General features: G+C 37.3%; 3 long non-coding RNA genes across 3 annotated transcripts; 1 reads left to right on the top strand and 2 right to left on the bottom strand.

The window, feature by feature from the left end:
- Window positions 1-25876: 25876 nt before the first annotated feature.
- LOC146440149 (uncharacterized) lies at window positions 25877-42982 on the bottom strand. Its single transcript, XR_014851362.1, has 4 exons — window positions 42897-42982; window positions 40781-40924; window positions 27275-27383; window positions 25877-26799 (listed from the first exon to the last, which is right to left on the bottom strand). It is a non-coding gene; the product is annotated as an uncharacterized LOC146440149 (long non-coding RNA).
- Window positions 42983-43259: 277 nt separating this feature from the next.
- On the bottom strand, window positions 43260-45793 carry LOC146440148 (uncharacterized). Its single transcript, XR_014851361.1, has 3 exons — window positions 45668-45793; window positions 44167-44251; window positions 43260-43542 (listed from the first exon to the last, which is right to left on the bottom strand). It is a non-coding gene; the product is annotated as an uncharacterized LOC146440148 (long non-coding RNA).
- On the top strand, window positions 44430-51947 carry LOC146440147 (uncharacterized). Its single transcript, XR_014851360.1, has 4 exons — window positions 44430-44507; window positions 47366-47431; window positions 50273-50366; window positions 51714-51947. It is a non-coding gene; the product is annotated as an uncharacterized LOC146440147 (long non-coding RNA).
- The last annotated feature ends 20142 nt before the right edge of the window (window positions 51948-72089 follow it).

Below are 72089 nucleotides of genomic sequence, written 5' to 3'. Positions count from 1 at the left end.
TTGGAATCTGACAGTATAGTGCTGTGGGTTTGATCCCTGCATCCAAAAATTACTGCTGCTGCCATGGGAATTGTTAATGTACCATGTTATCCAGTGTCAGCAGTAGTAAAGAAAGGACCACACAGAGTAAAAATTTAATTTAAAATCTGCAGTCTCTAGAGATTCAAGCTCTGCCAGACATCTTGGGAAAATAAGCTATCTCTGGGCATGTTTAGCAGGCAACAGATTCTCCTTATCCTGGCACCATGGACCTTCTGTAACACACAAGCCCTTATCATCAGAGATTTATTCTTCCAAGCAAGGCAAATGGATTTTTTTTCTCCCTTATTGTTTCCTTGATTATTTTTTAAGCTTCATTTATCCACTGATACATAACTAGACTTCAATTATAGAGCATGTCAATTAGATTGCCATTCCCTTTTAATATTGTTTGTAATATTTCCTGATCTCTATGGTCAGAAGCTGCCCTTATTTTAGCCCAGATGCTCCTCTGTGTAGTAGATCTTCCTCTTTAAAACGGTCAAGTTAATGTATGGTTATAAATTTGTTTATTCCTAAGAATTTTAGTTTACAAGATAATACAAGGAAAAAAAATTAAGCCAAGTACATTACACCAGGTTCTTTAAGAAAAAAGTATAAATTAGCATAATGGTAGAGAAACATACTATTTTTAAAATGGAAATATTCTGTAATTGCTAAAAGAGTAGATAAGATGTTAAGTGCAAAAACATAGCAGAACTTCTGATCCATGATAAACCTTAATTTAGTTCACTTTATCTCACTGCCTTGGGCCCTGTAAAATAGCATCACATGTTGTTCAAATTTGCCTTTTTGAGATAGTTGCATATTGGGAGAACCCTTGGCAAAGCAAAGTCTAAAAAAATAACAGCCAGTGCTAAGTCCTCAGGAAGGTCCATAATAGTAACGAAAATATGATTTTTTCCTGAGCTCCAGTTTCTGTCTTTACTGCCCACAGAAGTAAAGAGAGATTTAGTCTTCAGGTTGACTCTTTCCTTTCTCAGCTTCTCTCCAACATTTGTTTCAGAATATTATCTTAAATGAGCTACCCTGAAAAATCATTCTTGTTTTTTCTCTCTTATGTCAACTTCCATCTGTCCACAAACATTAGTATAGTTCTAAGCCTTAGTAACTTTTCTAAACCATGCACTTGAAATTCCTCCTCTGTTCTTAAATCCTGTCTCTAAAAAAATGTTTTCAATTTCCATTGACAAGTTGATTCTATCCTCTTGTGTGCACTGAAAATAATTTATTTTGGTCAGGTTTTCCTCTGTGATATTCTTCCTCAGTTATTTGGCTATGTTGTAAACTTCAAATCTAATTATGAAACAGTATTTATCTGTGCATACAGTGTACTTTATAATCAATATTTATAGAAAGATGCCACTCATTCTTTAAAACATCAAAATGCAACTGTGAAAGAAAAAAAATCCAAAACCAAAGGAAAGTCCAGATTTTATGACCTGTACTTGAATTATAAATAAGCATTAAGTGTCTTTGATAGTATTTTTTCAATTTAAATGGCACAATAGAATCTGAATGAAGAATTCAGAATGAAGAAGCAAGGTATAAGCAAAGGAAAGCAGTACAACTCCTAATTCTGGTAGCTAAGGAAAAGGAAAACAAAATATATGTCAGTTTCTTCAGATAACTGTGAACTGTTACCCTATGATAGAAGCAGAAAGAAGACTGAGTGTAGACAGGATGTATTTCTACATCCACAGACTTGAGCAGAGCATCATGGGGTTTGTGTCCAGCTTTGATAAGATGTTAAACATGAGAATGTTTAATCAGAAGTTGAACAGAGAGCAGACAGATCTTCAGTCCCTGGTTTCTCATGTCTCTCTTACCATGAGCTCATGCCATCAGACGTTGCCCTTGCTGCCTCCCTGCATTGCAATAGGCCAGAGGTGACCAGTCCCCCATGGAGGTGAAGACCCCACTGACTATTGGGAATTCTTAACAGAAATCCAGTATAAGATAATTCTTTGGTTTCCTCCCAGAAAATAAAAGAGAAAAAAAGGAGAGTTCTTCAGAAAGACTTAAACACGATACCAAATATTTTCAAAATTAATTATAAGTACTACCATTAATTATTATTTGTAAAAGTTGTGTATATGATAAAGATTGTGATGTCAGCACAATAACCTAGTGGTACCAACACAGCTTACACTCTTATGAAAGTTCAGTTCCTCAGATATAAGAATTTACTGGGAAGTTTAAAGTAATTGAGTACAGATATGCACACTTCCACATAGTCACATAAGGAATGGGTAAATGTGCACATGCATACACCCATTCCTTTCATTTACCTGTTTATTCCTGTTTTCTGAAGAAACACTGACTTACATTTTGTCACGGAAGGAAGAAAACCTGTTTACAGGTGGATGTGAGTCTTAAGTGATTTATCAACAATGACAGCACTATGTGTAAAGAACACTATTGTGAGCCTGTGAACAAGTTTAGGTTTAGCTGAGTAAAAAGGAAACAGGGAGGCTGCAGCTCAGTGTCCTGCCAAATGCAAGGCACATGTACAACTAGGAAAAGAGAGCCAAGCATGGTTGACCTACTTATATCTGATCTGCTTTAATGCTCTCTTATATCTAGATCTTGAAAGCATTAGATGTTTCCAGGGCCCTGAGTGCCTTCCCTACCACCCCCAGGGTTCAGCTGCTTGGACTCAGGGAAAAACTTTGATGATGCTTCTCCCTGGTTGTGAGAAATCCCAGAAGTGACTTAACCCCCTGTACCTGGGAGAGGCTTTTAACCTCAGGCTCTCACCCTTGATCTCCCTCTGCTATCCCAGACCTGTGCCTCCCTCGCTCTGACCCAGAGCCTGGTTTGCAGGTGACTCCATGGCTTTTTAGCTTGATGTTGGACTTGCCTCATTACTATGGGCCTACCCAATATTCTGCACTCTTGGCTGAAATAAATGACCACGGTAGAGCTGCTTCTCTTCCCTCCCATGTGTCTCTTGCACTGCTGCCACTGCCTGCCACCCATCACCTGCCCTGGCAGAAGCTGCCTGCTCTTGCTGCATCCTGGCAGCTGTAATAGCTGATTAGCAAGTGCAACCACTTAGAGAGTATAAATGTCCTATAAATGCCAGGTGGAAGGTTAATAATAAATAAGCACAATAAAAATAACCCTGTCTAATATACAGAGAGCACGAGATGACTTGAAATCCTCTGTGCCTACTCTGTAATGGGTGGCTGCCTGGTCAGCAGGAAGAGGGTTGGATTGGTTTCACCTGATTTTTTCTTCATTGTCTACTTGCCATACTGTATAAATAAAGAAGGCTGAGTGATGAGGCCAGTATGCAAGTGAACTGGTGACTGAATACTTTGGGGTCCTTGAGAGAGATTGGAAGGACCCCAGAATCGTTTGCCATGGACCAGTCTGTGAACAGCTGGGCTCTGGAGTAGTAAGTAAACAGAGAGGTCCCTGCAAGATGCTGAAAAGAGCAGCAACAGCTTTCGTATTAGAAAGGCCATATGTTTCTACGCATGGCACATTCTGCATCATGCACTTATATCACATTTAGAAAAAATCTGAGATTTTGGCAGCCCCAACGTTTGCTGTATTGAAGAGCTTGTGGTTAGAAAATTTAAATGAAAAGAGAAAAAAAAAAAGAAATCCTTCTTTTGGGAAAAAAAAAAGTGTGTAAGTGTAGAACACTCTGTGCCTGAATTGTCTTATTATGGTTGTGCCCTTGATCCAGCTGTATAAAACTATTTGATTCTCAGGGAATTCCCTGCAGTTCTCTGCAGGCTCAAAGACTTCCAACTTGTAGGTCTTCTGCCAGCATACTGACCTGAGTTGTCTAGCCTGAATCTGGGCATTAGTCTTCATTTAGCTGAGATCACTGCCTGCGATCTCTGCTGCTGCATAGTCACAGTGAGGAGTTCAGTGAGAGTGACAATCAGCACTATGCTCAGTGTAAAAAAGAGAAAATATGAAAGAATTCTCATAATGGGAAAAGAGTAGAGAAATCTAGGTGAAGCCTAAAGGGAAGGCTTTTTAGTTTCTATCTTCTGTCCAGAGCTATTTTTTGGGAGAGAGGAGAATTTTTTCTGCCTTTGGACAATGTTACAATGCTGACTTACAAAAAAGAAAATGTAATCATTCTCATAGTAGTGATTCTGCCTAGCAGGCTGACAGGTTGAGCACACATATATAATACAGTCTCTGAAAAACAATCCATCTGATGTCAGGTCACATGAATGAGTCATGACTATTTATCAGTGTGTCTGAATATTTATAGTAGAAAAAAAGGTTTGTTTTATATGGTACCGTGCTCTGTGTCAAATAAACTTATGAACCTAGTAGACAGCCTGATACTCTCATTTCTATACATACCTAATTTTACACACCATGTACATATTATATGTTATACATTAAAAATAGCATTCTACTGCTTTGCTCTACATACAAGTTTTGCTGTAGCCTGTAACAGATCTGTAGGAAATCTGAATGTCACTTTCTCTACTACAGAAGTAATCATAAATTACTTCATGTCAAGTATCTTTAGAGTCCTCTGTGGGTTTCATTTCATTATTTGGTTGTGTATATACCTGCTGCACAAGCAGTGTTCAGTTACCTGGGGTCATTTTCATTCATAGGTATTCTGTAGACCTGTCATTTATAAATACCTAGGGTCCTTGTATGCTCAAGCATAAACTGTTCATTATATCTTCAATCATTTCACACTTACTGGAGTCAATAAAATACTTTTTAAAAGATATTTTCTAAGGAAAATGTACACCACTAAACTACTTAAACTTATTTATAACCTCTTTTTAAACATTCAAATAAGCACTCAGTGCCTGAATTAAATATAGCTCTTGTAAAGGCTTCAGAGACTTTTAGACATCTTTATATGAAAACCAGAAAATTCTTAGTTAAATTTTATTTATGCAGAAGTTCTCTACACTTGCCTTTGAGATTAAAAATCATAATCTACTAAATGATGTTCAGAAAGTTCCACTCAAAGAGAAGACTAAAGAAATCAGCTCTATGAAAAATTCCACAGGACTTTGCAATTTTTCCAGTGCTAAAAGAAAAAAAAAATTCTGAAAATCAAATAGGCTGAGAGAAATAATTTAATAGAATTCAGGGAGAGATGTTCAATCTTGTTTGTGAACGTTATCCAAAATTCTCATATTTTTTATCACTGTTCCAGTTTTTGTTATTTGCCTTAAAAATAAGAAGAGAACCTGCATCTTCAAGCAAATGAGCATTTAAGTAGAAAATTGTATGAACAGCTTTTTATATTAAGCTTTAGACATACTGACTACAAGATATATTGAAACACATACTCTTGCAGACTTTCCACAAATGTCTGAACGATTTATTTAAAAGAAAATAAAAATCCCCGTACTTTTATATTATATTGATATCTTCCTCTGGCTTAAGATAAAAATTTCATCCTATACAGGTTTTATCCATGACCAACTGCTGATAAGAGTTTATTTGACCTCCCCATGCATTTATCATTAACCTTTTTCTTACACAAGGGGTCATCTGCAACATAAAAATTCAGGGTTTCTGTTTTAATCTTAGTTTTCTTTTTGTTTTATAGGAAATGACCATGGCTAAGAAACATGATCATTTATGACCTGGCAAATAATAATTTACTTGTTATTAGGACCATTTTAGGACATCTTACTCTTTCCACAGTAACAGAATTTTCTTTTCTTGTTAACTGCTTCTTTCTTACTACTATAAACAAGATCCTTATCTCCTTCAAATGCCAAACTTAATGCCGCCTCAACACATGTGTCCAAACTCTCTGTTTGGATGGGAAATGATAAATTAAATTCTGTATTTCTAAACATCATTTTTAGCATAATTTTCTTCCATCTGCAAAAGCCCTTGCACAGCCCATTGCACTGTATTTTATTTTCTTGGCTTTGGGGGATTTTTGTGGTTTTTTATTTCAGAAAATAGAAAATATGTGTGTAAAATTGAAAAAAAAATTGTATTATTATATGAATCATAAGGGCGACTTTATATCTTAACTTTTTCTGTGGTGGTGGTGGTTACCCACAGACTGCCTTAATTTCTCTTGATCATGGCCTATCACAGCTCACATTCCAATTTTCTTTCATTTCAGGTGATATTTTTCTAGATGTTCAGTTTGCCAGTGACTACAAAATTAACAGGCAGATGCTCATTTTTTTTTTTCAGGACTTTGTGGAATGTGATAATAACAAACGAGATTGTTGCAAAGTCTTTAACACCTACTGCAAAAATACAAAATTATATAGCCTCTTCTAGATTCCTAGAAATCCAAACAGAATTATTTGTAATGGAAAGAAGTTGAGAGAAGTGAAAAATTCTGTTTAAAGACAACTCATGAGGGAAAAGAAAAACCTGCAAACCGCAGAGACTGTGTCTACTATGTGTCTAGCAACAACTGCTAAATGGTGAAAAATTTGTTTTTGTTCTTAGTCAAGATATCAGATGTGTTTGTCTGACAAAATGTGCATGTTTCACTTTCAGGCTTGGTCTCCCTCAGTGATGTGAAATAAAATGAAATATTATTGCTGTTTGTTGAGAATGTCTCAAGGCATTTCTTAACTCTGTGTGTTATAATTTGAAGAATTTTGGCATGGTTTCTTATTCTTCTTCTATTATTTTCCTTTGCCTGCATCTCTTCTGTGTTCTGTATTTCATTGTATCTGCATTTTAATTGTAAAAGCAGATAACACCATCAGATTAAGAGTGTGGGTCAAAATAAAGTAAAACCTGTAATAATGAAATTGATAATGTGAATAATATTTGTGATTTGAATAGCAAAGGCTGAGCATAGTAACTAATAATAACGAATGCATTTTCCTCCAGCGCTGAATCCTATGAAACAATAGAGTTGTATATATATGGTATATGGTATATGTGCAGGGCAAAGACTAGGTCATTGAGCATGGAAATTATTAAATTCTCTTTCATTGACACAAGGTCATTTATTATTATTGGACATGTAAAGGAAATGAGCATGTTTAAATACCTGTGAATCCTCACATACCTATATTCACTTACAGATGCATTCCAAAATGCACCCATCTCCAGTCACAGCCTTCTCTTTGACTTCTGAATCACTGCATTTGCCTCTAGGACCATTTTAATGCTTCTTGATTCTCCCTTCTGGTCAAAAGCATAGACTGTTTTCTGTAGGAAAGACCTTTACTGTTCAAATTCATTGTATAATAATGATATTTTTAGGTGACTCCCATCACTGGCAAAAGAAAGAGTTCACCTGTTGCAAGAACAAGGACTGAAGCTACTTTCAGACACTCCTCTGCAGGAAAGCCAACAGCAAGACCAAGAAATCTTCTGGGTCTTACAGAGATGTTTCTGTAATACTGGAGAGTCTCATAAGAAAATTAGGTAGGGAAATGCATTTGTTCTGTTTAACCCCATCTCAAAGGAAGTGCTTTCTCCAACTTCTCCTTTGATTGTAGGCTACAATTAACAAACAGTTCTGGTGTATATTGTGTTGTTCATCCTATATATTTATACCTGTACAGAAAGAAGATTTAAGAACACCACAGCAAAAGCAGTAATTGGTTTCCAATTTACCAAGATGAGAATATTTTTTTCTTTCTTAATTAGACTTGTCTGAAATTGAAGCTCCAGTTACTTCTATACTCCACTGCTCTAGATCTCAATTAAGAGCTTTCCTCTGGCTATTCCTTGGTCCTTGACTAATAGTCGTCACTAGGTAATGTTCAGGACAGAGAAACAACAATTTCTTATACTGGAACTTTGGATCAAGTTCAATTTATACAGACAATATTAGGATTATGATGGCCTTCCTTAGTGCATCACTATTGTTAGGGTCTTCCAGATTGTGTTACCATGCATGCATTATTGAACAAAATAAAAGAGAATGAGGTATCAGATAGAGACCTCAATTATCAATAATTTTTGGTAGTACGGGGGTTCATTTGGGATTGTTATTGTTGCTGTTGTTTTAGGGGGTTATTTTTATTTTTTATAATTATTATTTCCTTTAAATTTATTATTTTTCATATTGTGATTTTAAGTATTTCAGTAATTAAGAAGTCTGAAGAAAGAAAAGCCACAACAAAGACATCTGTTAGATGCTGGTGGCCATACTATGTTCCAAATTTATGTATGTTAGATCTAGGCACTAGAATTAAACATTCTACTTGCAAGTGGTATCGTCTAAAAAAACCATATTAAAGGAGCAGATATTTCTGAATTTCTATGCTACTGAGAGGATTATTCCATTCCTGTCACTTCTTGCTGCTTTATGTGTTGCTACAACAGTGTGGAACCTGATTTAGGAAAGGTTGTTCAATGCCAATCAGAAAAATATCTCACTGGAAGACAGAGTAAATTGAGAAATAGGCTTAGATTGTTCGTGCAGGAGCAGCTGATTAACAGCTGTTTACCAACTGAACTTCATAAAACATGTTTGCTCTTTTTATGAGTTTCTAGCCATGCTCCACCCTAATAATTTGTTTTTAAGTAAAATCTAATAGGAGTTTATATTACAACTGTTTCTGAAGATTGTTTTCAGAAAGAGAACTCAGCATTTCCTCTTCCTACAGCATCTTATCTGTGCAAGAAAATTCATGTTTTCAGGAAATGGTGGCAATTTGTCTCTCAACTGCTTGCAGAGTTACTAATTTAAGCTTCACTGTATCTCTTACAACTAAAAGAGTGCAGTTATTTATTTTGACATTATCCCTCTTGTTCTGCTAAATATATGACCCTTTATCATATATTCTTGTTAATATTTTCCTCATAGAAAGAAACCTGCACGTATAAGTGTATTATCTTTCTTTGATGCTTGAAAGTGGGTTTTATACATATTGAAATCGGTGAGAGTACTGACTGCCTGTCACTGAGGCTAAAAGCAGAGGGGAAAGCTTAAGGAAATGATGGTTGCTTTGAAATGCTGAATGCTATCTGCTGAAACTGTTCCTGTTTGTAAAAATAATGACATAAGAACAAAAGACACACATTGACAGACATGCTGGATATGAACACATGCAGATTTGAATAGTATCCTGAGAAAAGACCTTTGGGATAAGTGCTGGCTAGAACATGTCTTGGAATCAGAGCAAAGAAATAATCTCCAGCTGTTTGATTCTTCTTATGAGAAAAGAAACAGGATTATGTTGACATTTTTTTGTAAATATAATAAGCATCATAGACCTACCTACTTTTAGTAATTTCTTTCCAAAACAGGAGAAATGGGAAGAACCAAACACAGGTGAAGGTTTACCCCTTGAATGTAGGCATAATAATTCTTGAGGATAAATGCCATGTGTTCTTGTTCAGAGGATTTATTTACGTTGTTGGTTTGGTTCTTTGTCTTGGGTTTGAGGCTTTTTTTGTTTGTTTGGGGTTTTTTTCATATGGATTACTTTAAATTGTTTTTAGTAGCTAATCACATTTACCGAAGGCAAATTTAAGTACTGATTAAATGCAGCTATATAGAAAATATAGTGATAACAGATTGCCAATGTCCTCGTGATCACTACACAAGTCTAAAGGAACTGCAAATGAAAGGATTCTAACAGTTTTTAGCATACCTTCAACCCAAAGACTGATGTCTTGTCCAAGATCAAAACAGCAAACAAGGATCAAAACTCCAAGGCACAATGGCATGGGGATAAAACTAATGATTGCATATTTAACTAGAGTCTTATATTTATAATGTACTGGATCTGTAACAAGTGGACTTAGATTCTATATTCCAGATTGTAAAGCTCCATAAGGCAATGCCAAAATCTTGTTTCTGATTATGCAAACAGATTGACAGCTTTGTATGATACAGAAATAATTTTAGAAAGTGTATCTTGTGTATGTTTGACTATTCTGGGCATCCAGTATCTGTTGGGCTGATTTGAGCTGCAAATCCGACAATTTTAAATTGCGTACAATTGACTTGGAAATTAGGGATGCTTCTCAGATGTCTTGTTGTTGTTCTTTAGGTGGTCTAACTACATGGATTTTTTTTTTTGCTGCCTCAGAAAAAAAGCACGGATTACAGGTATTTTTAAGCAAGTGCTCAGAAGTTAATAGACTATTTTAGACCAGCAAAAAAATATTTCCTGTTAGAAACAGGTTCAAGTCAGATAGCTGAAAAACAGGGCAAGATTATTGATCTCTTTGGGTATGCATTCTGTCTCTGTGCTATTTAAGAACACCATGGCATATCACAGACTTACAACAAAAAAGTCTTCAGAGTTTACTCTAATAAATCTTTCTGGAATAATATTTCTGAATTTTAACCATAGATTTTGAAACATCGGCCACATCTGATATGAAAGAAAAAAATAATATTTAAGTGGAGTTATTGTGTCAGTCTACTGTCAAGCTACTTTCATCCGAAGTTTTCTGTCATGACTATGATGAATGGACAATAAGAGAGGCATTAAGGACATTAAAGGTGAAAGATTGCATTTTGAAAAGTGAGAGTTTCAGTTTGGCATATCAGAAGTGGGACTAGTTATTGCATATATTTTTTTTAAATATGGTATCAGAACAGAAAAGTTCAAGGTAGATGTATTAAGAAATGTTTAATAGCTGATGTGTGTCATGGTTATAGGGACATGGGAGTGGCCAGCAAGACCTGTTCACACATTAATAGTCTGATCTGGCCAGTGCTTAAGGCCAGTGGAGAGTGGAGATTGACAGTGGACTATTGTGGCCTGAATGAAGTAACACCATCACTGAGTGCTGCTGTGCCAGACATGCTGGAATCTCAGTATGAACCAGAGCTCAAGGCAGTAAAGTGCTGTCACCATGGACACTAACAACTCATTCTTCTCCATTCCTCTGTCAGCAGAGTGAAGCCTACACAAGTTGATTTTACCTGGAGGGGGTGCAGTACACCTGGAACTGACTTCCCCAGGGATAGAAATACAGCCCCACGATCTGCCATGGACTAATCCAGACTGCTCTGGAAAAGGTTGAGGGTCTGAAACACTTACACTATGTAGATGACATCACTGTATGGGGAAACACAGCAGCAGAAGGCTTTGAGAAAAGAGAGAAGATAATCCAGATCCTCCTGAAAGCTGTATTGTTGTAAAGCAAATAAGGTTAAGGGAACTGCCTGGAAAATTCAATTATTAACAGTAAAATCAAAACAGGCAAGATAAATGTCATCAGATGCTAATGGATGTGGTTAACAAGATAGCAGCTATGTTCCCACCAACAAGCAAGAAGGGAACACAGGCTTTCCTAAGCACCGTCGGGTTTTGGAGAATGCATATACCAGAGTATAGACAGATTGTAAGCCCTCTATATCTCATGAAACAGAAGAGAAATTATTTCAAGTGGAGTCCCAAACAACAACAAGCTTTTGAACAAATTAAACAGGAGACTGTCCATGCAGTAGCCCTTGGGCTAGTAAGGACATGATGTGAAGGAAAGCACTCCACACTGCAGCAGGGGAGAAGGTCCTTCCTTCTAGCAAAAAGTACCTAGGGAGACTTGAGGACAGCCACTAGGGTACTGGAGCTGGGGATACAAAGGATATGAGGCCTGTTAAACCCCAACTGAAAAGAGATCTTAGTAGCTTATTAAGGAATTTCAGCTGCTTCAGAAGTGATTATGAAAGCACAGCTTCTCCTGGCACTCTGACTATCAGTGCTGGTATGGATGTTCAAAGGGAAAGTCCCTTCCACACATCATGCCACTGATGCCATGTGGAGAAAGTGGATTGCTTCACAGTGCACTCGAAAAGGAAATCCCAGTCACAAAGGGCTCTTGGAGATCATCACAAATTGGCCTGAAGGTGAGAATATTGTAATATCATCAGAAGAGGATGAGGAGTAAGTGACACGTGCTGAGGAAACCCCACCACATAATCAGTTGCTTGGAAATGACAAGCGGCATGCTCTCTTCACTGGCAGTTCCTGCCATATTGTAGGGACAAATCAAAAATGGAAAGCTTCCGTATGGAGTCCTATGTGAGATGTTGCAGAAGCTATTGTGGCACAAGGTGGATCCATTCAGTTCACAGAGCTGAAAGCCATCCAGCTGGCTTTAGGTATCACTGAATGAGAAAAATGGCTAACACTCTATCTCCACATTGAGTCGTGGATGGTAGCAAATGCTCTCTGGAGTTGGCAAGACCAATGGAAAAAGGCCAGTTGGCAGTGCAGAGGAAAAGCCATCTGGGCTGTTGAATTGTGACAAGACAGTCCTGCCAGGATAGAGAAGTTGACTGTGAAATTACATCATGTAGATGCATCTTTACCCAAGAGTTGGGCTACTGAAGAACATTGCAACAACAACAGGTGGATTGAGCTGCCAAGATTAAAGTGTCTCAGGTGGATCTGGACTGGCAACACAAAGGTGAGTTTCTTCTGGGTCGGTGGGCCCATGAGGCCTCAGGTCATCAGGGAAGAGATGCAATATACAGATGGGCTTGTGAGCGAGAGATGGATTTGATCACAAACACTATCTCCCTGGTTATCCATAATTGTGAAAATTTTGTTGCAATCAAGCATGTGGCTGAAGCCCCTTTGATATGGGGAACAATGGTTGAAATATAGATATAGGGAGACCTGCCAGATTGTTTACATCACACTCCTACAAAGCTGCCAAGGCAAGTGCTACATGCTGACAGTGGTGGAGACAACCATGGGATGGCTGGAGATATACCCTGTGCCTCACACCACTGCCTGTAACAGCATCCTTGGCCTTGAAAACAAGTCCTGTGGTGACATGGCACCCAAAAACCCCATGAGTCAGACCATGGGACTCTTTTCAAAAATAACTTCATAGATATCTAGGCCAGAGAGCACAGTATTGACTGGGTGTATCATATTCCCAATCATATTCACCAGATACTGGGAAAATGGAATGGTGCAATGGACTGTTAAAAAACACCTTGAAAGCAATGGGTGGTGGGACCTTCAGACATTGGGATCTACATTTAGTGAAGGCCACCTGGTTAGTTAACATTAGAGGCTCTACCAATTGAGCTGGACCTGCCCAATCAGAACCCCTCGGTACCATAGAAAGAAATAAAGTCCCCATGCTGCATTTTAGAAGAGCGTTGGGGAAGGCAGTTTAGATTAGTCCTGCCTCAAGCAAGGGCAAACACATCCACGAGACTGTTTTTACTCAGGGTCCAGGGTGTCTGGTAGGTAATACAGACAGATGGGGAAACACAGTGCATAACTCAAGGGGATTTGATTTTTGGTTGAGAACAGTCTGCAATGTTTAATTACATATGTAATAATGGTTGCTGAATAACATGCCATTGTACATCATAAATACCATGGACAATGAATATGGACTGATCCAGTTACACCAGTCATGGACCAAATGAATTCAATTAACATCTTGGCCAATGACCATTGAAATAATACCTCTGCTTATGTATAGCCATATGTATGTGTATATATATATATATATGTGTATATATATATATATATATACACACACACATATGTATGTACATGTATATAGTTGAAAGGTATAAGATCTGGTCATGACACTGGTAATATAGAAAAAGGGGTGGATAATATGGTTATAGAGAAAAGGGGTCGACCTTCTAGCACTACTTCTGTACTACCCACATCATGACAGGGGCATTGCTTAAGCAGAAAGAAGCTGGAGCTGGAAGCAGAAGGGTCGCTGTCTTTTGCAGGGCTCAAGACAGGGGATGTGCAGGTTTCAGGGTCAGAGCTAGACCCTCTCTGCCACTGGCAGTGCCTTTCCCACTCCTCCGAGCTGCAGTTTTACAGATTTGGTGTTAAAAGACAGCACTGGGAAGCCCAAGACACTGATCTGAGAAAAAAGAAAAGAGAGAGCAGGCCCAGAGCAGAGCCCAGTCAAACCATGTGAACTTCAAGCTGTAGCTGGGGTGCCCACAGCAGCCACTGGAGCTGAAGCCAGAGCCAAAGCTGCAGCTGGAACCACCAAGCGCTCCAGTCCCACTCTTGCCAAGTCAGGCCCAGGAAAAGCTCCCCTGACCTTTTTCAGAGCCCTGTCAGGCCCCACGAAGTTTTGTCTCGTCCCTGTGTTTCCACTGTGTTTGGACTAGGGAGCTGGGGAAAGGAAGTTAAATTATGAGCCTCCCTGATTTACTGCCTTTGTTTTCCTATATACCACATGGCCTAGCCTGCGGCCAGTTGTTATTTCGCCTTTGTGTGGGAAAACCACACCTGGCATTGTCTTTGGGAAATGTTTTCCTTTGTTGAGTAATGAATACTCTTTTGGGGGTAAAACACTCATTACTATCACTCTGGTTATTGTGATTTTTCCATAAATTGTGATTCCATTTTCTAATCTCTCCTAGTGTTTCCTCCACTGTTGGAAGTGGTGAGGGGACAGCTTGAGTGGATTTGATTTTCCTACTGGGTTCCAAACCCACACAGTGTGTTAAAATGTGTATAATAGAAGAGAAAAATTGAGCAATACAGAAAATAAATTTGTAACTCTTACATGTTTCAATTTGCCAGATAACTCATGTGTATTTTTCAGCTCTGTAACTGATACTAACTTTTAGGAAAATCTATAAGCATTGTTTAACAGAATAAAGGAAAGTGCTTTCATGCCTTTTGTTGTTCTTTCTTTCCCTTAGCTCCTTCTGTGCTTCCTCTGCCCTTTGTATCAAGCTCAATTTTTTCCTTTCATTCACATTGCCCCACCAGGCTACCTCAGGCTGTCTGTCTGATGTGTTTCATTGTGGTTTTCTCCTCCTTCATTTTCCACGAAGCCAGGCTTGACTTCTCCTCCATTTCTTTTATGTTAATAAGTTCACTGTAGTTTTTAGGTCATGGTCCTAGTTTTGTGGCTCATAATTCCTAAATTTTAGTTCCCCTAGTTAGTATATTTTCTTGATACAAGTGCTCCTAAAGATGGCTTTCTAAATACTTCTTAAGTTAAAGAATGATCAAGATGTGTACATATTATAAATGTGAGATTGTGCTGTTTTATGGATGCTGCTTGTTTTTTACCTGTGGTTCCAAAACCTCTGAACAACACTGATTCTTCCTCTGGACAGATTGGCATCTACCTATATGTGTCACTGACACTATTAGCATCTTCTGCCTCTGAATCTATTTAAATTTCAGCAGTGCAGACATTAATATGTTTCCTAAGGAAACAAATTTTGACCAGAAAATATTAATTTACGGATACATTACAGTGAGAATACCTCATCCCCAGAAATTATCCCCGTCTTAATTTCAAAGTTTGGTAGAACAGATGAGAATAACTCAAAATGGAGATCTCCCTCACCTCCTCAGCTAAATATGTATTTTCAGCTGGTTAAATTTCATTTTCCTTAGCTCGTGAGGATATGCTGTATCAAGTTATGTGCTGAGAAAGCAATTAGAGTAACAGATGATGTCGCCCAACTGGAGAGCCACACGGGGTTACATGATAAGAGAGGTTTTTAAAAGACACATGGCAACAAATAATATGTCTTCTACAGGGATCTTTTCAGCATAAACATTTCCCCGAAAGCACTGCCCCAGCTGCTGTGCAAAGCCCTTGTTTCTTGTCCATCCCTTGACCCGTGTGCAAGAAGCAGCTGGTTACCACATTAACACACCACCACCTAACTGTCTGGCGTGTGAAGTCATGAAAAAGGAGAAAGGCCAAGGTACAATGCTAGAAATACATGAGGCAATTATGAGAAGGGATTCAACACTGTGCATCTTACAATCAGAGCATGCAGTTTGACAGGTTTTGCATTTTTGCCAGTATCACAGCTCAGAGCTCATTTCTCTGAGCAGCTGCAAAATTTGGGAAGCTTCCAGCTCACAGGAAATTCTAGATTTTTTTTATTTGTTCATTTTGGGCTGATTCAGAACAAAAAAGCTTTAAAAAAAAATCTGGAAACTGTAATGCTTCTTTTTAGCCAGCTCTGCTTTACAAACTACTACATGGCAGTATGGTACAACAATTACTGACACTCAGTTTGGCTTGAAAGTGGAATCTAAGTGCTGATGGCTATAAATGTCACTGTCAGGAAACACTGCCCAAATAAACTTATCCAAACATGTACTATCTAGGCTGCCCGCTCAGTGTTCATAAACGTTAATAGGTATTTTCTCTTCCTGATAAAAAAATAAAAAGTCGAGTGCCAAAATGGAAAAAAAAAGGGGGAAAATTCTTATCTTTGAAATAATGTTCCTGATCTCTTTTATCATAGAAAGACAGTAATCCACACCTGCAAATACAGCCTTTCTGCAAATTGATTAAATATTTGTAAGTAAAACAAAATATTGTATTTAGCATAGATTGATTCTTCAGCAATTTTGTTCAGGCCATACTGAAATCCAAAGCAGAAATGGAAAAATTTCACCTTAAAATTTTTCAAGATTTTCACTGGAACATTTATCTGCAACGTCATACTTGAAGAGCTATGGAAGAGTAGAAACACTCAACACTTCTCATATACAGGATAAATTCAGTGTGCTTTATCATAATTTTTGATTATGAAGAGTCAGTCATGTTTGTCTCACCTATGTCATATATTAACGTGAAAAATCTCAAAACCCCCATGCATTGTAGCCCCAAATAAACACAACTACCATAACACTTCTGTAAAACATTGAGACCATCAAGAGATTTTGACATGTTCACAAGAACTGAAAAAGTCATTCATCTTCAACACAGCACGGATGAACACAACTAAAAGAACATTTCGGAGGGCACATCCTATAATGGGAAGGAGACTCAGAATAGCTGAAGTTGGACAGCATCTCTGGACAGCATCCAATTCAAGCCTTTTACTCTAGTGCTGTCAGGTACAGCAGGTTGCCCAGGATCATGTCTGGTTGGTTTTTGAGAATATACACAGATGGTGACCCCTCAGCCTTTCAGGAGAACTTCTTCCAGTGTTCAGCCACAGTTACAGAAATTTTTCCGCTTAAGTTTAAACAGAATTTTCTATGCTTCCGTTTGTATCCATTGCCTCCTGTCCTATCACTGGCAACCTGTGAGAAGAGTTTGTCTTCTTTATTCCTCTGATCAATTATTTTTACACATTTATAATGTTCCCCTGAGCCCTCTTTTCTCCAGAATGAATAGTCCATTGTCTACACTCCTATATGAGGTACTCCAGTTCTTCAATATTTTAGCTCTGGCTTGTTGAATTCATTTTACTCTCTTGGACTCTCATTTCATACCTCCCTTGTAGTGATGAGTTCAGAACTAGACAGAGTACTCCAGGTGTGTCTCACAAGTGCTGAGAAGAGGTAAAGGATCACCCCCTTCAATCTGCAGGCAACACTCTTTCAATGGGTGTCACAGTAGCATATGTACCTCAGTATGGAAGCCTCTATTGCTTCCTTTGTTGTAAAGCTGTCCCTATAGCAGAGGTTTTCAGCATCAACTAATACATACATTTTTTCCATTACCTGTAAAAAAAAAAATCCTGTGAAAAATAGGACAAAATACATTGCAAATAAACATGAGGTTGTTGGAGTTTGGGCTGAGACCTAGAAAACTCAGGTCTCTAAGGAGACCTTCCCAAACTCTGAACTCTGCCTACTTTATTTGAGCTTAAAAAAAAAAAAGAGGGAATTAGCTTTGAGCTTGTTTAAGATTAGAAAATTTCAATTGAATTTGAGCTTAAAAAAAAAAAAAAAAGAGGGAATTAGCTTTGAGCTTGTTTAAGACTAGAAAATTTCAATTGAATCATTAAGTTAAAATTTCGTCATTTTCTTCTCATCAACTGAAGCTATTTCTTCAACAATCCTTGAGGCATCTAAAATCTGCTCAGCAGTTCCCCTATTCTACTGGATAATGACCTCAGACTGTTCACATCACTAGAAAATAAAGCCCCAAGTATCTGTGAGTCACATAACAGCCATAATTTGATGGCCACTTCTCGCTCCTTGAATTATCCTGGTCCCAGTCCCAAGTGAGCACATGATGTCAGTAATCTCCTGACTTGCTGTAGCTAAATCCAACTGTTATATCACCGAGCATACACCCCAGGTGCAAGGCAAAACTCACAGGAAAGCAGAGGTGAGATGTGAGTTGTTTTTTAAACTGCCACTCTGCCATCCTATTTTAAACTTGCCTGTGTGTATTAGAAATGTTTGCAATGCTAGACACAGATTTGCACAGCTCAGCATTAAATAGCAAACAAGGGATGGAATGCTGACCCTGCCTCAGTTGTACTAAATATAAAGACCATTTCACTGTTGCCAAATCAAGTAGTTTTATTTGAGCTGATGAAGGTTTTACCTAATGTGGCCTAAAAAAATAATATTTTTCTTCTTAGAATAACAGAATCACAGAAATGTTAGAGCTGGAAGAGACCTTAAAATAATCTACTTCCAATGTCCCTGCCATGGGCAGGGACACCTTTCACTAGACCAGTTGACAGAGTCCCACCCAACCTGGTCTTGAATATTTCCAAGGATGGGGCAACCCGTTGCAGGGCCTCACCAACCTCATAGTAAAGAATTTCCTCCTAATATCTAATCTAAACCTGCTGTACTTCAGCTTAAGGCTTTTCTCCCTTGTCCTATGTTTTCCTCCCATGTTTTCACATGACCTTGTGAAAAGTCCTTCTCCAGCCTTCTTGCAAGCCCCCTTTAGGTACTGGAAGGCTGATACAAGGTCTACCAGGAAACGTCTGCAGGCTGAATAGCTCCAGCTCTCTCAGCCTGTCTTCATAGGAGAGGTGCACCAGCCCTGTGATCAGCTTCGTGGCTCTTCTCTGGACTTGTTCCTACAGGTCAACATCTCTCTTAAGCTGGGGATCCCACAGCTGGATGAAGTACTCCAGGTGAGGTCTCACAAGAGCAGAGTAGCAGGCTAGAATCACCCCCCTTAACTTGCTGGCCACACTTCTTTTGATGCAGTCCAGGATGCAGTTGACTTTCTGGGCTGCAAGAGCACATTGCAGAGTCATGAGGTTTTCATCCACAAACACCCACAAGTCCCTCTCCCCAGATCTAGTCTCAATCCATTCTACACTCAGTCAGTACTTGTGCTTGGGATTGTCTCAATTCATGCACAGAATGTTGCACTTGGCCTTGTTGAACTTCATGTGGTTCACACAGACCCTTCCTAGAAGCATCTCAAAGTCCTTTCTGGATGGTGTCCATTCTCTCCAGCATGTCAACTGCACCACTCAGCTGGGTGTCTCCTGCAAACTTGCTGAGGGTGCACTCAATCCTGCTGTCCGGTCACTGAGAATGGTGTTGTATCATGCTGGTCCATTAGCTTTCAGGGAGCTCTGAAATCATATATAGTCGTTCCTAGGGTAGTTTGAGAGATGAATTTTTCCTGTTGACTGGAATAGCAAATCTAAGGATTAGATTTGTTTTCAAATAGTCATTTTGAATTATCAGATATAATGGTCAACATCATTAAGAGCCTCTGTCAGAAATATATACTTATAGTAACGTGATTTAAAGACCTAAATTACAGGTCAAAAAAAAAGACCTGAATCATTGTCTGAAATCACCAGGTTTGTGATCAGTAGCAGTTAAGGCAGCAAACAAAAAATACTAAGAGTTTTAGGAGAAAGAAAAAAACTCAAAACATTAGGCTATACTACACTGGTTTAGCTCTTTCTGTAGCAATATCTTGTATGTATTCCTCGTCTTTCTATCCCAAAAGTGAACTCAAGAAAGAGCTGAGAAAGATTACACAGATGATCAATGTTTTCATTAAGTTTTGATTAAATAAATTAGGATGTACTGTTCTGTAAAAAATTATTGAAAGGTATTTAAGAAAGGTAAACATAACGTCATGGACACAATTAAAAAAAAATTAATCAGGAGTAACTATTTATTCCCTAAGGATATCCTAAGAAAGGGGGACATTTTAAAAGAAAAAAATAGACTCTGACATGCATGACTGACAAAACCTATCACCATAAAATATAAAAGATAAAAGTACATGCATAAAAACTACTTTAATGGAATTACATGTAACAACAACAACAAAAAAAACTCCCATTGTGATATGGGGAGGGGCTGTATAGCAACTTAGAATCCCTTCTAAACCTATTTTTCTATGAACTATGAACTATGAACTTTTATCTGTGATTTTCTGACTTCCATGAGTAGCCTTTTGTGAGACCCAGGGAAAAAAAGGGAAATCATGCTGCACTTGACTGCTTTTATCACCAGAAATACATGAGAGATTAGTAATTCCTCTGGAATGTCTAAGGAATTTTTGTAACATAAAAACTACTGTGGAAAATAATTTCTTGCCTGAAGTTTGAAAAATTCATGCCATGATTATAATACAACTTTTGTGTATCAGTGTTACTTGCCCACAATGAAAAAGCCAACTCATACTAATTATGTTCAATAACTTGGGGAAAACATAATTCTTTTGATTTTTTAAAATTAATTACAGTGTTTTTCTTTCAAAACAATTACAAAATCTACAAATTGATACAAAACATATCATTATAAATCTGAATGATCTGCTCTGGATTAAAATTTTCATACCAAAATGCTGTAATAGGCCCATTTTCTTTGCTGGTTTCCCTAAAGAATATGCAGATTTCTCTTTTCCCAACATATATTTCACCACTAAAATCACAGGGATTTGGAAAGGTCAGATTTATTTAGTAGAAGGAAATAAACAATTTTGATTTCTTTTAGTTGTGTTCCCATTGAATTCAGACTATGATAAAATAGTTTCAATAAACTTTTCTTTTTGGAAATTGAATGTTAAAAAGCAAAGGAAAATAAGATCTTTTTATAAGACCACAAGAAAACATATACTAGAGAAGATCAATAGCCAATAAATCTAGTTGTCTGTTTATATGATATAAAAAATCTTAAAAGGAAAAAAAACAAACCTAGGAACTTCTAATTATAAGGCAAAACTATTACTTTTTCAATGTTTTGAGGTATGAAATGTAGGGTCAGAAATTTATCTTACATAAGAATTTTCAGCACTGTAAAAAACACTCACTTTAAAAAAAACAGGCTGATATTGATGGTGGTTTACTTGATCTAAGGATTTCCAAAGTCTGATCAGACATTTTGTGAAAAACAAGAAGCAAGCAAAAATCCTACATTATTTTATAAATTTTACATTTATTGCTTTTTATTTCCTGTGAGAGTACTCCTTTGTTCATACTCTGCACGAATAAATATCCAATTTGCCTCTCTGTATTTTTATTTCTTTGTGTAGCAGTACTGTCATCTCCCATTGTATACATAAAATAAACAATCTCATTTTTTATGAGTTGTAGAGTAATAACATTAAAATATTATTTGTTTTTATCTCAAAATGCCATAGAAGTATTTCTATGTACTGTCTTAGGACAACTTAAATTTGCTTTAGCACAGTCAGAATTTTTTTCATTTCCTTACCTGAAAGTAGATTTCCATAACCATATGACGTTACAACTCAAAAGGCAGTAAACGGGGTAAAGAGGCAGAGAAAAAAAAGAAAAAAGCAGGTCTGACACTGAGTATTTAATACAATGAACCTAATTGGTGGAAGTTAATCGAAGCAGTATTCTTTTTGTTGATTGGTAGAAGTACTTTCTTCTTTAGAATTCTGCTATTACTCTTTAGAATTAGTATTTCATTTGCTAGTATTTCAAAATCAGGGTGAACAAGCATTTGCACTACACATGATTTTACCTAGTGAGGAACGCACCCCTCTTTGCCTTTGAATAGACCTATTGGTTCTATTGTGTGTTTCTCTTAAAAAAAAAAAAAGTAAAAATCCCAGAAATACTGGCAAACCCTCTCAGCACTCATAGTATCAGTGCACTATAATTAGGTGTCCAAGTTCTCATTTTTCATTTGCTAAGTAAAAGCATATTCTAGTTTTTTATTGTGCTTGCAGTAAAACAATAATTGAACCCCAGAAGGGCTTTCAGGTGCATATTATACATTTGACAAAGTCTAAGTATGCAGAAGAAGCAGCCTGAAAGGATATTGCTTTTCTATGGAATGGCAAGACTGATACTTCTTCATTTGAAAGTTTTGGTTTTCCACAATGGAAATGCTACAAAGGAAATCCAGCATATAAGGAAAGTAAATAACAAAATAGTCTATAATAAAAAATCAGTAATTTCAGAAATAAACCACTTCACATACCATCCTACTTCCCATAAAGGGAAGAAACACATTATGTACTTAAAGACAATTAAAGACAATTAAAGACATTTCATATGTGTGAATTTTTTCACCCATTTTTCTCTACTGCATATCCTTTCTCTGCTTGCATTTGGATTGAAAACCAAGAAGAGGCTTCCAAAGTATCCAGAAGTGTTTATTTTCCTTTAATGAAGCAAACCCCAGAATTCACTAGAACTTTTGTGCTGAATATCAACTTCAACATCTCTGGTGTATTTCCCAGAGATGCACTTTTTCATGGTAAAGGTTTCACTAAGCTAAGGTACAGTGCCAGTGGAAAAAGAGAAGTAACAAGACTCTCATGTCTGACAACTAAGATACAAACACATGGAAGGCTGAGGATCAAGGTCTTATCTTGCTCAATTCAAAACAATTCAAAACCCCTTAGATACAAGGGGCAAGAGCACTCACCTCACACTGAAAGTCCTGTATTTGCCCTGAATACCAAATCTAATATTGTGCTCCACAGAGACTTCTGTTTTCCTTCCAGCAGAGAACAAAAGAAAATTTTAGAATCTCAGAAGTCACCATGTAACAGAATAGTCACCCTCCATCAGCTGCATAGGGAACAGATTTTCAAAGTCAAAAAGTGGGACACCTTATGCCATCTCCTTTTATAGCCATGAAACACATGCTTGGTCTTCTGGCTCTTTGAGTTGGTTTAGGAAATCTCCTTCACAACAGTAAAGGCATCAAAGAAAGTCTTAGCTCTATTACGTTTCTGTAAGGGGAATAGTCCTTTATAGAAGCATACAAAGTACTCCTATACTACAGCACAAGTAGCATTATGAAACTCAAGAATTTAGGAATCCAGTTTGCAAGCTAAACTTTGTCCTCTGTTGCTCTGTCATGATTCCTGTGGAACAGCATTTCTTATATCATTTTGTCATATCACTTTCGTCATAAGCCCCCAAACATTATTTTAAACTTCATTATAGTGGAATTCCTGCATTATTTCAACTTTAATAAATGTAAGAGAGTCAAAATATTTTTAAGTTTAAGGTTGTACATTTACATGAAAATAGGAAAAAAAATCAAGAACCAAATATAAAAAGAAAAAAACTTGTTGAAATGCTGCACACTAACTTGTTTTTAGAACTGAAACACATACTGCAGTTCATGCTGATATGTTTACAGTCTCTTCTGTAAAACTCAGTGGCATCTGCTGAGTTCTTGTAAGGGTTTTGAAATCTACACTCAGCAACATAAATGAAATATCACCAATTTTATCTTTAATAACACCTTTTTCACACAATCTATATATACCTCTATATGTCTATCAGGTATACATACAGTTTCACATACATATAGAACATTAATTTCTCAAAATAATATTGCTATTTTTTGCAAGGCAATTTGAAAAATCCATAATATCAGTTGCAAATGCAATTACAAAGCAATGAGGTATTTATTTCACCTCAGGGATTACATAACTTGAGAGAAAAAAAAGTCTGAAAAATTATGAATATTTTCCTGCCTTTTCTATATAAGTACTAAAGTACTAATGTAGTACTACATTTTAAAATAATATTTTGCATCTCAGAGTTCTCTTGGACAGTTTTGAATATGAGTTGATTTTTCCCTAAAATTTAATGAGCTACATATGTAGAAGGCAACTTCATGGTCTTTCACTGCTGTAACAGCTAGCTTCAGTACTTCATTCTCATAATTGTCTATTAATATTAGCTCATTTAACCTAAGTGCACATCTCACTGCTCATGCCATGTGCACACAAGTGAGATAGGGTGCTTTGAGTCACCATCCCTGGAGGTACAGACATGGCACTTAGGGAGATGGTTTAGTGGTAGAGTTGGCAATGTTAGTAGAATGATTGAATTTAAGGGTATTTTACAAGCTTAATGATTCTATAATTCTATGATTCTGTGAACAAAGTCACCTCATAACAAGAAAGAAAGGGAAGGAAATTCTTGTGAAGTCTTGAAGATTTCTACAGCTATCACCCTATTTCTTTTAAAAATATAAGAAATTTAATGAGCTTTCACTCTCTCTGCAGAAGACCCAGGAAAGTCTAAAGCTACGGCAACTAAATTAATGTGCAAAACTTAATTTTAAGCTTTAAGACATAGTAAAAGAAAATAAGTATAGTTCTAAAGAATTATGGGCTGTTTATTTCTAAAGAATTATGGACTATTATTATATGTACTGCAGCTCCATATGTTGGGTTTAAGTTAGTAACTACTTACATGTTTCTTTTTTTAAATGTAAAATATATGAACCAGCAGAAATGATAGTGACATTAGTGATAACAGACAGATAGCAACATTGACTCTTCCATAACTGCATTGCTCAGTTGATAATATTTTCTGCTTATTAATTAGTGTTCCTAAGCATTTATCAATTTCTTATCTCAATTTCTTATCTGTTCAACGTCCTCTAAGCAATCTCCAAAAAAATGTTCACTGTTAGGGGGTCAGGCATAGGATTAGGTTGCCCATGGAGGTGGTGGATTCACCATCCCTGGAGGTGCTCAAGAGGTGTCTGGATCAGGTGCCGGGTGATATGGTTTAGGAGTTAGAGTGGTAGAGCTGCATGGACAGCCAGACTGGCTGATCTTAAAGGTCTCTTCCAATCTTGATGATTCTAAAATCCTACAATTCTATTATATTTATCAAGTATTTATAGGAAGAACATATGTTTTCTGATCATGATTATGCAATTTGTTTTCAAAATTCATATGTTTGTGGAGATTGTACAAATATCAGATAAGCAATTTTGGTTAAAGTGAAGTATTTCAGCATTTTTTCCCCTGCTAAATATATATATACAGTTCTTTACACTGTACAGGTTAAATATGTGTTCCAGATCCCCTTTGACAAGCAGCAGAGCTCAGACTGCATTGTCTTTTTATTATAATGGTACTAATGACTTGGACTATTAGACAGTTAAAAACCTAATTTAAAAAATTAAACAAGAATCCTAGGCATTTCAGGTTTTTTAGGTGTAACATCTAACTTTTATCACATAAAATTTAGGCATTTAGCTTTGATTACTTACCCTCTCACCTCTAGGTAATAGGAATTCCATCTACAGATTAAATATGTTTCAGAAAATTTGGCATCCTTTGAGGTTGTTACTGTTCAGACAATGAACTGTTAACAATGAATAGTGATATCATACCTGCTTAGCTATTTTAGACAATTAATAGTGTCATACCATTAAAACAAAGAAAAAGACAGACATCATCATGAAAAAAGTAAGTCTATTATACTCCATTTACATGGAGTATATTGGATTCCTAGGGATTTTCCACAGAATTTTATTCAAAAAGTTCTAAATACAAATGTCTTGATACTTATCACTGTCTCATCTTTATGTAAAAAAGACATTTGTAGAATTCAACTTCTGTTTAAACAAGTAGCACTTAATAAATCCACTTTTTCAAACAATGGGCTAAAGTATTGGGTAAAATGGATAATTAGTCTAAAGACACATTCATGTCCATGGTTAAGCTGGGCATGAAAACTCATTTTCCTAAAGTTACTAGTAAAAACTATTTTTGTTGGGTTTGGTTGGTACAGAGTTATTTTCATCAGAGTATGGGGCTCTGTATGGGGCTGTGTTTTGGATTTGTGCTGGAAACAGTGTTAATAACAGAGATGTTTTAGTTATTGCTGAGCAGTGCTTACACAGAGTCAAGGCATTTTCTGCTCCTCACCCCACCAGTGAGGAGGCTGGGGGAGCACAAGGACTTGGTAGGGAACAGCCAGGTCCCAAATACCAAAGGTACAACCCATACTATATGGGGTCATGCTCAGCATATAAAGCTGGGGGAAGAGGAAGGAAGCGGGGTTGGAAGGTATTTGTCCTCCCAAGTCATTGCTATACTTGAAGGAGCTCTGCTTTCCTAGAGATCTTTGCTGATGGGAAGTGGTGAATTAATTCCTTGCTTTGCTTTGCTTCCGAGCAAAGTTTTTGCATTTATACTGTAAACCAATTTAATTTTCTCATTTTTCTCACTTCTCAGTTTCCAATTCTCTCTCATCCCACTGCGGCAGGGGGGAGGATTGGTCAGCTGTGTGGGGCTTGGTTGCAGGCTGGGGTTAAACCACAACAATATATTGATTTGCAGATGTTCCACCCTTCTTCCCAAGAGTAGAAAATACCATTTGTTGCAGTGTGCTAGTAGGATTTAGAGTATGCATATTAGCACAAGCTGTATATGGTTTACGTTCTAGAAATCTCTCCCTAGCTGAATGTATTATTGGCCTCCTGAGTCTGTACCCTCCTCTGCTGTAAATCTATTGGTGTAACCCCTTTTCCCCTCCTTATCTCCTCCCCTCTGGCTTTCCCTGGTTGGCTCTTTGGAGCTAACCACTCACCTCTTCCCTCTCCTTTTACCCCTCCTTTAACCTGTGGACCTTAATAAATTCCCTGGAAATCACAGACTGCGATCCTACACTTCTTTCTTCACCACGCCTCTACGACAACTCACGTCCCCCCGAGTTCCACCGCCTGCCGCAGTGCCACGTGTGCGCCCAGCGTGTCTCAGACCCGGATGGTTGCCCCTCTGTGCGGCGTGGGGTGGCCACCCATGAAACATGAGGCTGCGTTGCCACAACCATTGACAGTAATATCAAAGCAGATTAAAACATTTTCTCACTTTTAGTCCTTCAAGTACTTCAGAAGGCAGTAGAAAGAGCTTCGAGGACGAGGCAGAAGATAGGTGCATTACCTGTAAGTAAATAAGGAAATTTCTGTGTGGACCAGCAGAGCATAAGACAGTTTACTTGTTTGTTTTTAACATGTTAGAAGGTGTTGGTTTCAAATTGAGTAAATCTTTCTTTGTTCATGGATCATTGACTGGGTAGATTGTAACAGCTCCTTTGGAGCCATTATGGTATGTCTTTTCAACCCAGCCATTGAGAGTGTGTATTCAGCCTCTCTGTTCCAACTCCACCAAAAATGTCATAGAAATCATTGCCTATGTGCTGAGCATATAGTTTTTAAACTTTCATTTAATAGTTTAACAGTTTTAAAGTATCACAAGCAGCTAGAACATGCTGTAAATGAATTGCTAAAAATTTATCCTCTAAAATCTAAAATAAGGGTATAATTTAAAAAAATCCCTCTATAAGTAAAACAAACATCATCTAAAAACCTTTTTAAAATCCTATTAAATTAAAAAAAAAAAAGAAAATAATTATTACCAAAGTAGAAACACATCCTCAGACTACAGACTTTGCCAGGCTATGTGGGTATGGAGCTGGTTGCCATTAGCATGCTGAGCACACCGTTACTTTGTACTGTTTCCTAAACCTGCAAATAAAGTCATGATCAGATTCAACAGAGGAAGCTTAAAGTACATGAGAGAGGCCTTAGAGTGGATAAGCATTTGGGAAATCTTAAAAAAGGAACTGAACAGTATTTCAGGAAGAAATAATGCCCCACTTGAAAGCAGTGAAGGTTGTTCTCCAAAGAAGATATTTCAGTCTAAACCAGGGAAATAATATGTGTAAATCATATTGCACGTAATGATCATTTCCAATTTCAGGTTTCTCTTTTAAAATATCTATTTCAGCAAAACGTTCTAAGGAAAACTGGTCTAAGTTATACCACAGTCAAGCAAATTTCCTATTATGTCAAAAAAATTCATCACAGACCAGAATTTCAATTAATACTCACAAGTGTCAGCACATGATATTTTAGGATCCTTTCATGTTGATTGGGTTCAAACCCTTTTTCCCCTCCTAATGAAAAGCAAATAAAGGAAAGAACATTAAACACCAGAAAATACATGGTAATTATGTCCTGTCCTGCATGTTTTGATTCTTCAGCTTCAGGGAGATTCTGGTTTCTAAATAATAAATATATCCAGTTGAAAAGAGACTATGAAATTATGTTTTATACAGTGAATGAATGTTTTCTCACAATATATGTCAGCAAATCATGGAATCATAGAATGGCTTGGGTTGGAAGGGACCTTAAAGATCATGTACTTCCAAACCGCCTGCCATGGACAGGGTCACCTTCCACTAGACCAGGTTACTCAGAGCTCCATCCAACCTGGCCTTAAACACTTCCACACAGGGATGAGGCAGCCACATCTCCAGGCAACCTGTTCCAGTATCTCACCACCTTCACGGTAAGGAATATCTTCCTAATATGTAGTTTGAACCTACTTTCTTTCCCTTTAAAGCCATTTCCCCTTTTCCTATGACTGTATGCCCTCGTAAAACGTCACCCCTGCAGCTTTCTTGTTGGCCCCATTTACATACTGAAAGGTCTTAATTAGGTCACCCTCTCTTCTTCAGGTTAGATAATCCCAACTCTCTCAGCCTATCCTCACTCCAGCCCTCTCATCATCTTTGTTGTCCAGCCAGAGTTGCTCTAAAACATCCATGTTCTTCTTAGGTTGGGGGCCTCAGAGCTGGATGCAGTTCTACAGGTGGGGTCTCACCAGAGGACAGCAGATGGACAGAATCACCTCCTCAACCTGTTGGCCATGCTGCTTTTGATGCAGCCCAGGATGTATTTGGCTTTTTGAACATCAAGTGCACATTGCTCTCTCACATTGAGCTTCTCATCAATCAACACCCTCAAGTCCTTTTCTTCAGAGCTCCTCTAAATCCATTTTCCACCCAGCCTGCAGCTGTTCTTAGAATTTCCACGATCCACATGCAGGATCTTGCACTCAGCTTTGTTGAACTTCATGAAGATCACACAAGCCTATTCTCTCAAGGCTGTCAAGGTCCCTCTGGATGGTATCGCTTTCCTCCAGAGTGTCAACCACACCACTCAGCTCAGCATTGCTGGCAAACTTGCTGAGGGTAGGCTCCCACTGTCCATGCCACCAACAAAGATGATAGAAAGTGTTAGTCCAAAAGCCAGCCCCTGAGGAATGCCAGTTTTCACTGATCTCTGCTTGGACATCAAGCCATTGGCCACAACTCTTTGAATGTGACCATCCAGCCAATTCCTTAGGACCAAATGTATTGTCTTCAATTACGCTGAAATAAAGAGATTTAGGAAAAAAATACTATTTCAAATTTCGCAGGTTTTGAAAAACGAAGTACCTCACCCAAAATAGAATTCAAATTCAACTTTGAAATAGTTCATCATTTCCATCAGCTGTCTCCTCTTTTTATACCTCGTAAGACTTGACTTTGTGATGTGGTTCTGAACTGCATATTTACAAAAGAAGCACGTATTTTCATACTGATAAGAAAAAAAGCTCAGAACAAAAGCTGAGGCACAAACCAGCAAGTGGCATAAGTGTTGTATGACCTCTCCCCTTCCTCTTAAACTTCCAATCCCTGCAGTCTTTCATTGAACAAAGGCAACCCCATTAGATTCACATTCAAAAGGGTTAACAGTGTACAAAATGTTATGCTCAAAAAAAAAAAAACCTAAACAAAAACCAAAACTGCAGGGCTTTTACTTGTCTAGAATTTAGAGCATCATAAATGTGGCTGCTTTTCTGAAGCTGTTACAGATAAAACTTCCAATATTCCTTTGAGACTACTGTATTATTTCTGCTAGGTCTTAGAGCAGAAGCCCAGAGTCATTCATCATCTCTAAATATGACATCTCTCTGACCAACAAGTCACTTAACAAAATCTTCCAGCTGGTCGGCAGTAGTATATGCAATGAGAGCAGCAAATCCCAAGGGGGAAACAGATCGTTTCCTCCCCCTTTCCTCTTGTCTAAGGAGCATAGATTGCCTGGAAAACAGTTTTCAGGCGTCCATAATTGAATGTGAGATGAACTTCCACAAGCTTTAATGAGGAGTAATATTACTGCCCAGGCAGCAGACGTTAGTGCTCTGCTCCATGTCCCAAAATATTTCATTAATATTAGCCAAGGTTTCCTACTCTCCCCAGGCAACAATGCTGTGGCAGGGAAGAAAGATGCAAATAACTCTCACAGTCACCCAACTAAACGCTGGAATAATGAGTGAAGGAATAATGAGTACATGGAAGTGATGTTTGTCAGGTGAGGGAAATAGGTCTTTTCCACCAGGAAAAACATTTTGTTACTGTAGCTACATGTAAAATCCTTTTGTACAGCATTTTAGCATTAAAAGTGTACTTTTCTATTGTTGCCTTTTGCACTTTTAAGAAGAAAAATAATTCCAAATAGCAAGAAGACATTAATATTATGAACTTTGCATTAGAGGGTATAAACAATAATAAAATCCTTTATCATGGCCTGCCTAAGTGTTCTGTTTAATGGTCCATTATAACAATTTCAAAATTAAATTTAAAAAAATTTTAAAAAGTAAATATAAATGCATATAAAGAAGACAGAAGTGCCATGGAGAGTGTTTTGAAGGGCAACTGAGCTCTCAAGGGCAGCAGAAGACTGTAATTTCTAATGTAGCTGTGCAAGATGTTCAACATGAGGCTAAGACATCCTTAAGCTTGTAAAGCCCAAATACAAAAGTACAATATCTGATTCATGCCATCTTTTGAATAGTTCCATTCTAATCTTTAGAACAACGTGGATCTAGAGACTCCTAGTAACAGTATAATTTTATATGCGCTCTTCTTTAAATTCCTCTGCTAATTTTATCATATTATCTAAAACAGATGTTTATTTTCAGTGAAAACATATTATATATTATAATTTAGAACATTTGATATACTGGTCATCAGCGATCAGAAATTAGCAATGAAAATGCCCAGCATGAGACCTGGCATGTATCTATCCATAGCATATGGCTATATGTAAAATATATATTGTTTGCAAAGCAAATGTTGCATACATTTCCAAAATCTGAGTATAATAGACAAATGTTTATTTCATTCTAGTCATGGAGGGCTTATTTTCTTTGGTATTGTTACTTGTGCTAGCCATTCATAATGATGCATTCATTACTCTGCTAGCTGCTCAACAGTGACATCACTTAATAACTTACAGTGTTCCAGAAGACTTCAAAAAGCTATCTGGAGTCCCATATCTAAGGATTTTTAAAATTATTTTAATTTAGCCAGTTTACTTGCCTTGGAGAAAGTAAATGGTGACTCTGCAAGTAGCCGGTCTGATTCATAGAATATTTTCAAACATAGGGGCTTAACTGATTGTGAAGTTTGGCAATACTTTATAAGGATTGGTAACAAGCTATACACTCCTACCCACAATTCCCATCTTCCAGGAAAACATAATGAGTTTGCAAATAAGGAGAAAGGAAAGAATTTGTTACCAAAATATTCTTCATATGGACTAGCAGATATGTTAGATATGCTGCCAGTTACTGTGGGGCCAGAGTATAAAGCTAAGAGGCTCTTGGGTAGAGAAGGAACACCAGGAGGCTCTGCTAATTTTGCATCTTGTTCAGGAGTCGTCGTGTGTCTCACACGGCTGAGACTGTCTCCCAATTTCCCTTTGACTCTCTGATTCCTCCTTCTTCCTGAACACCCCTTGAATTCCTTCTCTTTGTTCTGTCCTAGACATATTTTCATCACTGCATCTCCAGTAGATTTCTAGGAGCCACTTGGCAGCACATCACCCTTGCACTGTTACTTTCTTACCCCCTCCAGTCTTTGAGGTGTATGTCTGAAAACTTTCCTACTAGAATATATATAATAAAATAGTTCATTAAAAGACAGACATATACACATTAGAATGGATAAATATATGAGAATTAAAGGACATAATTTTTAGCTTAAAACTATATACATTAGTGACTTGGTCACTGCGATGCTGTTGTAATGCTTAACCACCATTATCTTCCCTCAGCATCTGAATCCCCAGCCTTGAGTCACGTGCAGAGGCATGAAGCCCATAGCACCTAGAAAAAAAACATGATATGCTGGAAGTCAGGAGTAAGGCAAGTGTAAAGGAAAAATGCTTTCCTTTCTGTGCCAAAGGGGAATGTTTTTTTGAAGACAGGCTCCCCTCTTCCCCCAGTAGTACTTCTTTCTCCCTCACCCGATATTTTTAACACAGAACCAAACAAATACCTTGTTTGGCTCATTCTTGTAAACATCCTGGGGAGGGGGACTGGAGAGTGGGGACATTAACTCTCTTCTCCACATAAAGTTCTGTACAAAGTTCAGTATGATAAAACTTTCTCCAACTATGGTCTCTTTCAACAAGGCAAAACAGTTTAGTTTTCAGGAGGCCTGAAAATGTTCCAAGTTCCTGAGTAGGCTGTTATCTGGTGATTGAACTGCTCTCCAGAGGATAAAGAAATATAGATGTATTTGTATATAAGACTTCATCCATGAAAATTCTTTTTTTTTTCCTTGTCCTTTTATTCAGATTATAGGTTGACTATTTCTTCCTCTCTGATTAAACTCACATCTTTTCCCTGTTTCATCCCAAAAAATCTTTCCTCTATTCTAAACATAAGATGAAACTGTTTCTCCAACACCCTTAACAGCTTTTAATCTATTATTTATTATTAAACCACATAATTTTATTATTTATAGCTTTTCTTGTAAAGTGTCTTGGGATGCATTTTTATGAAGTGCTATTCAAAAAAAATTTGTATTGCACTAAAGAACAGTTCTCATTTATTTTTTAATAATTATTTGATCTTGCCTTGATTTACTGAGTCACTAAGGCATCTTATTCCTGATGATTTAAGGGATGCTGTGAAGTTAAAACTCATATAAACTCAGATCCTCAGCTAATGCAATCGGCAAAGTTCCAATGCAATCAGTGGAGGTCTGCCAATTCACACTAGTTCTGTCCTACCATAGTTTGTAAAAATCTCTCCTCATTTATGTTTTAAATGACATTTTAGATGCCAAATAATTTCTTTTCATCTACATTGCTTGTCACTATATAGAGTTTATTTTTTCCATTTCATCTTACTTAGACAGGTAAATCAGACTGGTTTATTTCTAAAAGCCTTTCAGTTCTGCCACTGATATAATACTACAATTTTGAAAGGTTTTCACTGCTAACTCTGCAGGGAAATGCAATAAAATTGAAGCTATATGTTTTGCAAATTTTATGGAAATGCTTTTCTCAAATCATAGTCACCAAGAATTTCCTTATTAATATAACATTATAGTGATCATTCTCAAACACTGTAAGAAGAATATAAAATAATATATACATTTGATAACCTAAATTTTTGAGTGTATGATTGATTTGAGGTGCTTCCATTTTCAGACACACGACTGAGAAATCATGGGGACACCTGAATCACTGAGATTCTGAAAAGTCGCATAAATGGTGCATGCAAAGAAAGACTCTCAGAGTGAGAAAAATTACAGTAAGAAAGCCCTTTTTCTGTGTACGAAAAACAAAGTAGGCACTATTTTACATGTTTCCACCTAACCTGTTTTTACATTTTTTTATTAATTTTGACAGGAAGTTGTTACTAGTAGACATGGAAGCACAGAAATTCTAAGACTATCTAGTAATGTGAAATATAGTTTTTCATCTTGATCATCTACATAGCACTCTTCATATCTCCCATTTCAGTATTAAGCCTTCACCTTCAGTAGTATCCCCAATTTTATCCTCTCTCTCTAACTGCCTACTTATAATTTCAAGTCATATTATTTTAATAGGTCTCATGGATCACAAATATACGAGTTACTTCAGGTACAGAATATGTGGTAGTTTGGCTTTAGCTGGATAGCAGATGCTCACCAAAGTTGTTCTATCACTCTTCTCCTCAGCTGGACAGAGAAGAGAAAATATAGTGAAAGCCTTGTGAATCAAGAGAAGGAAAGAAGAGAGCACTCACCAATTCCTGTCACAGGTAAAACAGATGGAACTTGGGGAAAATTATTTATTACCAATAAAATCAGAGTAGGGCAATGAGAAATACAATCAAATTTTAAAGCCACCTTCTCCCCACCTGGCCTGATTTACTCTAACTCCTCCCCACTTCATCAGCATAAGGGGACAGTGTAGAACCCCAGAAGATAAGGGGTTAATGTGTATGTCTCAATGCAATAACCGGATAGCCACAGAGCAAACCAAGGACTGTCAGTAAGAGCACACTGTAAGACAGATCTGGATGTGGCTGGATAAAAAGGCCATATGGAGGTAGGGAAGGATTTTTCTGGGACAAATGTTCTTGTTCTGGCTCCTGGAGATGAGCGCAACAGAGAACAGCTCAAGCACAGAAATGAAGCTGAAAAGCAGTCATGGACTTTTGAGCAAAGATTGACCCAGTAGGGGGGGAATCAAGACCACCAAAGATCCCTGAAGCCCTCTAACCCATTTCCAGAAAGGTCTAGAATGAACTGTGCATAATAACTAATTTTCATAGAAAATGAGAAAATTAGCTTCAGGGTGGAGGAATTTATCTATAAAAAAGTACCCTCCCAAAGCCCAGGCAGCACCCCCAGGACCCTGGGCAGCCCATCACCTGGATCAGTGCTGGAGCCAGGACTGGTCTTCCTTCCTTTCCTTCCTTCCTTCCTTCCTTCCTTCCTTCCTTCCTTCCTTCCTTCCTTCCTTCCTTCCTTCCTTCCTTCCTTCCTTCCTTCCTTCCTTCCTTCCTTCCTTTTCCATCCCTCCCTCGTTCTTTCTCTCTTTCTCTCTTTGGTCTCTCCCTCTCTTCTCTTGCACCCTACCCCTTACTCAAAATCCACCACTGTGTGTTTATGCTATAAGGAACTAACTTACTAAGTTAACATTCCATGCCAAGTATCTAATTTACTGATAAAATTTTGCAAATTCTTCTGACTTTCCTTTTTCCTTTCCTTCCCACTGCTCCAGCATGGGTCCCTTCCACAGGGTGAACTCCCTCAGGAACAGACTACTCAGGTATGGTTCACCCATGGGGTCACATGTCCTGACTGCTCAGCTCCAGCATAGACTTACCACAAGGTCACAGCCTCCTTTACGCATCCACCTGCTCCAGGGGGGAGTCCTCCATGGGGTGCCTCATCATGGTCTTCACCATAGGCTGCAGAGGAATCTCTGCTCCAGCGCCTGGAGCATCTCTTCCCACTCCTTTTTCACTAACCTTGGTGTCTGAAGAGTTGTTTCTCTCATATATTCTCATTCCTCACTTCTGTTGCAGTTACACAGGTTTTTTTCCTGCTTCCTAAATATGTTATCCCAGAGGCATTACTACTGTCACTGGTGAGCTCAGCCTTGTCTGGCAGTGGGTCCATCTTAGAGCCAGCTGGCATTGGCTCTATCAGACATAGAGAAAGCCTCTAGCAGCTTCTCACAGAAGGCAACCCTGTAGCTCCTCCACTACCAAAATCTTGCTATGCAAATGTAAGTAAAAATTCCTTATTAATTAAGTTGCTTCCTGCTTAACATTATTTTCAGACTTTTTACTATACCTAAGTACCACAGTCCAGTATAATGGAAGTTGGTGTTTCAATTTAATATAAGGTAGGAAAGAAGCAAAATTGTACCACATTTCTTCAGAGTAGCATTAATACAAAGATCTAAAAGCTGCTTACTTAATTGAAGGCATATTGTAGCCTTAAATTTTGTCATGCCCCAGCTGTCAACTAAGCTGCACACAGCTGGTTGCTCATGTCCCTCTGGTGGGATGAGGGAGAGATCACTAGAGTAAAAGTGAGAAAATTCATGGGTTGACATAGACAGTTTACCAGGGAAAGCTAATGCCATGCATCCAAGCAAAACAAAACAGAGAAATCATTCACCACTTTCCATGGTCAGGGGGGCATTCAGCCATCTCCAGAAAGACAGTGCTCCATCATTGTCCTGGTTACAGAGAAAAGGCGGTGGAGCTTTTAACACAGTTTATTTGATACCACCCATGTAATTGCAGGGGAACCTGGTTTCAGCAGGAAATGCTGGGGCTAAAAACTGGAAGCTTGTCATTCTTGCCTAGGACACTGGAGAGGAGTGGGCTAACCCCTTAAACCACAGTGGACTTGGACTATTCTCTGCCTGCTGGCTTTTTTTCCCTCCTCCCATTTCTCCTCTGGAGCACCACTGCAGAGTTCTGGAGTTGAAGCAGACAGCTCAGAGCAGCAGAGAGTTGGAGGTGGCAGTTCAAGCAATTGCAGAGGACTGAGCTCAGCCAGCAGCTGCAGAGCCCCTTTATTTGGATGAATTAGCATCTAGGTTTTCTTTTGTCCTAGTTTTCCAATTATTTTGGGGCAGGGAGGTAGCTGGAGGGAAATGTTAAGCCACAGAAGCTCTTCCTACCATACTGCCTCTGTTTGGAGACCACACTGGGCACTGTCTTAAAGAAGTGTTTTGCTCTGCTCCCAATGGTGAATGCCATTTTTTGGGTAGGATACCTTCTTTTTCGGTACTTTTTCCTATTGTTTGTGTACTTACTGCTGTGGTTATCATGATTTTAGGAAATTTTTATTTTCAATGTTTAATCTATCCTAATGTCCCTCCATTATCAGAGGTGGTGGGGAAAAGGGGGTAGCTTATTTGCAGTTTATTTCCTAGGTGGTGGCTAAAACCAGCACAATCACACATAACGGTGACTTGGGAAGATAAAGGCCATCACTCTGAATGTCCTCCCTTTCCTTCTTCTTCCCCCAGCTTTATATACTAAGAATGACCCCATATGCCATGTCCCTTTGGTATTTGGGGTCACCTATCCTGGTTGTGTCCCCTCCCATGTCCTTGTGCACCCCCAGCCTCCTCACTGGTGGCATGAGGAGCCAAAAAGGCTGTGACTCTGTGCTTGCAGTAATGAAAACATCCTTGTGTTATCAACATTGCTTCCAGCACAAATCCAAAACTGAGCCCCATTCTAGCTGCTGTGAAGAAAATTAACTCTATGCCAGTCAAAACCAGCACAAACAGTTGTTATTTTTTCTATAAAATAGTAAAAAATATTTTGACAATTTAAACACATTATTCTGGGGCTTGGTTGTTTGTTTTTTTTTAATAAAACTAATCTTTAGTTGGAAATGCTATCAGTACTCTTTTTTTTATAATTTTATTGCTTTTGTGAGAATGATTAGTTACTGGTACAATTTTGACAAGCTCTTTTAATTGACTAATATAAAATGTAAAAGTCTGGTAAAAATCTAAGTAGATAATTTTTCAAGTAAGAAAACCAGCAGACGGCAGAAACATGAATGATGCCAGGAGCTCCTTTTGCTCTTAAAAATTCAGCAAGGAAGAAATATTTTAGCTTTTCATACTTGTCCTCATTTCAGCTGGGATAGAGTTAATTTACCTTCTTGTAGCTGGTAATGCTGTGTTTTGAATTCAGTATGAGAATAATGTTGATAACACATTGATATTTTGTTTTTTGCAGAACACTGTTTGCTACAAAGGAAGAACTTTTCAGTGTCTCACGCTCTGCCAGTGAAGAAGTGCAGATGAAGCCATGATGGAGCACAGCCAAGACCTGAACAAGCCAAAGGGTTATTCCATACCACAGAACATCATGCTCAGTATATAAATGGGCGGGGGGAGTTGGCCAGAAAAGGCCAATCACTGTTGAGGTCAGAGGGTGCTGAGCAATTCTATTGTGCATCACTTGTTTTTCTGAGAGTTTATTTCTCTCTCTTTTTTTTTTCCTTTTTTTTTTTTTTTAACTATTCTTAGCTTAGCTCACAGGTTTTACCTTTTTCCCATTCTCCTCCCCATCCCACTAGGGTAGGGGAGTGTGCAAGCAATTGCTTGGTGCTTGGTTGGTGGACAGGCGGAGTTAAGCCATGACAATATTTTACTTTATAGTATATTAGTGCATTGGAGAATGATAATAAATTTAAGACTGTGAGCAATCCTAGTCATAAAGAAGCTGGATGAACCACTAACATGGTACATTTCAGGAACTAGTAGATATTAATGGCTGAGCTAGTCACCCCAGGGTCCCTTACAGTAAAAGAAAAGAAACAGGTACTGCTGGCATGCACTTTAACTAATCAAAAGCAGAATTCTGAAATGGATCTAAGATTTCCATTCACTGTAAAAGATCCTGGGGTGACTAGCTTGGCTGTTAGCATCTAAGAGTAAATATCCAGGGCACGATGTTTAAAGATTAAAACACGTTTCTATGTTAAAGTGTCTAAAGACGTGAGCTGTCAAGGCTTGCATAGTAGAAAATGGAGATCTAGTAAATGCAGCTGATGGATTCAAGAGATAATTAGTAATATGATGTTTGTTTTAGGATCCCTTTCACAGTGAGGCAAACTGTTCTCCACACTCTATTGGCTTAGCCTTTACTGTCTGATATGAAAGCTTAGTTAACTAATGTATGCCTACCCACCACCACACAAGTAGTTATATATTCAGAACTTTATCTCAGATTGTATCTTGCACCTTGGAATAAGGTTTGGTTACCTAAAGATGGATGCTTCATGTCATTAAAGCACCCTCAAATATACATGTTGTTGCTGTTGAGGAATTGCAAGATGTAACACAGGACTTGTGGAGGCCGGTGTCCTTTGAGAGCAGCAGCTGGAAGCCAGGAAGATACCCAGTGGCATCTCAAATGAAACTAGACATTTGGATTTAGGCAACCTTTTAACCACATGATAAATCTCTGTTTATTATTGATGTCTATATATTGTTGGACGGGGACTTGTGAAATCAAACAGTATGACTTCCCTGATGAGAAATCTGAGTCTCAGTGGTTCTAGCCTAGGCTATGGAAAGGGTTGAGCTGCATATCTCAGAACCCACTCTTCAGTATTATAAAACTAGTTTTGTGTACGTGTATATACATATATATATATATATATATATATAAAAAAAAACTGGGGCTAAGCTTCTTCTGTCTCTGTACAGAATACCGAAGAAAATGACTAACTGTAAATTAGAGCTATGTGAGGCAGCTACACACACAAAACCCAGCATATTAGGGAGTTTTTTTCCTCATGTATATCATAGCATATAATTTCCATATTTGAAATGGGTTTATATCTCATCAACCAAGTCAAATATATTTTAGCTCTTCTGCCTCTAGAGATGCAGCTAATTATAATTTCTAGAGGGGCTCAATAATGGAAAATCAAACAAAACTTGCACTGCTAGCATATTTCAGAATTTCATATACAAAATTCCTAGTGGCCTGGCACAGAGTCAGTTGGACTGCATAAGCAAAGTGTCCAGCTTCATTGGATACCAGGCACAAATTTTTCACTCTAGGGTCTGTCTCTGCCTTTTACTAAAGTGCTGAAAAAAGATTAACAGATTTACAAGGATTTTAAGGAGTTTCTGTACAGTAGGATAACTTTTGAATTAATCTTGAAGCATGGGTGTATATATATATAAAAACATAGCCAAAGTTACTTAGAAGCTTACAGCTAAGCACATTCTATGATGGCATCTAAAACTGTGATACATAAAAATGAATGTCCTGATTATAAAGTTGTGAATCCACAGAAAATATGGATGATAAAGAATATTTCTTGTCAAGTTTTGCCTCTACCTTTTCTGATTTCCATGGATCAAATAATTCTGTTTCAATATTCTCTACAAAAAAAGACTCAAGATGAAGCCCTTGCAGACATGATAGCTAACTTTCAATCCAATAACCCAGGTATCAATTACTATAAATACAGCAGAATAAAATGAAATTTGACAGACTTTCAGTGGGACTCATTTGTTTTTTAGGTAACTATGTAATGAGGAGTTCTTTGCTATTAGACAAGACTGTAACCAGTACATGGAACAATTAAAAAAAGTAACTCAAGATATATACACAAGATTCAGTTGCAAATTTGACTGGATCATAGAATACTTTAGGCTGGCAGGGACCTTTAGAGGTCATTGAGTCCCTCAATATACTTTTAATTTTGCCCACTGAATATGCTCCACTTTGTATGAAGTAATTAAATAATCTTTCAGCCACACAAAGAGAGCAAGAGTGATTTCTTATTTCTTTAGAACAGCCAGCTAGCAAACAGAGGCGTGAGTTCCAATCCCTGCCACATGGATAGGCTAGCCAGTGGGAAGGCTGCTTTGTGCACAGGATGGAGGCAAACACCCTGGTGCTCAAAATTTAGCATCTAGCCATTCAGTTTGGCGTACTCTAAGGGGCATATCATTAAGGGCCATAAAAACTTTTATTTCCACAGAAAAGAGACTAGCACATAACCTGTTTAGATCTAGAGAGCACCCCAGTGATAATTTTAAAGTTCTGAATTTTGGACTTAGAAGTTTAATCTGCACCACATAGGTACATTCACCTCTCTTCCCCCTTTCCCCCTCTGTCTGCCTAAACTATTTAAAAAGTAAAATTTCTCATTTACTCAATCTTCACCACACTGAAAGATATTACCACTGTAGCTAATAACAGTAAGACTTCAATTTATCTCTGATAGAACTCTAAGCATAAAGACATAAATTTGGCCTAAATGGACCCCAAGGATGTCTGCGGCCTGAAATTCTAAAACAATGTTGTAAAAAAAAAGAGTGTCTACCAATTCCTAATTAATCTTTGATTAAAGCAGAAGACATAAAGAGGCACAGGTGAAAGCACCATTAACACAAAATAATTCAGTCCAATCAATTGCTTTGCTATGCACAAAAAATAAATTCATGGTTACAAGACACTTGTTGCCAAAATATTTCTGCAACTGACTAAATATGTCAAGTAAACAAACAAAGCCATCTTTAAGGAGTAATTTAAAGTTTATTACTTAAAGGAAACTATGTAAAGAGCAAAGGGGTGGGGTCTACATTCAGTGATATCAAAATAAAGACAGAGTAGTCAGGCTAACTTTACAGGTGCTAAAACTCTACTGAGCTAGTAACTACACTCTTTATTTTCTTATTCCAGAAATTCAAGCAATACTTTATGCCACTTGGAGCACAGAAGCACTGGTACTCACTCCCTCAGAGATCGTCTCCCGGAATTGTGGTTTTCAGACTGGAAGGCTGAGCTACTTCAAGAGCTCTGAGTCTTTCCATCCATGATCCAGAGTTTGCACAAGCCGCAAAAACTTCCATTGCACCCTGTCTCCCACATGGTCCACCTTCAAAAAAGGTGAAGCACTCATAGTCACAGTGGAGGTAGGATGGATGACATTAAAGTATAGCTCCCAATCCTGCAGGCAGGACATGATGGTTTTTGTCCCTCCCCCAAAAAACCCCATATCTACTACAACAATGTATTTTCAGCTCTTTTCCAAAGTTTTAATAAGAAGGGGACATTGCCTCTCCCACTTACCTTCTTCAAAAAGGTATGTTTCTAGGGGAAAAAAGTCTAAAATTCCTTTACCCACGTCATTTGTATATCAAGAAAAAGTGAGTGGGTAAAATTTTGTTTGATTTAGAAGAAAATAGTTTGTGAATCAAAAGAAAACTTTTTCAGATATTTCTCAGTCTTCTCTGTAAAGTTACAATCCTCTAATAACAAGGAATAACAAAAATAACTTAGACAAAATTTTAATTATAACAACACTGCAAAGCCCCCCACATATTTCACTAATGATGGTAATTGAAGCAGTGTTTACTTTGCTCTCACTATAACTGCACTTCTAAATCCCAAGGAGCCTCAGTCATTTGGTTTATGAAGATCTGCTTAAATACCAAGAGAATGTAATGTCAGAAAATAGAATAATAAATATGATGTTAGATGGATAAGCTATGCTCAAAGAGCTGCCCAATCCCAGGTTTAGCCTGAGTTCTACCAAAAAAAAGATCTGCTGAAACTAAAATATGCGTAATTTTCTCAATGTTCTGATTCTAATGCAGCTGATTCCATCAACAGCTTATTTTAAGGACAAGTTATGTACCATGGTATGACAATAGAGCATATTCTTTGCAATTTTGCCATGAAGTCTTTTGCTAATAATGTTTTACACAATATTTTGCTCCTAAAAACCTCAGATTACAACACCACTATTATTTTCAAAACATCTGTAGATAAAGGCAATGCCATTTTCCAAAGTGAATTCAACGATTTCTCTTAAGATGTTAATAAAAAAATGTATGTAGACAACATTTATGATCACTAAAATGCTATTTGCAGAGGCTTTGAGAAGGTAGTATATAAGTATGCACAAAAATTCAAGACTACGTGGGGTTTTGGCTCCTCAGTCTATTATACATTTGATGCTTTGGAATCAAGTTGCTGCTTCAGTCTGTAATTCAGTAAGACATGATGGAAACAGTTTTATACACAAAAGTTCATTACAATTTTCCTAAACACGAAAGTATTTCTTAAAGGTTGACTTTTGAAAAATGAAAGGGCTAGTTATGAAATGGTGACTTTCAAACACAGAAGACAGTAATACACAATGGAAAGCTGGTTTTTAAGACCTCCTAATCATAATTAGCCCAGGATTGCAAACCTAATCCTACTCTCATCTCAAGCGTCAAAATTTTGTTGACATGTAAAGGGGATCTAATCAAGTCCTAAATCTGCTGATTGGTTGGGTCCAAGAAACAGTTTTATGGAAAACAGAGCAAATGGATTTTCAGAGACTTCGGAAAATGTTGCCTTTCAGCATGGCATATTTTGTACTGGTTTCTGAAGGGAACTGAGTCTCCAGTAAATAAAATAGATAATTTTGAAAACCAAACAAGTGTGACAAATTCATGCATGGATGAAACCTAAAAGGGAGAGAACTATAGTTCTTTGCTCAATAGCTTAGTGACTGCGTCCCATATGGTTGTCTTTATGCTCATTCCTTTTTTCCTTCTCAGTTCTGTTAGAAGATGAACTCTCAAACAAAAATCCTTCTGTTCAGATTTTCTAGATAGTAATTTTCATCCCTCTTTTTTTTTTTTTTTTTTTTGCCTTTTAACAAAAAATATTATGTTACAGGCATTCTGGCATCTGAAGAAGCCAAAATACCAGTGACCATATGTTATACCGTACATTTAACTCAGTGTTTCTTAAAATAAGTTGAAGTTTCTGCTTTTTTTGTCTGTAAAATAAGCTTTCAAATATTCTGTGTTTCCAGATTTTTTGATTGTATAAAACGCAAATTGTGTACTTACCACATTATTCTTGCAGAAGTGGTTTGATCTTTAAATTTATAAGGAACCTTTGAGCAAAAAGGAAGTAAACATGAAAAGATGAAGGAGCTGGAATATCTTGCTTGTGTTTTGTTTGTTTTTCCTCATCACAAATGAAAAAAGAGAGGAGTATAGACTGAAACAATGCATATTCATGTTTGCTGATGTGCTGCCAAAATAAGTAATGTATACTACAAATATACTTTATTCTGTAAAATTCATTAACACATAACAGCTTAAATTTCTTCCCATTGCTGCTTAAGAAATATTAGAGTAGATATTAAGTTTAAAGAGGAAGAAAGACAAGCCAAACCAGGCAATCAACTAATGTTTTTAGATATTATTTTCCAGTAAAGAAACATTATTTCTTTATGAGATGCTGTTTTTGTTGTTTTCCCTCCACGTCCATTCTGTCTGTTACACAGACACATGCACATATGTGCTCACAAAGTTGGTTCATCAGGTCACAAGTTCAAAATTTCCTGAATATATCAACAGGAGTTAGGAGTGTTAAAGCATAACATTTTTGTGTTAAGAGGTGAGGAAAATTCTATTAAAATATTATTACATACTCTTTATTACATATTCTGGCTGTCTGAACTCTTAAGCAGATTTAAAAAGAAAGAAGCTGGAGAAAAAAGAAAAAATGTAACTTGTTAATACACTCTATACATCAAACACACTGTTATACAAGAAAGCATCACAAAGTACTTTGAAATAGTTGTTCCTTTACAAAAAAGTCCAAGGGTTTATAAAAATACTAAGTATACTTTCAGCAGTATTAATTTCATTCAATTTCCCCTGACCTTGAGAGAAGTGTTTGAATTTTGTCTAATAGAGTCGTAATTCTGCATCCACGTGCAACATTAAAAATTTAGATTGCAAATGTGTAGTTGTATTATAGACAAACAGACAGTGACAAATCTCAGAATGTTCTGAGGTTTAGTTAAAAATGTTGAATTTTGCAAACATTTTACACACTTCAATCTGACATGTAACTGACTGTTTGCTCTCTACAACTACACATAGGAAGAATATCAGGCTACAGGAGGACTACCCATAGCTGGCTTTTAGCCTCATAATTCATCTTTTAAAATAATTTTCAGAGGTAAAGTTGTTCATATAGGTGAAATGCAGCTTGAAGGGTGCAAATCACAAAGTATGCATTAACGTAAGCAGCTAGCCTATAACAGAGACTGCTTCAAGCTCTTTATCTCTGCCATATCAATGACAAATACTGCATTTTCCAAACCTGTGTTGAGAAGCTGGACCAGTTGTGTAAGATGTGCTCACCGTCACTGCAGTGTTCCTGATTCTACCGTGCTCAACAGACATATCTGAGAAGAGAGAACACAGAGAGTTTAGGACAAATATGGATTTAAAAATGCTCATTATGGTGGCCACGAAAAACTGCTGTTGTTTAGAACAGTGTTGAGAGATCGTGATACTAAATATAGAGGCTGTTCTCACTCCTTCCCTAGCAACTTCCCTGGCTCATGCCTCTTCAGTGAAGGACTTATGAAATCAAGCAATAACAATACAATAAGGCAGGGCTCTGTAGGAACATAATTGACTAATGAAGTGTTTTTTCAGGTAAGCATTTGGAATGAGAAATTGATACACTGATAGAGAGAAAAAGAAAGAAAAGCTTTTGTTCTGAAGTCTGAGGCTGTTTACAATAGTTTTGTTTGCTTAACCTGCTAAGTGACTCATTGCAACAGAGAGTTGAGCGCTTCACCTTAAATTATCTGCAGTGTAATAGGATGTAAGAATTAACAGCTGGGTGCTGTGATCAAAAGTGCTACTTTTCTCTATAGTGCCTATATACAGAAAGTGTTTTATGAGAATAGGGTTTAAAATAGCTGAAATTTTCACATCATAACATTTCCATCTAAGTTTACTGAGTACCCTAAACAAAATAGATAAAGGATATTCAAGTATTATTTGAATAACAGCTCTTTCAAAAAAAAAAAATAGAGAAAGGCAAGGTAAAATCAACACTTAATCCTAATCTATATGTAAAGAATTGATCAAGGAATTTTCTGTTTTAAAGACTATGCCTATTTACAAAAATAACAGATGAGCCAAAATGAAGGCTGTTTTAAGCTTCATTTTTAATTTCTCTTTTCTTTCAAGAATTATATACTTCATATATACATAATATGTATGAACGCATATATGAATATGTTACTCAGTATACAAACATGCATATTACAGGGAAAATATAATTTTATGGAAAGTCAGCTAAAATTGAGTTATTCATGATTTATGGGCACATATCTAAGGGTAATATACTTCTTCATTTGGACATGAATATATGCGGACAGCAGAAAAAATAGAAACAATAATAATTCCATCAAAATTACTAAATCATCTACAATACCTATGTTTTCAGAAAATAATGTGCTTATTATGAATACCTGGCACTGAATATCACAATCAGGAACTGAATTGTTCTGGTGAAATATCCAAAATTTGTTTCCCAAGACATCTGAAATATCTTCTTAAATTTCCTTACCTGTTCCAAAGAAAATAACCTGTTTTCATTACCTATGATTGTCTAAAATAGATCAATAATTTAAAATGTTTTTCTGATTATCTGATTGAGACAAGCTATTCTGCAGGAGGACATAAATTTGCCGAAATTGAAAACCAGAACAGATATGAAAACAGACATAATTAATAGACTAACATAAAAGAAGACTATAGTGGTATATTAGTTAACTTTTTAGAGACACAGAAACAAAGCTTACAGAGATGCACCCGTACCATTGTAATTTAGAGTTCCTATGTCACTTCTGAAATCAATCAACTTCTGTTTCTCTCCAGGAGGGACTGGCAATGTAATCTTGCCTTTGTTATTGCAAGTTGACACATATTACTGATGACCTGTACCTACACTGCTCTTAAGATGTTACAAAACTGGCAGTTATTACAGTCCAGGACTATCTTGTCTACTATTTTGGGCTTTGATGTCAAAGTGCTGGCAGTGCCAGCAGTGGAGAACACATGCTGGAGCAGGGGAAAAGCAAGAAGAGGAAGAAGGGGTGGATAGGAGCTATTATGAACTCACCACAACCCCCAGTCCAAATCCTCCAGTACTGTGTGGTGGAGGGAGAAGCCAGAAATGAGCCTGGGAAGAAGGCAATGAGGAGTGGGTTTTGAGATTTTTGTCTGTTCATGGTTTTGTCTTTTTTTCATCATTGATATATAATTGAACAGGCAATAAATTAAATTAGTTTTGCCCAAGTCATGTATACTTTGCCCATGACAGTAAATGTTAAGGAATCTCTCTGCCATCAGGTTGACAAAGAAAACATTTTTTCCATCTCATTTTCTCCTCCTGTCCTGTTTGAGGAGGGGGAGTGAGCAAGCAGCTGGTTGGGCATCTTACAGTCATAGTCAACCCACCAAAACTGCAGATACCAGAAGCTGTGAATGGTTGATTCAGATGCCAAGCCAGCTGGGTGGGAATCACAGTAACTTCCTGGATTTATACTGTGATGGCAGAAACACATGAGACACCCACAGGATAAACAGGCATGCTAATAAATAGTCATGCTCCAAGGAAAATGCTGTCATTTTCTGTGATGTGTGACTTCTCCACTTGATTTGAAGATCCACTGTCTTTCTTCTCATTCTTGTCTCTTAGCATTGAGACCCTAAAACCTCCCTAGGTAGTCATCTAGATACTTGATAAATTCATGCTAATACTAAACAAAATAGTAATTAAATACTTTTTTTCAAAATAAGCTTATTTTTTCTTGTTCTACCATTAGTAGTCATGAAGTATACTTAATCACCCTGTAATTTACTTTACATTTCATTCAGCATTTCAAACCAAATATCACTGCTGCCTCAGTTTCTTCTTTCCCTTGATGTCTTTATTTCACATCCCTAATAATCTACATTCCTATCCTCTAAAGTGTCTCCTATTAATCCTTTTTTTTAAGTCCACTGCCCAATACTAGAGGCATTATGCCAGATGTCTCCCATGCCAAACAAAGCATCATAATTACCTTCTGTGTCTTACAAGCATTATTCCGCTTAATGAAGCAGAGGTTGTAGGGAAAGGTAAGATGTTTTATTAGCCCCGTGAATGTAATTTAGATTATCACAGCTGCAATAATGCCATTATGCACTTTTGTAATGCACTGCAGCATTTTCCTCTATAAAGGAATTATTCCTGATTTATTTGTGCAGAGCATAAATAATACTGCTAATTTACAGTAAGTTTGCAGTCCATTGAAACACACAGTTCTTTTCTGCCTTAATACCATCTGCCTAGTTAGTCCTCCCTTTTTATTTTACCATTGTATTGTGCATTTTTCCCTTTCATTGCTTTTTATGTCTTTGGCTTTTGTAAGTCTTTTAAGTCTTCCAGGTCTTCCCCTCTCACCCCTAGCTGCATTACTCTTTCATACTAATCCTTGCTTTCTCCTTATTTACAGATCATTAAGAGGTCCTAATGTACCATTTCATTTCTCATTACCCTTCTTCCATGTCAACACACGTTTGTAAGTTTTTGAGTTTCTGAAACTTTTTTATTTCAATAATCTGTATTCGCTGATGTATTTCTTCTAGATCACTTCTAGGTAAACTATCTTCAAATTACATCTGCTCTGCCTTTCATTTCAGCTAATTATTCTACTTTCTGAAACAAAACAATCACACCTATAGTGTAAGAACTCATTGGACAATCTTTTATTATTCACATTTTCAAATTTTAGGAAGCCAGCATAGGTCCTCAAGTTGTCTTCTATAGCCAGTACAGGTAGTTTAGCTGACATTATGCCTTCTGAGTCATGTGTATGGTGCATAAATATAGTGGCCTAAAATGTGTTCAATTACATTCCTTTTAGGCTTTATTACTTTCCTTACAGAGATCCATAAGTAGTAGATTCCATACTTTGAAGCCTAAAGTCAAAAAAAAAAGGAATATTTGTAAACATTTCAGAATATCAACTCCTGCAAAGTTTTGTACCCAGAAGCATTTTAGTGTCAGCAGGCTTGAGGATTTAGGAGGGAATTTGAAAGAAAGAATGAAAAGCAAGCTTTAAATGAAGATTCAGATGGAACCTTGACTATGTAACCATCATGCCCTCTTCCATGAAATAAACAATATTGAGTCTTTATATTGTATCTAATAGTGCTAACCCATTATAACCCTTTTATCTTTCAATTCCATTGCCATTTATTCTAACAAAAATGATAAATGATGGGGAAAGGACATGTTTTTATAGAAGTCTGAATAAAGGTGGATTCCACTGGGATTTTACTGTGGACTCAAGATCCCAGTAAGCATTTTCCATAGTTTTCAAACTATCTGAAATTTCACAGAACTGTTTTCAGAGATTCTGTCTCTGCATAGTCAAAGGCTTTCTTTGACTTTAATTATTCAAGTGCTAAAGGAAGGTATCTCCCTTTCCCATTGCATCTAGCATTTACAAAACAGTCCTTCTGTAATGTCTTGCATTCACTTGTACTCGTCCAGACTCTGTTGGAATGTCTATTGATATTTCTGTAGCAGTACCAAGTTAAAAACTCAGTAGGTATGACAAGCTTTCCAGGAACACACAAGACATTGCCAACTTCATCAAAATGACAATAGCTGTTTATCTTTTACCAGCTTAGAAACAGACTCCTTCATGTCCTACTAGAGATACAGACAGTCACAATCAATTTATTGATTGTTATTTGGAAGTTACTTTCCTCAATAAAGCATGAGTGATCCCAAGCATAAGTTTATTTCCATTTTCAACCCCAGCAGGAAAAAAAAACACCATCACAACTCCACACAGTTATATTGATCCTTCAGAATGAAGCATGGTATCTTTCAGGTTAAAGAACACAACATTTGTGACAGTTAGCTGTGGATGTCTCACATCCAATACAATATTAAGTCTATTCAAAGGTGTTTATATTTCTTGGGTGCAGATATCGTTTTACATTGCAGATACATAAAGCATCTAGATCTGCAGCTTTAAGCTTTTGTGGTTTTGCTCCAGAAGCACACTGTAAGCTTTTGGGCTCAGCAAGAAATGCACTTGGAGAAAATATGTTTTCAAATTTCTTTGAATGACTTGTAATCTGGATGTCTATTTATTTTTCCTGATGGAATAATTTATCTGTAATTTTATAGCAACCAATCTATTTTGATCTGTACCCCTCTCTAATCCTTATCTTAGAGTTTCTCATATCAGAAAGATAATTAGTGTTGTTCATTTGCAATTTTTTTTTTTGAATGGTCAATCTGTTATGGATTATTTGTAGTCTAAGAAGAGTTTCTCCTACTTGAAGCTTCAGTTAGTTTCTTAATTTTAAAATTGAGATTTTTCTTTAATAAAATTATTTTTAGAGATGCTTTCACGTATGTACCACTTACTACATTTGGTGTATTAAAATTAACTTTAGATAACACACAGTTCAAGTAACATACTTATGATAATTTTTTAAAAACCTGCTAAATTATGTATTTATGAATTATTTGTTATAAAAATTGCACATCATTTTTCAGAGAATGAAAATGCAGCTTGCCATCTTGTTGAGCTGTGACTCTTCTGCTATTCCATTCAAAATAGTAGCTACGTGAATCTGAATACATTAAGTTTTAAGGGATTTATATGAACTTATTTCATCTAAAGATGTATGTCTTCAGGCATATTTTGGAGAAATCTTCTTTGTGAAGATTTTTTAGAATTTTTTTTGTCTCACTCTCATCAGATGAAAGGCTGTTGTATGCCTCACTTTCATTATTTTACAGGCAAATATTTAATTTGGTGTTAAAACTCCCTACTTTTTATTGACTTAATTTTCAGGTTTTTTATTTATCTTCTAATATATGTGTTGTGATATGCATCCAGTCTTCATTTTTAATTGATAAACTAAACAAAAAAGCATTGAAATTTTCAGTCCTCATCTTGTTACAAGAACAGGTAGTGTGTCAGGGCTTTTTTCTTTTCATTTGCAACATATTTACCCCAGAAGCTCTATTTTCCTTTTTCTTTCTTTTTTAAAATTTCAGTATACAGGAAGCTTGATTTATCAAGCCATCCACTATCTAGGCTCTCTTCAAATTTAATTTTTAGGAAACTTCTCATACTACAAAATTATCTTTATTATGCTAATTCAACATACCTCAGTGTCCTGATCCTTTTATTAAGAGTGAAGTCCATCTGTTATGATTACCTGTTTTTCTGTTAGTAGATATTATTTTACTGAGGCCAGCAGAAGCATTCCCTACGCAGGTAGGGCTTCAAAGCATTTTTTCTTCATTGGATATCTTGCCCTTCTCCTCTTACTGAAGAGTGTTCTGTATTTCTCTCTTTTTATTTATTTGTTTGCTTATTTGGTTCCAGTTTCTGAAGACAGCTTTTGGACCTGTGGAATATTTATCTCTGTCCATCACTTTGCTGCTCTTGGCTATTTTCTTCAAAATCTTGGAAACAGCAGGTTAGGAGTTCTTAATGATACAAACATACTTATTCTCTGCTGAAATTTCTGAATTATTGCACTCACTGAAAGGCTTCAAAGTAATAAATTGCCTTGATAAAGAGCTAGATTATGTCTGTTGTCCGAATTTTATCTGACAAGGAACTGAACTTCAATTCAAGGAATAACAAAGTAAACCTTCACTTTGCCTTGTTCCAGGTTAGAGAATAATAGAATCTGGGCATTTACCCAGCAGAAATTGTTCACCTGCCTACCTGTTCTGGTGTCTGAGCTGCCTGGGGCACCTATGACTGAGATGAAAATAAAGGCTAACTGCCCTCATTTCTTCCTCTGCAAAAGGAGAGGATCCCCACCATCAGAGGAGCTGTAACTCACTGCAGAGATTGCAGCAGGGGCTGTGCTGAGAGCACCAAGACACTGCAGCATCCCTTGCATGCATCATCCATTCAAGAAGTGCATCTTACACAATCCTGCTAACACACCCAATCCTTCTCCAGTGACATGTAAACACTGTAACACAGTTGTTCATTCAGAATTATCCCGGTACAATGAGGATAATGATTTAATTTTCACAGAATTTTTAATATTAGCATGATATATATGTATTTAATACAAAATTTTATCAACCTTAGTAAAAACAGGATTATGCTCAACATCAGCAGCTGCAGATTTGCATAAAGAAAAGCTTTATGTAGAAAGTATGACATAAAGCAAAATAGATTTTATATAAACAAAATATCTCAATTTTGAGTCAGCAATTCTGTCATTAATAAATATTGAAGTAAAGAAAATTCAAAAATTTTACTTTCATAACATGTTTGGATTCCATAAAATTTGGATTATATGAGAAGTAACACATAAATATAACTAGTTGTGCCAAGAAACAGAGATTCATAAACTTAGTCACAGTGAGAAGTAACACGCTCAGGGTTAAATTGTAACTCTTACATACTAAACTTAGACTGATCTGTAGCAACCTGATTTCCAGATCTCCATGTGGCTTCCCTTTGTTCCCCTGCCCTGTATGCTATTGGCTGTTTTTGAAATATGCATCCTGCTGTGCCTGGAATCTATTGGTGTGTTTCCCTTGCCCATCTTCCCTTCAGACCTCCCGAGACTGGCTCCGGGAGAGCCAGTCCCACCGCCTTCTCTTCCCTTATAAGCTGATGCTGGCAGGACTTCGGGGTCCCGCCTTCGAGCCTGCCAGCCCCTCTGACCTACCCCCTCTCCCTCTCTCCTCTCCCTCTCTCCTCCCCTGAAACCCTCACCTAACGACCCCAAATAAACTTCCCTGGCAGAACAGAGATGGGTCCCGTTCGTTCTTCCATCCCACTGCGTTTCCTGCAGAATCTATGTGATCGGAGATGCACGCCACGGTGAGCGCGCCCCGGGAGCCGCCCGGCCCGAACTTGGTGGAGATATGCCCCCCAGGGACCTCGATTCAGTGAACTGCCGGGTCCTGCCGTCCTCCCACAGCCAGATACATCACTGATCCATGTGGCAGTGATTTTTCGATTGAGGCTAATTCTTTAAAAAAGAAAAGAAAATTAAGATATCAATAAAGCCCACTGCAAATATTCAGTCATAGTTTTCTGTCTTCTTACCTTAGAGATCTCATATTACCTAAACCAGGAGACCTAATCCTTTTTCCAGATAATGTATTTTTTACGTGCCCCTCTATTTTGCCTTACCCAGTTACAGAAAACAAATTCCAACCTCCTATACAATTGCCACAAAATCTTATTTCCATATTTCACCAAAAGAACGCATTGGAACAAACCCCACAAAACCCATGCTGAACATGTAACAGAAATCGTCCATAAAACACCAACAAATGGGTTTTCTTCCACTGAACAACTCAGATAGTAATGCCTGTATTTTACATAAGTACCATGTGCAAAGAGACCGGACCACCTATCATACACACACGAGTTTCAGTAGACTCAAATAGATACTTTTCCTTTTGAAAAAGCATTTTTCCACGACAGGATGACTCCATGTTTTCTGTTTCTCCATTGGGACTTCAGTTCTCTCTTTCTGGCTTAGTGGTTAGATTACTTAATTGACAATATCAATCTCTAGTCTGAGCGGATTTTTCATTACACAGCCAAATTTGCCTTTAAGTCAGAGCATGGGACATAGACATGTCCAATTATCATTGGACAAGTGTCAGGTTCAACACTTTCTTAGTCTTAAACTATTTCTTGGAGTACAGAACTATCCAACCATAGAAGATGGCCTTCAAATATCCAGTGACATTGTCCTTCCTGCCCAAAACTGGTATGACCTAACTGGTAGTTTCAAGATTTTTTTCTTCTGTTCTTTCTGTTTGTTCTCTGACAAGATGTGTTTGCATTTCCTGCGGCATATTGACATAGCTTCCTATGCAGTTGGAATAAATGGAGTTTATTCCACATTATATACATAAGAAAGACAGTAGTTAGGAGAAGGTATTTTGGACATGAAATATATTAGTTTTTTGCTCTTCAGTAAGAGAAGTGTTTGTCTATGAACTTCTGAGTCAAGGTTTTTGCAAGCAGATCAAAATATAAAAATACATTTTCATACAGCAATTGTTCTTTCAATAAAAAATTATAGTACCATTGTAGTAGTAAACCTAATTTTATCCATGTATGTGAGACAGATGGTTTAAAAGATTTGTCCAGTTAAGAATAAATATTTTACTAGTATTATAACAGTGCTATGTAATGAATATGTGCCACACCTATAATGAAGGTGAATTAAGGATTCTTCAATTTACACATGAAAGTATCTTGCATGAGGAAGAAAAATGTATCAGGCATAAACTAAGCAGCAGTGATAATCTTCATGTAACAAGAAAGTGCCAGAGAACTTAGGCACTTGAAATGCTCTTCAAGTAGCATTGGATCTCTTCTTCAGTAGTTGTACTAGAGAAAATAAATCAACTCCAATATAGTTACAAGTCTAGAATATGAATCCATCCCATGGCTCTTTTGCAAAGCAGAGCTGACATGGGAGTACTGTGATTTCTGTGATATAAAAAGGAGCTTGGATATCAACTACGGAGCTGTGTGTCTTAAGTGCACTAAGAATGCATCTCAAACACCTGTTGGACCATCTTGGTCACATGCCCCACCTCTTCCATCTTCCCTCAGCTACTGAAATTAAACTCACAATCATTCCTATATAGACTCATGCTCTCTTTAAACGGTAAAAGAAACACAGAAAGAGAAGAGGAAAATGCAAGAGGAAGTCGAAAATCAAATGGTCAAGACCTAGTAAACACAAGCCTGGATAGTGCCTCTGTGCTGCACATGGCAGAGCTTGAGGGCAAAGCAGATTTTAAAATATTTGCCTTAAATTTACCATCTCTTCTCCTTATTTTCTTCCTGGATAGTCACTAACAGTTGCATGTATTCCCTGATTTGAGGACTGAACTCATACATAGATGTCTCATGCTATCAGATATAGTTTAGGGTATCCCATCTGGTCCCCAGCTACTACTCCAGAAGATCCCAGATTTCATACAGGTATCCTGTCTGCCAATGACACCTGAATGTCTAAGGTGCCCTAATCTACCTCAGACAGCATTTACTCATTTTCACTTAAAAATGAAAATGTGAGTTAATGAGCCTCAAGAGATTTTTTTAATGGGGAGACACATATTTTGGATCCCATTCTGATGATTTCAAGGAGGACCAGCCAGCTAAAAGTTAGGCCTGGCAACATTTAGTAGTTGGTTTCTTGTATCCGTAGTAATAAATACAACATTCATAATTTATAAACTTAAACAGGATTATCAACTTCACCCTGCCAGACATAAACACAAAAATATTTTAAACTATAGCTTAAATTATGCAGAAACATTTCCAGTGGAAATATTTTCTGCCTCCAAATCCCTTTGACTGACAATGTTTACCTCCAGCTTTCATATTGTTCATCTGGAATGTTCTCTAAAGGAAATTAAATTTTTTAGAAAAATTGCAAAGAAGGACATTAAGTTCAAAGAGTTTGAAAAATCAGAACTTTGGACAATCTAGAAATAAAAGAAGTCAGTAAATAATGCTAACAAGTTATAACATGGGTTTAGTCTTGATGAGGATAAACAGCAACTGAGCCTAAGCATTTCCATATGTACAACAGAAACAAGGAGCAAAGGAGAAAAATGGATATTGGGAAGCAAATACAATATGCTTAATTTTTCACAGATTTTATGTTTCTATGTGTATATGTTATATCTACAAAAATACATGTAAAGTGTATGGTCAATTAGCATTAGAGTTTGCCAGCATGTTTAGTCTTATACAAAATACAGTTTTCAGAACAGTATGACTTAATTTTTGTTGCAGGAGTACTTCTGTACATTTAAATAAATACTGAAGTGTGCTAGCAAATTCTGTATCATGCTATTTATATCCTGGTGATGTGGAAAAATATCAGTATTTTTCTGTAGAACTCCTGGTTTATCAAGAGTATATTAATTGCTCTTTTCAGAAAATGGGATCATTTGCATATCTATGGCAAGGTGTCAGTTTAAGACATATCAAGTGAAGCTATGTGAGTCATACCATGTCAGAGTACAAAGCACAAAGTAAGTTAAGTAAATGCTGCAACCTGACTTTCTATGTCAGAAGCAGATACATCATTACCAAGGTAATCCAATCTATGACAACTTCATTATCTCACATTTTCAATGCCGAAAAGCCATGTTAGCTATGGATTGCAAAGGTCTCTTCTAGTGTGAAAGCCTCTGCTTCATGAGGGCAATACAGTAAGTGATTTGCACGTCATGCCCAGATGTACCCTTGTATGGATGGAGTAGAATTTTCTTTTCACAAACAAACTAGCTACAACAAAACAGTAAGATAAAACATTAAGATATCATAAATTTGTCATACATTAAAAATTCTCAAGATCAACAATACAACAATTGGAAATAACTTTTTTTTAAAAAAGCTGAACAGCTGTGCACAGTCAAACGTACATAGTCTTGCATTAATAAACCAAGAAAATACTCACCCAGCCTTGTTTGGGGTATTTAACTTTGGCTGCTATTTTGGGTACCTGCAGACTGTTTAAAGAGTCTCTAACACACCCAAAATTCATCTAAAAATCTAAAATCTTAGTAACTTACTGTCTTTTTTAGGCTCCTAATTCAGTCATTGAGATGTTTAGGTATTTCCTAATATCTCTTGTAGTTGTTGGTTGTGGAGGAAGTCTTTCTAACACCAAAGTTACTAGACTTCACTGAGGTGAAATAATAAAGAAATTTCAGAAATAAAACTCCTGGGAAACCTCCCTAAAGTTTCACTTCTTTTATGGAGTGAAATTTGAACACAATTGTCCTCATACAATAATCTTGACTTGAAAGAAACAACAGTCTTCCTAAACTTTTACTGCTCACTTGCATATGTTTAAATTGGTTCAACAGATTATGCAGATTATGTATTTTTATGTATTATTTTGCCCATTTGAGTATAAGTTGCCAGAAATTTGGTTTTGTGAGAGCACTACTGGTTGTTTGGACACCTGTGTGAATTTAACAGTATAAATGAATCCAAAGGACAGTGCACATACTTAAGTAAACATCTTAGGAAATTTTGAGTCTATGAGCACAAAATGTTTAGAAATTGCAGAATGGAAAAAACATTGAAAGTTAAACTGTTTAAGTGCAGTGCTTCCCAAATCTGTGGAACTTAGCAGTAGCCAGAGAAATACAGCAAACAAGGTAATGCTCAGGAGATCCGCATTGCCTGGTTTAACAATGCTGGAGCTCCTGGGTACAAGGAAAGAATCATAAAGGGCTAAAACTATCTGCTTTCTGCTTTTTTTTTTTAATAGTTTTTGGGGTCTTTTAAAATTAGAAATACTTAGAGGTGACAATTACAATTAATTTCTTCTTTTCATTATTTATGCTACCATCAGGTTCTTGATGCCCTTATTATGACTATCGATGCACATGGCTCATATCCCAGGGCAGACTGCACTGTTGTATTCATGTTTCTTTTTACCAGTTTAAAATTTAACTGACTCTTTTATCTGGGTACATTTTGTACATGAGCCTATATCTTGTACAAACTGGTTGTCCTGTTGAGTGATGCTTACTCCCACTGACGTCTGCTGTGATAAGATGGAATGAGTCACACTAGGTGTTTGTAAAGGTTAACAAGTAATATATTCAGAGCTGCAGATAAATCACGATGCCCTTCTATGTGGCAGATGCTACAGAGCAAATTGCTGAGAAATGCCTAAAAGTAGGTAAATAAATAGGTAGAATCAGTGGCTTTAAAATAAATTTAAAGGTGCACATTCAGAAAGCTGATCATTATCCCTGTGCGAAATAGTGACACTGAATGACCTCTGAATATTACTTCATTGTTAAGAATCTGGATACACCATAGATAAAACCACTTTTTTAGCATCTTTTCACCATACGCTGCCAGTGTTAAATGTGGTTCACATCCTGATTTTGCAGCTTTTACACCTGCCTGAACTGCACCCTCCCTAGAGGATTTTCTAGCCAAGACAAATCAGCATAACGATTCTGCTCTAGCTCCCTGCCCCTCTGCTATGAGAGTCAGACAGTCAAAACACACTGGGGGGATTTCTTTCTTTTTTTTCCTTCTTCCTCTCTTTCTTTTTATATCAAAGGAGCCAAGGAAACCGTTGATCATCCCATAAAGGATTTGGTAACTCAGTACATGGTATCTATCGTCTGAAACACCACTGCAAAAAGGTTTTAGCACAATTTAGAGATGTTTACTTAAGCCAATTTTCAGAAGGCATGGAAATATATTGGTCTTGCTGCAGTCACTACAGATGACTGCATAGAATCAAAATAAAGATATTATCAAGCCAAATACTAGCTCTTACTACGTTATTCTGTCAAAATGTTTTCATCAGTTTTCTGCAAGTATGTTGCTCATTTTCCTTCCTAGAATAAGTTACTAGAGTAAAAGTTGGTTCTTTCTGTCCTTGTGTTGGTTGTATTCATTAATGAAGTACTAGTGCTAACTCTCCTCCATCCTTCCTTGACATGGGAGTAAAAGAAATATGGTCAAGGCTCTGGATTTTCTATGCTGATGTAATGGCCCATAGAAAATCGTTGCAAACTATTAGGCATCTGTTCTGCAAAGCAAGGTCATCAGTAAACTCTGATGGAGGAATATTTTACTCCATACTCTCATATGCTAATTCTAATACACTCAGTACCTAGTGTTTCATTATTTGCTGGGTCTAGAAAAGTCCCTGTGCAGTCTATGAAAGTATTATGTCATTCTGTGATTGTTCCTATCACTGAGACTTTCTAAAATTGTTTTACAGAGGCACCCCTTTTCCCTATTGATTGGACAGGGATTCTGTCTGTTTAGCTAAGGTGCTATGAATCAGGATGCCAAGATAGGAGTCCACTCATTAGACCTTGTAGTATTTGCTTCAGGTGAAAATTCTACATTTCAAAATGCAGATTACTTATACTGAATTTAAAAGCTTTTACCTATACAGTTGCAGTATTGTTTATTGCAATATTTTTGTCTAGGGTTTCCATTCAACTACTAGGTCCCAGGGTTCAAGTATACAAAAAACTATTTTAATCAAAACAAACTGAAACATTTCTAAATATATGATTTTCAGAAAACTGAAAAAAAAAGGAAATACATGGAGATGGAAATGTTTCAATGGTCTAACTCCATCGTCACCAGCTCATCAACTTCTGTCCTATTGCAATTGTTGGTCATGGATTTCTCTGTACCTGTATTTCAAGACTCAATTCTCAATAAAAATCACTACCATTATTGCTAATTTTGACATCATTGCTCCTCTCTCTGTTTTCTTTTTCTTCAGCCCCAAGGAGATGGAGCAACAAAATGACTCACTGCTTTGCCTCTGAGGAACAGGTTCTAGGCAGACATAAAAGCTAAATAAAATATAATTTTTAATTTTCAACTACTTATTTTAATGGATAGTACCTATTAATGTACCCAGTATCCATTTTAAAAATATTCACTTTTTATATGAGCTTTTGGTAAGGCAATCTTTCCCTTTACATAAAACTAACAAATATAGTTTTAATTAATAAATTTTTTATGTACCCATATTAATAATAATACAAAAATTAACATAAAATCCTTAAAAAACCCATAGTCTTTCCTTTACCTGATGTACCTTATGGCAAAGAAAACATTCATGTGACACTGATTTCTATTCATAAAAAAAATAGAATAACTTTTAAAAATGGTCAGCAGACTTTGGCCTTTCTTTTAGTAAGGCAATGATCATACTTCCATATCATTTAATTACTCCATTTTAAAACCTTTCTAAAAAAGTATATTCTCTGCTTTGAGTAATAGTGTACAAAAGCAATCCACCTCAGCAGTTAAACATTTTAAGTGAAACAATCAATTTGAATGACAATCTGTTATTCATCCATAAAATGTATTAACTAATGAAAAATGGACATTTCTCCACAGCATTACAGTCACACATTTCAGTGAGAGACTTAAAACAACTGGGATTTCACAACCTTTTGATACAATTAGATATGCGTATGGTTAAATCAGCAGTAAGTAAAGTGTTTGAAGTCTATCAGGGTTGAGTGAAATAGCTACATAAGTAGAAGCTATGAATAAAATGAAAGAAGACAAAGACTTAATCACTAGTCAATTCCTTTGTGGGTAGAGAAAAAAAAAGAGTCTAGTTATTTGACAGCGTTTATTTATCCAAAGGCCAGAATTCAGAAATATACATTTTATAGATGCATTCTTTCAATAGATCAGGGAACTTATTTCTTCATATATTTGTGTCACAAAGCAGTATTCATAAAACATGGCCCATGATAATGAAAATGGAAAAGAAAATATTTTGTGTAAAGGCAGATTCAAAGTCAATTTCCTGTTTCAGGAAACAATTTTACCATATTTGATTTAGAACTGGATAAACAAATTCCATCCCCACTGCACCAGGGAGTGCTATAACATGGCTATTCCAAAAGTTACAAAATCCCTACTTCAAGAAGGTTCTGGTAAAAATAAAAATATCCAGATATATTTATTTATTTAAAAGCTTTCAGCCTCATGATGTTTTAAAAGCACTCTTTTAAGACACTTTATAGAGTTTGGCTTTTTATTCTGATGGAGAAGTCAAATATTGAAGGAAGAAAGAAATAGCATGAGCCTGTATGAAAAAGCATGTCAGCATACAGGTACAAGCATTTGTGCACCCAACAGCTTTACTAGCAATGCACTGGTGAGCTATTACTCACCATACAAAAAAGCACCTGTGAAGACTGCTTCCCCTTTAGGCAGGGAAGCAGCAGCCAAGCGACAGGATGAGGCATGTGTTGCAAACTGGAGAATAATTTTTTTCCCACATTCCAGCAGTGTTCAGCTCAGGGTGGGAGCCAAGGGCTCAGAATTGACTTGAAAATCAACCCCCTCATAAAAGAACAAGATCCTGAACTTGGAGATGGGTAAGAATGAGGAAATATTTACTGCAACTCTTTTTATTGAAAAGCTCTTGGGCCTGGTCATCTGCACTGTGGTGACTGAGGACATGAAGTATTGTTGCCATCACTGCTGATTACCCAAGTCAGCCCTGCGTGGTTGAGTACTCACAGCTAATGTTGAATATGATTGCTAAGTAGAGATGGCTTTGAGTATGTAATGATAATGCTTAATAATGAGAACAAACCATTCGCAGGAAATGTTGTTAATTAGTACCAGTCTAGAAAAGCTTTATTTTATCATTACAGACATGATTTATGTTTTTAAACATGCCCATTACCATGAAATCTGATTCCTAACTACTACTTTTTTTATTGTATGTGTATGTTTGTGTACCCATACATGTACACATAGTCATATACAACAAATGGTTTCATCCCTAAAAGTAAGATGCATTGATAGGGAAACAAAGGAAAGCTGGTCCATGGTAATGGAGGAAAGCTCCTACAGGGTAACAAGTGAATGAGCTCTAAGAAAAACTCTTGTTTGCTGTATATGAAAGAAAAATTCTTGTAATTCTCATGGATGTCTTTGATTTCAATAACACTTGATCAGCCATTAAATCAGTTGCGTAATTCTTCTGTAAAACAAGACTGTCATGATTTCAAAGTATTTTGAGTGTCTTCTAAGAAGCTAGTAGCTTGTTAATAATTAAAGGATACTGTGCATATGAACTGTGTCTATCCATGAGGGAACAGAATCATTATTTGACTTCAGCTACTGTAAATCTGTGCATGTTCACTGATTTCAGTGCAGTTACACCTGTTTACCATGGATATGAATAAGCCCTAATTATTATAGGACTAAGTCTAGACCAAGAATTTGGTAAGGACCTTGAGGGAAAAAAAAAAGTATGCATGTAACATAAATGATTTAACAGAATTAAAGTGCTTGTCTTTCTGAAATTTTATAATTATCAATTAAAATGTTTAACTTTTGCACTGCATTTTCTAATGCATTTTGTCTGAAGTTTTATGATTATAATTTACAACTGACCACAACCAAGTAGTTCTTCCCGATTCTCCTAATACTATCCTGAAACAACTTATACTGAAGACCTTCAGATCAGAAATGGGTTTATTTTTGCAAGCAAAGAATTTAGCACAGTTACAAAACATAAAAATAACATATAACATATAAATGATAGCAGATTTAAGATGTTCCCTTAATTAGCTTTTTATCAACATCAATTTTTTTATTAATTCTGTATCTTCAACACTTCAATATTTTTCTATACTTAAACACTTCCAGCACTTCATAAAAAGATAAGTTAGATTTTCTACTTCTCTCACATCCAGGGAATCAATTATTCTATCAAATAAAGATACCAAGTTATCTTGATATTATCTTTTTAAAGATGGTTTTAATTTTCCTATAATTTCTATTTCTATAATTAATTTCTTCCTAATTTATTCCAAAGGTTTCTACTCAATTGAAATTAAAACATAGGTCCCTCTTTCTCTGGGTTATGTTTTTCTTTCTATTAATTACAGTACAATACCTATTATTTTACAGGTATACTTATATTCCAAATTGGATAAATCAGTTACTCATAAAAATTTAAAAGTGTGCCAGTTTTTCATTATTCTGCAATGACAATCTGTAACTGTCTTGATCAGAGCATATTAAACTCTGAGTTCTGTTTCCTCCTCAGATGTGGTAATTTCCATTTCTATTCTGACACTGCCATTAGCCATCCTATCCCTGCCCCTGGATATACTTTGGTCTTACTGAAAGTGATACAAAGTTTTAATAACTTTGATTATTCATAACTTGAATAATTTTATTCTCCTTCCAAAAACCCTTTGGTCTAAATCTTGTCTCTTCGCTCTTTATATCCATGTCTTAAAGAACTGGAACTCTAAGCGAAGACCAACATCTCTAAAGAGTAATTTACCCTTGCTAAGATAACCAGTGATGTGTCTCTTGGAGGAACCTAGCTTTGTCTGTTAATTATTGAGAAAACCTAATTGCTGCCTAATTTAACTGTTAGTTGACATAAATTTATCCATAAGGATTGGCAGTTGAACAAACAAGTAAGAACATGGAGAACAACAGTTTATTTATAAATTCCCAGTTCTTTTTACTATTGTGTGCAGTCCTAGACATCATGGGTTCCATCCAGTTACCACTGGATTCAGTGACAAATTTTTTTAATGAACTTTACTAGGTAGCAAGTTGGGATGGAAAATAGGCATAAATTTCCCAGTGTTTCAAATAGATTGCTACACATTCAAGGACCTAAATGACAGAAAAGATCCATTCAGAGTGGGACATAATTCATCACTTGAAGTAACAATTCCCTGCTGAATTTCACATGGCTCTACACAGGTACTTAGAAGATTGAATCCTACATTTTGAAGAAAGAATATTAATTTCTCTTTTGTCATTCATGTATTATATTATAGCTTAGTTGCTGACAGAAAAGGAGTTTGGGGAGTAGTATAGGAACAGTAAAAGGATTTACAGTTATTAGCCATATGAATTGTATTTCTAATGTTGCCATCGCTAAAAGTTGGCTGTGAAAGTGGTACTAAGAAAATTTTAGTTTTCACAGAAAATACTGAACACAATATACAATGATAGAAGTATTTGAGCAGAGGTTGAGATTACTTATGCTATGGTTTGATTTGGTATTTGAATCTGAATCAGAAGGGTTCAGACTTAAGGGAAAGAATCAATAGCATGGAAATAATTACAGGTTTTCTTCTAATATTTTGACCCAATATTCCAGAAGGAGGCAAATGAGATATGTTGTTCTGGTCAGCACATCGTGATTCTGACAAAGACTAGCTTTCTCAAGAAACAACCACCATTGTAGGCCAAAAATTTGTTATTATCTGATCATTGTGATCTACTGGATAGATACATTATGGGTTCATTAATTATTATTTTTATACATTCCACTTGGAACTGTGCTCAAAGAAAACAGTGATCAGAATTAAAGGAGCTTAACACATCATCTTTCCAGTCGCTAAAGTAGCACTTGCACAAGCCTCAGTTTTCAGCTCAACTAATTACAGTAGAGGTTGGGAACAATAAGATCAATAAAAGAAGACACAAAGTAGGTCAGCTGCACTAAACCAACTCTTTGGTATATTTCCTCTCATCTGCCCCGCTCTAAAGTGTGAAGTTCAAACAGATTTCCAGCTGATGGAGAAAGAAGCTTCCCTTTAAGTGTTATGTCTATTAGATCCATGTCATACTACTGTTAGAGGTACAATGCATTCATCCTACCTACCCTTAAGAAAAGTAGAGTGACACTGGAATAAAAAATGCAAACAGAGCATTTTTATAACTGCTGTTATTTTTCAGCACATTTACATGTATAGATAGAGTTTGTCTTATTAACTAATGGTCTTCTTTTTTCTCCTTAATATTTTCAACTATTTCTTGAAAACTGTATGTTCATTAATGGATTTCCTCATGGGTTTATTCAAAATATTTGACTGGAACATCTGGATCTAAGGTAACTACTGTTTGAAAACAACAATTAAGAATATTAACAGGCAGTGGCAAAAGTATTAAATTAACTAGAGGGAAATGTGTACCTGCCACTTCATGCACCATAAATATTCTTCTGTGTATCCTTTAATTGAAAAATTTATGAGAATTTAAGCTAAGAAAATTGAAAAGCACAGTTAGATAAAATTTACAGTTGGATAAATAGCTCAGTAGGAGCTCATCCTACAATTAATGCTAAGCAATGAAGATGGCACATCAAAATGTTGACTATAGCAAATAGATATTAAAATCTATTTTATTTTATTCTTGGCATTTATCTAGCAGCCTCCCAAGAAGTTATCCTGCTTGCACTGATGTAAAAACCATTCTATAATAGTCAAGACTATACAAACTGTAATTGTAATCAAACTAAATAAGGAATAGCAAATCAAAAAGAAAGCATGAATTTAAAATGTTCCCCATAAAATTATAGGACTGTGTGTCATAAAGGGCATATGGTATATATGCAAGCAGTCTACATGCAACAAACAGCTCTTATATCTCAGTCTACACCTGTAAAGGTTTATAACTATCCAAAAGGCAGTACAATTAACAATATTCTTAAAAAACTCTTAAGTAAACATATTACCTGAACAAAAGCCCAAAAAGATAAAAGCAATTTTCTTTGGCTTCAGGAGAGTCAGAGCTTCATCTAAGAGCAAATAAATTAGTTATATTTTTATTAATAATAATTTTTACATGTTTTACACATACTGCAGCAGACAGACTCATTATTTTTCTTGAATTCACATGTCTAGTGACAGAAAAAGAATCAGAGGGAAAAAAGAAAAAAATAATCCCTTCACATATTATGACTATGTTAAAGACCAGAAAGCATTCATAGTTTTCTGACAGGTCTGTACTAAATAGCAGAGCATCTCTTGTCCCATGCAGTGTATTTCAGTGACTTATTTACTGCAGAAACTATTGGTCCTCATATGATTTATTCAGATACCACAGAGATAAATAAATTCCAATTTCTATACAGAGTACATCGTAGCTCTGCTGGAATCAGGCACTTTTCATGTTGTAACACCACCATTGCAGACACCAATCTTCACAGATAAACAAAAGGAATTTATTTTCTTTCATATATATATATGTAAGTATATAGATGTATATTTTAAAGTATTGCTGGGTATAATGTAAAGGACACAGGCACATGCACATACACACACATACATACACAACTATCTTAGCACATTCTGCTAGCCAAAAATTACTCTTGCAAGCAAATTCTGGTAAATCCATATTATTCAACTAATTGAGGTAATCAAGATACTCAACATCATAAAATTGTGCCTATTGCTTCCAAAAATGATCTTCAGATTTCATTAGCTTTTAGAATTAGAACTCATCTTTGACTTCAAATAGACTACACGCTCCGTACTGTGCATATAAATGTTCAGTCTGTCTGTTTAATCATTCAGTTTTAGTATTTTGCATTGTGAGGAGGCATTTTAGTTTTGACTTGTCTCAACAGTGATTGTCAGAGGCATGTTGGGGGAAGGGTTACACATGTGCCACTTGCAGGAGGCAGCCAGGAGATGGGGGAAGCCTTGTCTCTGCAGGTACTTCAACTGGCAACACCTCGCAGGGGGCACTGTACGCCCCAGAGATGCTTCTTCAATGAGATGGCCAAAGGTCTCTACCAATGGACTGCAGAGGAAGGTTGGACAGGGCCAATGGTCTCCTGGTCAGCAGGAAGACTTTGGGAGGCCAAGGGGTCTAAAAAGCAACTGTGCCATGAGCTTGGGACTCTGCTCTTTTTCCTTTCCGCCCTTCTGCTCTCGCTGGCTCTCACTTGCCCCTCGCATATCCACCTTCCCTCTCGCTGAGCGCTTGGCAGGACACCGGCTGACCTCCGAGTCTCGCATGTAACCTGTGTCATGCCCTTCTCTTTCGCCCGTCCCAGCCGCTGCCTGCCCTGCCTGCCTGTGTCTCTGGCCAGTGCCTACGTGAGTCATCTGCATCCAACCCTGCCTGCCCTGCTGTTGCGATCCTCACTGTGACTCTGTCTGGAGCTCTGGACCTGCTGTCAGGTCACCACTCACCGTGTGTCCGGTCGCCCATCGCCACGGAGCTATGCCTGTGAGGCAGAGCCTCTCGCTGGTGTCCATCACCACGGAGCTGTGCCTGTGGAGCTGTGCCTCTCTGGGAGCTGCACAGGCTCCCCAGCAGGCAACGTCTACACCACACCCTCTTCCGCTGGGACACTGACCATACTACCTGACCCGCTGGTGGTAACACCTGCTTTTCCTCTGTTTCCTCTCTCTCCCTCCCATTCCTTGTTCATTTTCCTTCTTTTTTGCCTTTCCTAGCTCTCTTTAGCAGGGCAATTACGTCTTTCTCTCTTGGTTTGTTACCAATAATCGGTTCTCAGATGCAAAGTTTGTCTCGGTTGACTTAACTTCATTCCTGGCCATCTAATTCTAAAAGAACTCCTCACAGTTCCCCTCAGTGGAATGCGACATGCATGATGCCATATGTTCCTGTGACAAAACAATCTGCAGTTTCTATTCAGCTGGCTTTTATATTTGAAATCTCTGGGATTTAAAATTTCTCTACCAGAACTGCCATTCCCTCCATACTCTGATATGCCTCTCAGCTTTACAATCAACAATCCATTTGTATATTCCCTAAAAGAGAATATGGATTGTGTCATTTCTTCACATGATGATGTTAATTACTGTCACCCCATCACACTCATTTTTTCATAACAGAAACTGTGGGGATACATCAAATTAACTTCTTCCTTCTCTGTATGCCTATTCCAAAGCCATGAAGCTTTATTTCTAAATGACCTCATCTTTGTGTTGATATATTTAGAGTATTTCAAAGAGAATGATTGAAATTTAGAATGTCCTTCTTGTCCTCATAGAATTTACATCTATTTATCTTTTTCCTGGGTTTTATATTTACCAAAGTTAAATGATATGTTGGGTTGACCCTGGGTGGATGGCACGTGTCCACCAAAGTGGTTCTATCACTTCCATCCTCAGCTGGACAGGGAAGAGAAAATATAAGAGAAGGCTGGTGATTCAAGACTAGGGCAGATATCACTCACCAGCTACGATTATGGACAACAAAGACTTGACTTGGGGAAATTAGTTTAATTTATTGCCAATCCACTCAGAGTAGGGTAATGAAAAATAAAAACCAAACTTTAAAACATCTTCTCCTCCTCTCTTCTTCCCAGGTTCAACCTCACTCCTGAATCCTCTTCCTCCAGCAGCCAATGGGTACAGGGAATGGGGGTCCTGGTCAATTAATCGCACATTGTCTCTGTTGCTCTTTTCTCTGCAGGGGAAGGACTCCTCACACACTTCCCTTGCCACAGGAGACAGTCCTGCATAAACTTCCCTGAGATGAGTCCTTCCACAACCTACAGTTCTTCATTAGGTGCTCCAGCACGGATCCCTCCCGTAGGCTGCACTCGTTAGGGAACAGACTGTTTCAGCATGCGACCCTCACCAGGCCAAAACTTCTCACCAGCATGAGCTGCTCTCCCCACAGGTCCACAGTTTCTTCCAGGAGCCTGCTCCAGTGTGGGCTTCACATGGGGTCACAGTGTCCTTCAGGGATCCATGGTCTGGTGTGGGATCCTCCAGGGGCCGTAGGGAGATTGCTCCACCATGGACCTCCACGGGTTGCAGCGACACAGCTGCCTCGCCATGGTCTCTGCCATGGACTTCAGGGGAATCTCCTCTTCTGTCCCTGAAACACCCCCTGCCCTTCCTTCACTGACCTTGGAGTCTGCAGGGCTGTTTTCTCGTATATTCTCTATTTGCCTGCATCTGCCCAATTGGGTTTTTCTCCTCCTTATTGACTATGTTATCCCAGAAACACTGTCACCATTGCTGATGGACTTAGCATTGGCCAGCTGTGGGTCTGTCTTGGAGCCAGCTGGTGTTGGCTCTGTCACGTACAGGAGAATCTTCTAGCAGCTTCTTACAGCAGCCCCACCTATAGCCCCCCCACTATCTAAAGCGTGCCATGCAAATCCAATACATATGATCATTTTAAGGAATTATGAAGTTACTCAATTGTAAACAGAATATAATCAAGAATTAATTATGTCAGAAATACAGCTGCCACCCTTTTAAAAATCATAGAGAACACAATAAATATGTACAACAGCAATTGAAATGACAAATTTTCTTCATGCTATGCTTGAAATGGGAAATAATTGAAAGAAATTGGACACCACTGTCTTACTGCTGTTAAAGGCATCATTACTAATTCAAGGCATCCATAGGTTAATGACAGATTATAGAAGCTTTCACCTACTCCAGTCTTGATTCAGGCAGGAAATCAACTTGGCCATCAGAAATAGAGAGGCAGGGGGAGAGATGTGTAAATAAGCAGCCAGCCTTGCACCATTTTGCTTAGCATTCAAGGAGCAAAACAAATGGTACCTTGTCGCTGTTGAGCCGCTAGCAGAGTAAGAAGACCCAGGTTCAAAGTGGCATTCAGAAGAAGCTTTTATTATTTAATTCCATCTTATATAGACTTTTCAAAGGTCACCCAGATTGGTCAGTTTGAAGCCTCCCCCTAGGCCTGATTGGCCAGGCCTGAACTATCCACATCCCTAGAAACTGTTTTTAATAACATCCAAACTTTATCTTTGTTTATTAAACGCAGGAAGAAAAGAGAAAAATGTTCCCACGGGAAAGGTCTATGCTAGCCACAGTACCTGAAGCATGTTTTGCGCTGTAATGCACTTAAGGCAGCAACTGTTGCCAGCTGGGACTACTGCAGCAACTAATAAATACTTACCCTTCTTAAAATAAAAGGCATCTCAGTAATGAAGTTGCTTGTCAGGCAATAAGTTTTTCTTCAGGAGCATTCAACAGTGAAGTGGGGGATCTCAACATACAGGAGTGGGTCCTGAACTGGGAAAGCCTCAGGGGAGTGCAGAGACCTCCCAGGAGCTGGTAGCTCACACAACAGATGATGGGTGGTAGCAGCAGGCAGCTCCCTTCTGAGAGGTATGAAAGCACACGTCTCTGGGCCTGACGCACTCTAGTTTTAAACTGAGAGTGGATTTAGATTAGATATTAGGAAAAAATGCTTTACTCTGAGCATGGTGAGACACTGGCACAGGTTGCCCAGAGAAGCTGTGACTGTCCCACCCCTTGAAATGTTCAGGGCCATTTTGGATGGGGCTTTGATTATCCTGGTCTAGTGGAAGGGGTCCGTGTCCATGGCAGATGGTTTGGAACTAGATGGTCTTTAAGGTCGCTTCCAACTCAAGCTATTCTATGGTTCCATAAGTCTGTAATTATTGAAAATACTTCCAGAAATATCCCTCCTCATAATTGGTCTTGTTATGATTTATAGCTTTTTGCAGATAAAATGAGAGGCAGGTTTATGGGCCCTAAAAGGAAACAATTTCTTCATGTTCAATAGTAGTTTACTCACCAAGGGCAAAATTTATACATTTTCTTTTATGATGGAAATCAAGAACACATTATACTGGCAGTTTCTAAGGCTCATTAGACCAACTAATCTGATGCTTTTCTAAATTAACACTGATCATTTTTTAATATATTTTTAAAACTTTTTTTAAAAACCTTTTTGGTTTTCAATGTCCTATGAAATCAAAATCAGCTTCTGCTTCCTGTCAGTGCTTAATTCAGCAACAATTTTTTCTGAAGTGTATCTTTAGTCCCTGTGTCAGATTTAACAGCTTCACTTAGTGTTTTAGTTAACTTCTATGCTCAGCTACTTTGCTGTTTATAGTTTCATCTGCTTCCATCTGCTCTGAATAAAGCTGCAGTAAATCTGTCCTCTTGCCTTTTCTGTCAATTTTTAAGTGAAAATAAAGCGTAGAGGGCAGAAGCCCCAGACTTGGAAGGCTTAGTGGAAATCCTTACTCCCTCATAGATCCATGTTTTGTTGAATAGAACACAAACAGCCCATTAAGGGCTTAGGATCATTAAGCTTTAATATATCTGGTGAGGACCTGAAGAAGGGAAGAAAAGAATTTGTGAAAGAAATTCTATGAGAACAGAAAATAATTTTCTACCCATGGTAACAAAATTATTCACTAATTTTAGATACCTTTTCTCCAGCTGGCTTCATTTACAGTAACAGGTGTTCCTCTTTTTGATTCATCACAAACTAAAAGTTTTGACTGCTGCAACTAGCTTTTGAAAAATTTGATTGAATTTTTCTGAAAATTCAAATTAAAAAATAAGAAAATGTTTATTATTAATATCTCTGAGAACATTTACAAAACATTCTTGTCTTGAGCTGACTTACATAGGGAATTATGAAAGAAGGTGAGAGCTCATTTAATTAAAAAAATTATTTGTTTCGTCAAGAATGGGAATCACTAAGATCTCAGAATGAAAGAGAGAAAGAGAAGAGTGAAATGTCTGCCTTCAAGAGTGAAACTTTTTTTATTGAATGTCTGTATGAGTTCTCATACCTTCCGATACTGCACTGGGGCGGAGTGATGAAGTACCTGTGTGGTGCTTTGCTGCCTTTACCACTGCAACATTACGAAAAACAGAAAAGGCCCACAGACTGAACAGATCTATTCTACGGAATAAATACCAGAAAAATAGCCAATTAAAAAAATCACCTCTTATGTCTTCTTGGTGTGATATAGTTCAGGAGCAGGACACATAGAATAATAATGTTTTTGTCTTACTAATCACTGAGAGGCACAAGGTCAGGCAGCATTAATACCAACTCTGAAATAGTACTTTCATTTCATTGCAAGCTCCTAAATTTCCCCGTATCAGGAGAGATTTGTTGCAAGCCAGAATTGGTTTTATGTTAGAAAACTGGATGAGCCATTACAGTGATAACATGAAAAGCTGAACTGTGCCTTGAAAGCATTACATAGCCTCTTTAAGGAGGTTTAAACAGTTAGCAAATAGCATAACAATTTGCCAGTAGAAAGCTCATCAAACATTGCCTAATAGAGGTGCAGCTTCCATTGGTGAAAGCTGGCAAGAAGAACTGGATGAGATGCTGTGATTAGAGTGAGCACCAGAAAATTGTGTTCTCCTCCTGTTTCCAAAATTCCTTTGTGCATGGCACACCATTCCACATCCAAGACTTCTATTTTTATCTCAAAATCGCATATATTATCTAGCCATGCTTCATATTGTGCTGTGTCAGTCCTAGTGATGCACCCTTGCTTTTCCTTGAAATAATCCTAAGAAAAGAGAGAGGCTTCTGTTTGCTCTAGGTCACCAAAAATGGACAATAAAAGCATCACACTTGTGGAACACGACACAAACCACATCCACCTCATAGTATACATAATTATTCACTGAACAGCTTTGTTTTTCCACTTTTTAATTAATGCCTCCCTTACACAGAAAAGAGGGAATTATACATAAGCTTTCCTGAAATAAGATTCCCTTTAATATTAAGAAAAAGTAACACTAAAGTTTTAGGCATGCAAGAGAGAGAAGAAAATGAAAAACGATATAAAGGCCTCAATAAACCAAACAAAATACCTCCAAAACAAACAACAAGACAAAAAAAACAACACTCAAACAAAAAAAACCCACATGGAAATTACTTCTAAAAGAAATAATATTTGTGGGCATTGATATGTGGGACATTAGGCTTATATATTGGGTTTGCATGGCTTTGGTAGCTGGAATGGCTACTGGGGTGACTTCTGTAAGAAGCTGTCAGAAGCTTCCTCCATGTGCAGCAGAGCCAGTGCCAGCCAGCTCCAGGACAGACATGCTGCTGATCAAGGCTGGGCCAATTAGAAATGGTGATCACACCTCTGTAATAATATACATTGGAAGGAAAAAAAAATGTTATGGCACAGATTTAATTGCAGCCAAAGAAGAGTGGAGTGAAAATATGTGAGAGGAGCAACTCTGCAGACAACACGGTCAGTGCAGAAGGAGGGGCAGGTGGTGCTCCAGGTGCCAGAGCTGAGATTCCCCTGCAGCCCATGGTGCAGCCATGGTGAGGCAGCTGTGCCCCTGCAGCTCATGGAGGCCTGAGGGGGGTGCAGAGATCCACCTGGAGTCCGTGGAGGAGATTCACACCAGAGAAGAGGCTGTGAAATCATGGGAGGCCTGTGCTGGAGCAGGCTCTGGGCAGGGACCTGCAGACCCATGGAGAGAAGAGCCCACGCTGGAGCAGTTTTGCTGGTAGGACCTGTTGTCTGTGGGGAACCCACACCGGAGCAGGCTGAGCCTGAAGGACTGCACCCTATGGGGGAGTGACCCACACTGGAGCAGTTTGTGGAGAGCTGTTGTCTCTGGGGTGCACTCACATTGCTGAGTCTGTTTTGCCCATGATGATATTCAGTGAGTGATCTCTCTCAGCCAACACATTTTGTTATATTTTCTCTTCTCTGCCTGCTTGTGGAGGGGAGGGATAGAGCAGCTTTGGTAGGTGCCTGGCATCACCAAAAGGTCAACCCACTACAGCTTAAAACCTCAAAGACTAAACTCCTTTTATGTAGTACTGAAGAAACTTTAAAAAAATAGGAGGTAACACTACAGACAACCAGGAAAAAAATGTATTAGATGCCTGAATCCTGCTGGAAAGACATTTGATCTATTAGGCTTGGAATATGTGCAGAAAGAATATTCCTCCCTATCCCTTGTGGAAGTGGAATATGCTTTTCTCTCTTATACATTTTAAAGATGGGATTTGGGAGAATAAAACTGCTCATAACTGTGATTAAAAACTCTTATATACTGTGCTGTAATGAAATAAAGCAACATATGCAACTGAAATAGAG

Source organism: Lichenostomus cassidix, chromosome 3, assembly GCF_008360975.1.
Source record: "Lichenostomus cassidix isolate B80296 chromosome 3, HeHo_3.0, whole genome shotgun sequence".
Taxonomy (NCBI): domain Eukaryota; kingdom Metazoa; phylum Chordata; class Aves; order Passeriformes; family Meliphagidae; genus Lichenostomus; species Lichenostomus cassidix.
This window is presented reverse-complemented; position numbering and strand designations above follow the sequence as displayed.